Source organism: Cricetulus griseus, chromosome 4 (assembly GCF_003668045.3).
Source record: "Cricetulus griseus strain 17A/GY chromosome 4, alternate assembly CriGri-PICRH-1.0, whole genome shotgun sequence".
Taxonomy (NCBI): Eukaryota; Metazoa; Chordata; class Mammalia; order Rodentia; family Cricetidae; genus Cricetulus; species Cricetulus griseus.
In genome coordinates, this window is record NC_048597.1 from 144,823,865 (window position 1) to 144,895,953 (window position 72,089).

The following is a 72,089-nucleotide window of genomic DNA, read 5'->3' on the forward strand; positions in this document are numbered from 1 at the left end:
ACTGACTAACACACACACACACACACACACACACACACACACACACACCTCATGCTTTCTGCTCAGCATTCTGCACTGGACTTCCAGGTTGTTCTCTGATGCCTCCCAGGGTCTCTGGCAAGAGATGTTATTCAGCTCCCTAGTCAGTAGATAGCAATAATTTGCCTATTAGATGAAAAGGCCAAATTTGAATGCAAGTCCCTGGGATTATATCCACACTTGTTGAGTCTCCCCAAATTATCTCTCTCCTCCTACTAAGAAAGCACGTGCATTAACTCAGTTAAAATCCAGAAGGTTAATCTAGCAATTGTAGGTAAGTGAGTGCTCTCAGTGGAGACTTTGTTTTCCCCTAGAGCTTTCAAGCTAAGTGTAAATTGACTATGTGCTTAGGAATTTACCAGCTCAGACAGACTGAAACAATTAGACAGGAGGCCGAGAAAGAGTGAGAGAGGGAGACAGACCCCAGGCGTGAGCCCACATTCCTTTCCAAAGCTTCCCTTCATATTCTTTCTCATTTGCCAAAGCCCTAGAGGTTTGCCTGGCTAAACCACTTCCTCTCAGAAGCGGCCATCCTCTGAGGGAGCTTGGGATTTGTAGTCTTCAAATCAGCTGACCTTTCATAATCCTTAAAGAGAATGTGACTAAAGGCATGCAATATCAGTTTCAGTAGCTTTCCAGTGATGAAATGCTCTGTGTGTTTTCACAAATCACAGATTCCTTCTTAAATCAAAGTGGAAACCCTGCCTGTCTACCAGAACTCTACTGCAGCCTCTCCAGTCTACACCTCCTTCTCCAGGCTACCACTCCCTCTCCAGAGTCTACACCTCCCTCTCCAGAGTCTACACCTTCCCTCTCAGTCTATCCCTCCCCTCTCCAGTGTACACCTCCCTCTCCAGTCTACAGCCCCCTACCCCTGGTCTCCACAGATACTCTACCACCTCTTTGCTGCCTCCTGAGTTCTAAACAGAAGCCCCCACTGCTGATAAGGTAGAAGAACCTCTGTAAAGACACAGACCACAGCAAGGTACAGCATGCTGGCTGGACAGCAGAGGCCATGCTCACAGGCTGGTTTCCCGAGCAATTCTTCCAAAGAGTGCTATTCCAGCAATTTTCAAAGCCAAACGTTTGCATCATGGTTATTAATAAAGAAACATGAGACAAAGTAGTATGTGACAGCAAGACCTCAGAGTGTAAAACTTCTCATAGAAAACAGGCTGGAGAGATGGTGACTCAACTGTTAAGGTAATTCCTGATCCTGCAGAGGACCAGGGTTCGGGTCCCAATACCCACATGGTGATTTATAACCAGCTATAACTCTAGTAACAGGGATCTAACCTCCTCTTCTGACCTCCATGGGCATCAGGCACTCAGGTGGTAACATACATACATGCAGTAAAACTCCCACATACAGAAAATAAAATGAGATAAATAAATTTAAAACTTGAAAAAAAACAGTTGTACCTTGGAATTTGAGGGGTGATGGTTTCAGAAACTCTCAGAGATACCCAAACCCCTGGATTCTCAAGTCCCTTATATACACTGTGTTTGCCCATAATTTAGGCATATCTTCTCATATATATGTATATACATATATATGTATATGTATGTGTGTGTGTGTGTGTACGAGAGAGAGAGAGAGAGAGAGAGAGAGAGAGAGAGAGAGAGAGAGAGAGCACACGCGTGCGTGTGTGTATGGCCTCTAGGAAACAATTGTTACAGTGTGTTATTTTGGGAATAATGACAGGGAAAATGTCAGATGAAGGTTTTAAAAACGATTTTTGATTGCAGTGGTTTTTAAAATAGTCACAAATAGTACCTTGCTCTGTCAGTGACTTTGCTTGGGAAGAATGGATATTCTTCTCTTCCTTGTCATTCTGGATCCTTCTCTCTCACTTGGTCTTGACTACAAATATTCTGTCTGTGGAATGACACTTTATGTATTACTCATGGACTAAAAAAATGTTACACTCATTCCCTAACTGCACACAGATGTAGGTTAGAGACAGCAATGATCACTTTAAACGTTCTTAAACTTCTAGTGGGTTTTGAACACTAAAAACATTTCAAAGCAAGTCCCTTTGGGTATCAGCAATAAATTGGGACTGAAAAATTAAAACTTCTGCCATACATTGAAAATTTATGCCTCCCTTTTCCCTACAATTCATATGTTTAAACCTTATCCCTAATGTGTGACTAGTTGGAGGTAGGCCTTTTGGGAGGTGGCTAAGTCATAAAAGGGGGCTCTCATGAATAGAATTAATACTCCATATAAAAAAGACCACAGAGAGCTGCTCAGTACCTGGAACTGTGTGTGTGAGAGGAGAGTGAGACAGTGCCCCCTGTGAATCAGGAACGGACAGTGAGTTCTCCCTGACACCAAATCTATGACACTTTGGTATTGGACTTCTGACCTCTAGAACCGTGAATACTGTGTTTCTGTTGTTTGTAAGCCACACAGCCTACAATCGTTTGTTATAGCTTCTCATGTGGGCTAAGACATCCACTTGCTCTGAAGGGCTGTAGACAGCTCTGTAACTGAAGTAGGGGGTAAGGAGGATCCGTTTCCATTGGAACCCCTCCCAGGGTTGCTGACCTCTCTCTGCTTTGCTGGCACTGTTTATCAGATGTTACAATGTTACAGCTGTTACAGTTGTTCATGGCACAGTGGGGAACACTGGATTAACAGCCAGGATGACAAAAATGCCTGCTTGTTGGAGGCCATGATTTAGCTGAATGCCTGTGAGCCAGCTGAGAACTTTAAATCCGGGCCTGCAGGAACTGAATACCAGTCCTCCTCCAGCGAATGCTTTTGAGGACAAAAGAGCTCTGGGCCAGCTTCTGGAATGTGGAATGAAACACTGTGTGAGATATCAGGGCATAAGACTGAGCTGCAGCTTTGTGTAGGAAACACAGCTAAAGAGGGCTAACTAGGGGCTGGAGACATGGCTCAGGAGTTAAAACCTCTTGCTCTCACAGAAGACACAGGTATACTTTCCAGTATCTATATCAGTGGCTCATAACTCTCTGTAACTCCAGTGTCAGGGGTCCTATCCCCTCTTCTGGCATCTCTAGGTACCAGTGTGCATGTGATAAATATGTGCATATATATATGTATATATATATAAATTTTTTCAAAAGGATGAACTGACGGTGTGAGCATCCTGTTCCTACAGCCGTGCCTCCTCGTTTTCCCTAGGAGTGCATTGAATATTTGTACACATTGTGTATTTGCAAACTGATATGAGGACTTTCTAGTTGACTATTTATAAACACACCTAGCTTTCCTCATTTCTTTTTCTATGCCTGGGCCATCAATGCCAATTCTTCATTCTTTTCTGTTAAAAGGCACTGGGAAATCCATTTACGCATATAGTTATATGTACTTATTTCATTAATGGTCACTGTTTCTGTTTTGAATGTTGATAGCAGGGGCAATGTAATATAAAAAAGGAATAAAATAGAATGTCAGCTTTAATGTATTTTTACAACACCTTCTAAAATTTTGTCCTTTTGCTCATAATAATTAATCTTATTTTTCCCTGGATAGCATGGGAGATGGATTACCAGACCACTTGAAGACACAAAAATCCATGGTTGCCCAAATCCCTTATTTAAAGGACACAGCATTTATGTGAATATCCTCCTAATATTCCCTAAATCATCTCGATAGTGTATGATACCAAATTCAAAGGGAAACACTATGTAATTAGTTGTTATAATACAAGGTTAGCTAAAATGACAAAAATGATAATAAAAAGAGTCTTTCAGGAAAGATACAAGTTTTATTTGTGTGTGTGTGTGTTTGTGTGTGTGTGCACATGTGTCTGTGTAAGTGTATGCTTTGTGTGTGCAGGTATCTGAAGAGGCCATAAAAGGGCATCAGATCCTTGTTCTAGTCTTATTTATCTTCATTATAAAACAGGAGCAGGCTCACTACCAGTGAAGCCATCTCAAGCAAGCTTCTCTATTGGATAGAAAATAGAGCTGGAAAGTCTGCATAAAACCACACTGTGGACTTAAAAGGAGCTAGATCCTTGTTCTCCACTGCAGCATCAGGTCATCTTATGGGTAGAAGAGAATCAAGCATACCATGCAAGGTGCTGGAGATGGCTGCTGCTGTAGTTCCTTGTATACAATTTACCATAGCCTTAGAAATGGCTTAGAAAATGTTGAAAAGGTCATCAACAACTGTTTGAAACCTCACTGATACTGTACTCCAGTATGTGTGTTTGGAAAATTATCGATGGTATAAGAAACAAGTAGGCAGTCTTTCCTTGGGGCCAATGAGAGACCTCAGGGGATAAAAGTGAGATGTGCAAGCCTGATGACCTGAGCTTGATTCCTAGGACCCATATGAAAAAGCCAGACATGGAGGTGTGCACCTATAACGGGAGAGGGAGGCAGGAGAGTTGTGGACCAGCTAGCCTGAAGTTCACAGGGTGGTAGAAATACAAAGAGAAATTCTGCCTCAAAAACCAAGGTAGAAGGAGAGAACCAGCTCAGAAAATTGTCCTCTGATCTCCATACCTGTGTAGACACACACACACACACTCTTGCATGTACCCCAACAATAATAAAGACAATTCCCTGTGGGAAAGCCTTTGATCTGGCAGTAAATAAGAACACAATGTCTTCAGTTCTGAGAGAAGAAGAAGAAGGCACAATTTATTTAAGTCAAATTATTTTACAACATAGTCTTCATTGGACAGTTGTCAGCTTAACACTTAATATAGTTTAAAAAGTCACGATTACCTGCAAAATTATATATATTTTTCTGTCTAAAAATATATTGCATATATGGAGCAGGAGAAGCCCTCGTGTCCACGAGGTGGAGTTTGTTCTGTTCAGGTTATCACAGCCCTGTTATTTACAAACATTTCTAAAGCATTGCAGATCTAAATGCATCTTTTCTTTTGTTCTGACATTCCTGTTAAATAACAGTACCACGGCTTTTCTTCCTAAGAACACAGTGACTTTAAACGCCCTGTTTCTTTTCATCAATAGTCACATTATGCTTATTAAAAAAAAGACCAGCTATAAAAACGTACAAATAGCCCAAATGTACAGATTGACAAAAGATGTACAAATTATATTTAAAAAAATAACAATGATTGATTTGATAGTAAAACTGCATTTGTGACCGAGGTCAACTCGTTTATTCACTCTTTTTAATTTTTAATTATTCATTTTTAATACTGTGAGATATAGGAAAATAACTCTGCATAATTTATACAGTAAGTTGCCTTCTGATTGGTTGACCGTGGTCTGACAAACGCACAGCGCTTGCGAATCTGTCTGAGTTTAGAAGTCCCTATGACTTCTCAAAGTACTGGGACCCACTGTCATTAGAAAAAAATAGTTATTTAATTCTCCGTCCTTCAGGAGTGTCTGTGTTTGTGTTAAGCCTTCTTAGTTCATATTCTGACTATTTCTGGGGAGAATGGTCAGCCAAGTGCATACTGCCCATTGAGAGGGATTTTGCAATACCCATGGCTTCTTAAATACACACATACACACACATCTTTCTTTTAAATTCCAGTTGGGCAAAAAAAAACTTCACTGGCTTTGCAGCCGGTGTTCCAGTTGCCATCGCTGAATTAAGTCCTCCTAAGATAAGATTATAAACATCCTGCCTTGATTTTCATTAAACCAGACCATTACTGGTCAAGTCCATGATTCATTATCCTATAGAATCCTACAATGATGAGACCCGTGTGCTGATAAGAAACTGCTTTGGTCATAAAAAATATAAAGAAAATTTATACTTCTTTCTCAGAACCATGGTATAACCATTCCAGTAACCTAAATATTTAACTCATTAGGTGATAGGAGGCTGAGAATCGAAACTGGTATACTGGCCCATGGAATGATTAATTTTTTGTTGTTGTTGTTCAGGTAGAGGAAGCAAATGTTTTTGACATAAAATAATCATTTTTAAAAGAACAAATGCAACAAGTTTCATCCAAAAGAAAGAATGTCCAGTTTTCTTGTCTCTTCAAGGCTGCTTATGTCCTTTAGAGTCCAGAGTATCCAGGAAAAGCGAGAGCTGGAACCTCAGCCAGAAGGCCACTGATGTTAAGTTCTAGTAGTAGCTGCCTAAGTGTGAAGGCACATGGGTGTTAGGATGGCGGGGGACACTGGGGTTGGGGTAGATCCCAGCAGTGGGGGAGGTCCAGTATTGTGACGCTGCTCCGAAGAAGCTGGAGGAGGTGACAGGCATGGAGGATGGGTGGGGAGGGACAAAGTTCACCTTTTGTTGATGGGTATGGTAGGAAGGCATGTAGGAGATATCGGAAGGGTACTTGTACATGGATGACTCAGTTGGATGCGGCTGCAGGGCCTGAGCAATGCCATGGAAGTCAAATTTGTAGGCATACCTTTTGCCATGCACTTTGGTCATAATGTTTTTATCATAGTAGTATCGGAGGGCCCGGCTCAGCTTGTCATAATTCATATTGGGCTTGCTCTTCCGCTCTCCCCAGCGTCTGGCCACCTCATCAGGGTCTGTCATTTTGAACTCCCCGTTGGTTCCCTCCCAGGTGATACAGCTGGCATTGGCACTGTCAGACAGTAGCTCCAGGAGGAACTGCCACAGCTGGATCTGCCCACTTCCTGCAGGCAGTGAGGAAACAGGAGGAAATGGTTTCAGTCCTGGTTCTTAAACATGGCAATTTTTATCCTTTCTAAGAAACCCTTTATTTCCTTTTGTGTCAGAATCATGGAGACAACCCTTCTTCGCTTTAGAAATAGAAACAGACACATAAGAATTGTGCATATTTCCAGGACACAGGGTGATATTTTGGCATGGTACATAGTGAGGGTACTTAGCATGCCCATCACTTCAATTGCTAAATCATCATTTAGGATGCTCTTACCCAGCTAATTTGAAAGGTAAAATAAATACTGTTAACTCTATTGCTTGCTGCTGGTAGAAGGGATTAGCATATTAAGCAAGGTTAGATCTTAAGACAGATTGCCTCAGTGTTTGGTAATAAAGTGTTGGTATTGTCACATTAAACTGTTATGCTCTCAGGGAAGTCGACACCCCCCCCCATCCTTTTGCTAAGATTTGGACTCTCTCCTACTTAGACCTGAGTCATTCTTTAACCTCTACTTAGTACCGAAGTCCCTCAAGCTACTTCCTGTTGCCCTTAAAAAGTGTCAAGCATCCCAGAACCTCTTGGATGTGACTCTGGGGACTTGCAGGGAGAAGTCTCCTCATGGACTTAGGGTTCACTAAGCTGGGCTGTTCTCCAGCAGAATTCTAGTACATGGTTTTTAGTGTTAAGTCCTGAACAGAAGAATGTGGGCAGTGGTAAAAATACCAGGAGGGGATGCTGGGTGGCCTCTCTGTCTTCTGGCAAGAGTGGTCTGGTGCTAAAGAGCAGGGAGGAGGCCGAGACAGGTTGGGTTTCCTGCAGTGCTACAGGTGCAACAGGCATGTAGGCCTGGCTGTTGTTGCCTTTACCTCTCAATCTCCATGGTTTGGGTTTAGAAGAATACATTTAAGAGTTATTTTTAATAGCAAATCCTTAACACATTGTCGAGTTCACTTGATATGCAACTCTTTAGGGACATACTTCTTTTGAAAAGACCAGATAACCACAACACTAAAATCAAAACCAAATCACTTGGGGACATTTATTCAAGAGCCCTATATGAGGAGTAACTGAGAACATCTTTCCTCACTGCAACTCCTCTGTGGGTCATTTACCACGAATGTAAACCTCTGTGCAGAGATGCAGTGTGAATACATTTGTTCTCCAGATGCACCTTCAGTCAGTGGACAGTGCAGGCCCTGGACTGTTGTCTGTGCACAACTGAATGTTTGGCTAAGGAAGCTAGTAAAATTCCCCAGACAGGGCTTAAGACTAAGGTTTCTGTGACCCTATAGATACAGGGAACATTCTGGAAAGAAAGACTTGCAGTCCAAGGTTAACTCACCAGGGTTGGCTAGGCGGCTGCTGGTTGGGCCCAGGATCTGATAAGGATCTAAGGAAACAACAACAAAAGAAGTTGGCTTCACTCCTCACCATACAATTTGACAACAGCATCAAGAATAAACCTCAACATCCTACTTTCATCTCAGGTTCATAGGAAAACATGATCAAAGACCTTGTTCAGAGCTATGGCCCAATCAACACAGTATAGTAACAGCACCATTTCTTCATATTTGGTTTTAGATTATGTTTTCACTACCGCCCTCCCCCACAAACAAAATCACCCAAACATTTGCAAAGGAGCTGGCCAAATTCATTCACACATTGAATAAACTGAAGGATTACTTATTAGACGGGCTTAAAGGAGGTCCCCCAGTGATTACTAGCCATTACTCCTCTTTCTAATGCTGAAGACATTACACATGTCTGAGTTTTCTGATAGACCATAAAAACCACCAGGCAGCCTGGGTTCTAGTTCCAGCTATGTCATGCACTTAATCATGTTTTGGACAACCTCTGGGTATAAGTTTTCTCAGCTAAGAAGGATTGGTTGGGTCCCTGGCCTTAGTTCCCTTCTACCAAAACATTCTGTGATTTTAAGCTTAGAAATATCAACACTAACCAGAATTTGTATTTTAGCTACGAAATCACTACTTTTTAAAAACAATGTTTTCCCCCAATTATAACTGTAATTATTAACTAATTGACACAGCTTCTTCTTAAAACTTTGAATTAACTTGAAAAGCTATTAAAGCCTTTTAGACCACCTTTTTATTAACTTTTAATATTTATTTAAATGACACTGAGTTTGGGCAGATGATGCTGAATTTTTTTCCTGTTCTACCTGACTTGGTTTTCACTTGAATTTTACCTTTTATGCATTTTCTATATTTTGGGTGGAATGTTTGCCCAGCCCAAAGCAAATAGCTGTTTAGATCTTAATTCAGCTACACCATACATGAGAGACAGTGGTGTTGAGCACAATGGCTGACTTCAGATCTGTGAAGGGCCCTGCTGTGGGACCTTTCCCCAGAAGACAAAGCAGCCAGAAAGGAAACTGAACAAGGATGCTGGCTAGGAAAAGAATTGAGCCAACTTTGTTGTAAGCATCCAAGTACCAGCAAGGGCTGAGATTGGGGGCGGGGGTGGCATGTCTGTCATAGAAGCTCATGCTCTAGAGGGTGTTAGAGATCGCAGTCTCTCATCATTTCAGCATTAAGGATTTCTAGGTTCATGGCTTCAAAGTTCTTCTGCCATAACTTTTAAGATGATCCATTACTAGGTAAGGACATCTCCAAAGTATGGTTTAGTGAAGTGTAAATGGCTTGGACAAGGAGTGGGGACTCTGGAACTAACTCTGCTTGTATTCTAAGAATTTCTTTCGCCCACCTCGGCCTCTGCTTTCTTCTTCTATAACACTGGGCCATTTCAGCTTGAAGTCCCCTTTCTGTCTGATATTTAACAAACTGTTTCCTGGGTCCAGTACTTGCTGGTTAATTCACAGATACTCTCTTAGGTAGAAGAGACAATGTGTGAAGTAGAGATGCCCCTTGGTATACATAGGGAATAGCTTCTAAGACCCATCAAGGCTCTTCAAATCTGTGGCTGCTCATTCAAGTTCTTTACAGACAATGAGGTATTTGCATATAATCTAAGCATATCTATCCAGGCCTTTAAATTATCCCTAGACTACCAATAGGATGCAAATGTTATGCACACAGTTTACTGTATTGTTGAAGGAATAATGAAAGAAAGCAAGTCTGTCCCCTTCAGTACAAATGCAGACACTTTCCTGTGTATTATCAGTCTGTGGTTGCCTAGATCCCTGCTATGGAACAATCCTTTTCTACATTATGATTATGTGTTGTTCTCATTGGTTAACAAGAAGCTGACAGGCCTGTAGCTGGGCAGGAAGTTAGGCAGGAAAGCCAAGCTGGGAATGATGGGAAGGAGGAGGGTGGAGTTGGGATGCCAGACAGCCTCTCAGGAAGCAAGACATGCTAAAAGACAGGTAAAGCCATGAGTCGCATGGCAGTACATAGATTGATAGAAATGGGTTAATTTAAGTTGCAAGAGCTAGTTATTAATAACCTTGCACTATTGGCTGAGTATTTATAAATAATACTAAGTCCTTGTGTGGTAATTTGGAAGCAGACACCTGGACAGGGAGCGGGTGGTCAGGACAGAAAAACTTCTACCTACAGATCCCCAGACATAGAACCCATAGATGTGGAGAGCCAACTATACACAGTCTCACTCCTGCACTGACTGTGGAATCCACAACTGTCTACACACAAGGGAGAGGCTACAAATCTGAGCCAGGTACCTGGCTGGGGCCGTTGCTCAGTGTTCTTGCCCATGGTCTGTGCTCCTCCAAGGGGAGGACCTGTGGAGAAGAAAGCAAAGTTCATAAGCGGACTGTTCTTCATGGGGCAGGAAAATGTTCTTGTCACACATCCCCAGAAGGAGGGCACAAGAACTGTCATCTACCCACTCTCCCATTGACTCATGTATTCATTTTATTATGAATACTCCCCACATTGCTATGCTGGCATCGGTCTCCAGGCAGAAGATTTAGCAAGGAGCTTATATTTTAACAGGAGAGACAACACTGAACAATGCCTGCTGATACGGGGACCTTGAGCTGGAAGAGTGGGTAACAATGCATGCTATAGAAGCACCAGGATGAGTGCAGACTCTGAGAATTCATTTCAGAAAACATGGTGTGGCTGATGCATTTGTAACATGGATCTCAGAATGGGTTGGTGCTGGCAGAGACAAGCACATTGCTGAGGCTTGCTGGTCAGCCAGCCTAGCTGAGAAATGGTGACATCTAGGTTTAGTGAGAGACCTGTCTGAAGGGGACAAGACAGAGTGATAGACCAATGTCTTCTGTTGGTCTCCATATGTGTGCATGGGTACATGCCAATACGTGTGCCCCCCCAGAATGCACACATGTATCCCCCCCTCACACAATAGATAACTTTACTGACATCTCTCCTGAGAAAGTGATGTTTGAGCTGGGTCACCTGTTTCTTGTGATTCTGTGTTTCTGAGGGTCCCTCCATGGTATCTCACATATGCCCTCTGCATTTCCTCCTGCCTTCTCCATTTTGAATGTGCGCTGCTCTTTGTGTGGTCTATGGCTTGGCATGACTGTTATCCTCACATTTCTCTCTTCCCACTGGCCCATTATACTGTTCATCACGTCACTGACTACTTATCACTAAAGATAGAGATCTGTTTTCACAGGATCGTTCACCATCCCTTTCTTACCTTTGGTCCACCACACATCCTAAACTCCAGGAATCTGGGGTTCTCACTGCCAGACATACCACCAAGGTCTTCTCTGACCTCCCCTTCTCCAGGCTTACCTGTCTTCTGCTCCCTAGACTGAAACCTGTCCTGCCCTCTAACTCAAATGGTAGCAGGTGCACAGCATTCCTTACCACCACGGATGAAAATAATTTTGTCTGTACATTATTTCTCTCCCATGCCTAAATATCAGGTCCATGCCCAGTTCAACTTTCTGAGTCCCACAGAGCCACATGCTGCATGCAGAATGAATGAATAATGCACACTCATAACTGAGGTAGACCCAGTCTATTGCTTGTACAGTCACAACCTCATTAAGAACAGAGCTTCCTTTACCTCCCTTGCAATTCCCAGCAGGTTTACTTCTTGGAGATAGTAAGATGGAAACATTGGCTAAGGAGTGAATCATTCTCTTTCATTTCCTCCCTAAATGGAAGATACTGGGTGGGTTTCAACAAGCCATCGCCTCATCATTGTTGGACAAATGGATGTTTGTGACATACAACATCTCTGCATATATTATCCTTTGTGTCAGTCTCTCTAACTGGGGCTAGGAACATTGGCATGACTAAGCCTTGTCAAGCAGAGAATCCAAGTCCTAGAGATTCATTGTCCTGTCTGAAATAACAAAATCCAGACCAGGCACTTTTCATTTATGAATCAATTTGTCCCAAGAAACCTTCAAACTCTATAAGTTCAAAACCAAGTGCAGCAAAACAAGCCTCAAAAGTCTGAACAGCCCCTGCAAATTCATATTGATATCTAATCAGACAGCGTGGAGACAAATGCTTGGTCCTAGAGTGTGTCTCACAAGCCTATTCCCACCTCTCAACTTCTAGCTCCCTGAAAATATTTCTATCCCAAAGATTGGTTTGCTATTTACTTACTTTTGTTGAGGCCAGAATTCATATTATTGCTCCATCCTCCTCTCCTGACTGAGTCATAAGAAGGGTCTGTTGAGAAATAACAAATAGAACACTTTAGCTTTGTTTGGCAGGAAGGCTATATGAAGATGTTCTCTTGGTGATCAGAAGAGGATAAATTTATTTCAGCAATAACTTGCTAAGCACCACCAAATTCCTGAAGTATACTCTTCTCTGAGGACTGGGAGGTAGGATGACAGAAAACACATTAACTCTAATTTTGAGATTTGTCTTATCTGGGAGCTGAAGCAGTAGGAAGGAAGGATCAAATCCTGAACTTGAATTTGGAGGATTGGCTGAAGTTCTGTCCCTGTCCTTACTCATTGTGAGGTGTGGAATGGACCACAAGACACCCCTGATCCTTATCTTTATAGAAAGAAATTTTTTTTGAATTATCTACCTTATGGGGTTATGTTAATATCTGTAAGCTACCTTATAAGATTTTCTAAAAATATAAACTACCATAAAGTAAGGGGAAAAAAACCCTATTCAAACATGACTAGCAAGGATGAAGAGCTGAGGAGAGGTGTCCAGATGAAAGATCTCCTGGGCAGAGCATCTCAAAGTCCAGGGCCATGATGTTCCTGCAAGGCCAACTCCAGCATCACCTCATGGTACAAGTGCTATGGAATGACCCTCAGAGGTGTGCTCACACTGAAGGCTGTCCAAGGCCTCTCAGACACTTCCATAGGCAAAAAAGGGGCCTGGGTCTGATAACCACACAGAAATAGGAAAGACCAAAGGGATGGTTAGAACTAGGGTTGAGCAGGGAATGAGCAGACAGACAGTGATGTTCCAGGTAGGAGAGGCTGGTACTATCCGGACCCTGAACTTTGTGATACTCAACTTTTCTCATTCCACAACCATGTTCAGAAACTGCTTAAGTAACTGAATAGAAATTGTCCTCATTTCCTTTCTCATTGTGTGAGTACCATTGAGACATGGCACAGGCCTCTCAGAAGGGCAAAGGATACAGAATTATGACTCCCAAAGTCTTTCCCTGAACAACAAAGGGACCATAAAAACCATCCAAATAAATGGCACACAAACCTCATCAAACAACCATCTGACTGTGTGAAATACAAACCATCCCCTTTGGCCTGTCCTGAGCCTCTCAAACAAATTACAATAAGGGCTGGGAGAATGGATGCATGGATGGATAGATGGATGAATGTAAGGATATATGTAAGCATATGATTGCACGGCTTCACTATTACTGGCAAAGAGGAACCCAAAGACAGGAAGTGTCCTTGTGGAAAAATCCATGTGCACATGCACATTCCTCATGGCTCTGGAAAAGTCAGTTCAGTTTTTAAAATTATAGTCTTTAGCAATTGGCACAAAAAGCAAAACAGAGAACGAGGGGGGCAGTGTGGCTGGAGAGGGAGGCAGGGAACAGGACAAGGAGACACAACTCAACTTCCTTAAGTTGTCTGTTTTCATTTTGACCTATTTTTCCTTTATTTCCTGAAAACAGATTCTTCTCGCTTAAAAAGAAGCAAATGGTAAGCCAACCACCCATGGGTATGAGCTTGGAAGGAGGCTGGTGACTTTATGGACACTTTTTGAGGGGGGTCTGTGGAGGGCCATGGAGTGCATATAGCTTTAAGATAAGCCACAGGCAAGGAGGGGAGTCAGTTAAGTTTTTCTTTGGTCAAGAACAGGTTGCTAGCTTGGCCTCCTGTCACTGATTTGGGACCAACTTTCTGTACTATGTTATGTACACGAAGTGCTGGGGAAGCCAGCCAAATAAAACGAGGTCCTTAAATTTAGACAAGACACAGTCCCTAAGACAGTCAGGTATTGTCGTCATATGCCAAAGACATGGTTGAGATGTCAATGGCTTATTGGAGATGAAGAAGGAAAAGGTAAGTAACATTAAGGGGGGGTGGGACTTGAAGGAGACCTAGCTGAAGGGGAGACAGTGACCCTCTCAGTGAGGAACAGAGGCGGGTGGTATGATGCTGTGTGCACGGCTGACATATAGGGATGTGGAGGGAGAGAAAAAAGGTCCAGGAAGGGAGGGTTGAGTGACCATTCAGGACCTGTGGGAGCTAAGCTAGCATCTTTGTGGCCTTCATAATTCAAACAATAGGGCCAAAGGAGGTTCCCAGTGTATAGTGACACAGAGAAAGCAGTGTGAAGACTCATGCATTCCAGCTGCTGTGTGGAAAGCACAGAGGATGTAAGGGGTGGAGGCCATTCAACAGGGAAAGCACAGAAAGTGGGATTCAAAGTGATGAATGTAAGGTTACTATTTAGGGTTACTATTGCTGCAATGAAACACCACAACCAAAACAAATTGGGGAGGAAAACAGTGTGTTTTAGCTTACACTTCCAGGTAACATTCCATCACTGAGGGAAATCAGGACAGGAACTCAAATAGGGCAGGGACCTGGAGACAGGAACTGATGCAGAGGCCATGGAGGAGTGCTGCTTACTGGCTTGCTCGATATGGCTTGCTCAGCCTGTTTTTTTGTTTTGTTTTGTTTTTTAATAGAACCCAGGACCACCAACCCAGGGATGATACCACCCACAGTGGGTTGAACCTTCCTTTATTGATCACTAATTAAGAAAATACCTTATAGCTGGATCTTATATAGGCATTTTCTCAACCGAGGTTCTCTCCTTTCAGATGACTCTAGCTTGTGTCAAGCTGACACAAAACTAGTTGGGACAGTGCATAAAAAGGAGGCGACCCCATTAAGTTCCAGGAACTGATGTAAGACATCTGAAGCACCACTAAAATATGTCTTAAAGTTTCCAACCTACACTTGTCTCAGAAAGCTATTCTGTAACTGTTGAGAATAATTGCTTTTTAAGTCCACTCAGGGCTATGGCTACATTTACCATCAACTTCTTGTCACCTTTCCTTCTATTATTTTATTCTAGCTGCCAGGACACAGCAGGTGTATGAAAGTTCCTGGGTAGTCACCAGATTCTTTGGTAACTAAGTGTTTTGAAGTTGAAGCTTGAGGAAGGGCTTGGCAGCCCATTTTTTTTCTGAGATGCAGTAGACCTCAGGGGTGGGGGATGCTGAGCAGACCTTGAGGGTAGGGGAGGCTGAACTTCAAACACAGATGCTCCTACAAGCATATCTTGTGTCAAAGCCCAGCAATTCAGCCAACCATTCAGCCTTTGCATAGATGAAAACTGAAGAGTTCTGGACAGGGAGGCTGTTCCATAGTCAGCCTGTGCAGTATTCTCACTCCCAAGTTCACGGAGTAATGAATGACCATGCCATGCACAGGCATCGTCAGTCAATGTGTGACCCAGTCAATGGAATGAGACACAAAAAACACAGACTTCCTCCTATCAACCTTCTTGTTCCTCTAAATATGTGGAAATCCTTTCTCTGGCCCCTAAGTCCGCAAAGCACAGCCAGGGCCCATTTCCCACACAATCTAGTAAATGCACCAGGTAGGTGCTGGGCTGCAGGAGACATCTCCCTCACATAAGCCTGAATTAAAGCCAGTGTTTTGAGAATGAAGTATCAAGACAGGAAAGGCCAAGGCCAAGAGCAACTCTCTGCCTTGGATGTTCAAAGAATAGAGAGCCTTGGAGCTGAAGTGAAACGTTTGAGTCAGTCCAGCATAGGGACCAGCATGACCCCCATTTTGAAGAAAAAAATAATCAGTCTTAATTAAGACCTGCACCAATATCAAAAATCTGAAAAATACTTGGGGCAGAAACCTGCTGTCCATTGTCAAATATGCACCCCCTCTACTTCTCTGTGTCCTTCTTGCCCTTCTTTCCCATTTTCCTACCTACTGCCTCATCATTCATTAATTCATGTTCCCTGTTTGTAGTCCACACATGAACATCAGGTTCTCATAGGCAAGTCACTTTTATGGCTTGGAGTGTGTGGCAATACTGAGAACAGTGCCTTGTACATGGTAAGCAGAGCACACAAGAAATACATGTGGAATGAATGAATGAATGCATAGACAATGTCTTCTTGTTAAATACACACATTCCTTGTTGTTCACTAGCAGAAAAGAATTGAAGACTCCTACCCTCCTGAACTAGGTCTCTAGCTAATTTAGGTCTGTGGTGTGGGGATTATAGACTATGTCAACACAGTCTGGGCAGTGATCCACCTATTTTGAAGTGGAATCGGAAAGTGTGTCCCTTCTGGGAGGTCAGGAGCTGGGTTCCAATCATTTCTGTGCCTGGGTCAGCAGGGGGCAGTACATAGGGTGGTGGTCCCATAAAGTCATATCATCTTGTGATGCCATCACAATGGAAGTACAGTCTGTTGTTTATGTGGGTATAAAAATAACCTGAAATGGAATTTATCGGAACTGGTCCCACTTTTAAACAGGGCAATGTCATCACTAAGGGATTATTTTCTCCTATTAAATGTCTCCTCCCAAGTGAAAACTTAGCAATGTGGTCAGCTCTAGGGCCAGATACACTGACAGACACATTTGCAACTAACATGGAAAAGCTGGAGCAGGGGCCAAGCCTGCTGCACAAATTCCTACATGCCCCCTGGCTACAGAGCCTGAAGCTGTCTGGTTATGCTAGTGCCAGCCAGTGCAGAGTCCTCCTACAGGATAGGGTGGCTCCAAGCAGCTAAGTGCACACATCTAGACACCCTACATGTGGTGCATGGAATCTGCATATTGACAGCTGGCTGTGGAAAGGAAACTTTGAGGTGGCCAAAGATCCAGTGTCAAAAATGTAACAGTACAGGCCAGCACCCAAGGTGACGCTCTCAGACCTTCTCTATAGTGGCAGATGGCTTTATCAGCAGAAAATTATGCCCCGATTCTGACAAACTCTCTTTCTACTCCAGGGAAGGCTGACACCCCCTGGCTTTAAGGAGTACTAAGATGACAAATCCTATTGTGATTGCTTTGCTGAGCAACCACCAGTGGGCTTTGCCTAAGGTTTCTGGTTTCAGGCAGTCCTGAGGTCAGTTTTCGCCAAAGCAAAGAGACCTGGGCCTCATGCCGGGGCTTCTGGACTTTGCCAGCCATTGTGGATAATTCAGCTTCCAATCTATGGCGCCCTGAACAGTTTCTCCATTATGCAATGCTCAGTGTGGCTGAATGTGACACTAAATGGCCTCTTAGATTCCAAGACAGCCTCCCAGGGTAGAGTAATACGAGCTCTGAGCACTGTTGGAAAGGGAAGGCTTTTGCTGGCTGTGACCATGGCATAGATACACCAGTGTTAAATCAATCCTGGAAATATGGCATTCATCTCTGGAAAGACCTTGTTTTCTACTCTTCAGTCAACTGTCTGAGGCCCAGGTGCATCAGCCTCCACACAGCTCTTTACTTTGTCATGACATCATCCTTAGCCATCAACCCTACACAGAAGCCTCTTTTTTGGTCCCTTACTACTCTGGGCCCTGCTTTCTATGACTTGGTGGAAAAAGATTCACTTTCCTTGAAACTTCTCATTGAGTTTCTGGTTTTTGTTGGGCAGGCTGGCAACCTCTGTGTTGTTTATGCTTGGAAAACCTGGGTCTGCTTGCCAATCTTTCAGGGTACTCAGTGAACCCAATAGGTAAGGTGTGGTCTTTGTTTGGGGGCAGTCAGATATACTAGGGCATATGCCTATGTGACCTTCTCAGCTGCTTCTCTGTCTGAGGTTTTGTGCTTCTAGCAGGTTCTATCTTTGGATAGGTGGCTTTTCTGACCACTGACCTGACTGGGATTCTTTGCTTTGGGCTCTGCTTTGGGCTGAACCCCTTCTGCAAAACCAACTCTGCTTCCCAAATCCCTGGTTCACAACTCAGGACCAGCATCTTGTCTACAATTTTCTCTGCCATGCCGTTATTCACATCAGTCTCTCTTGTCTGACCTACTGGCCTGAATCCCACTTTTAATCCAGGGCAAAGGTCACTAACCCAAAAGATGGCAGTCTAAGCAGAGTTTAGGGCTCTGTCCTGGGGATGCCCTTTCTTGCTAGAGTCTCATGGTGTTTTCAGTGGCTGTACATGACCCTGGGATCAGCTGGCATCTATTCCCAGCTCTGTTCTTATTCATATGAGTCCTTTGGTCATGCTATGAGGATCAACTTTGTTTTCCATAAATGGGAACTTAAAAATGTACATGGTATACACATAGTCTGTTCCACTTTGCCTTTACCTCTACAGTCAAAGGAGGTCATAACATTCATTCAGGAAGGCCTTGGAAAAGAAGAAAAGCTCAGGAGTTGTAAAGGGCCAGCTCTACCCTGGTGCCATTGGACAGTGATTCCAAGATGTGAGTTTCTTCCAAAGGAAGAGATGGATCAGCTGGAACCATGGTTTGAGAAACATGATCTCAGAAGACAGAGATGGACAGTGGCTAGGTGTGACAGGCTTTTGCTTCTTCCATGGCTGTGAACTGCCCAGGTTGCTTTTTAACAGATTCCAAGGCTCCCGGTGAGGCTCCATCTCATTTAACCCATTCTCTAAGGCTCACCCAGCCTTCTCTCCAGTGGCATTTTTGTTCCACATAGCTACAGAAGAGATCTTTGCATCCCCCCGGATTGGAGGAAGAGGGAGTTAAAAAGGGCAGCCTTTGCTGTAGTTTGGAACTCAGATGCAAGAGAAAACATCCCGACTCACATTTCCCCTTCTCAAAGTTCTTGTCCTAGAATCCAAACAGCCCCTCAGCCTCAGGACCAGCTCCACGGCACAGAGCACAATGGAGGTAGTGTTTAAAATATGCTATGTGCAGAGGGAAAGAAGACACACAGTGAAGATGCTGGAAAGAAATGGTGGCTTTGAAATATGAAAAGTTCAACAAAGTAAGAGGCATCGGTTCTGGGTACAGCCTTGCCACCGTCCCACAAGGCACCCTGCAGAGTTGGGTCCTTCTCTCTGTCTGCCCTGTGAACTTTCTGTCCAAATGACACAGATGTCTGAAGGCTTGTTTATTTTGATAAGGCCTCAAAGTGGGGCTTGGGGGCACATGTGGAAAAGGAATTCAGACCGACTAGATGAATTGGGTGTTTGCCAAAATTCCCCTCCACACTGGTTGTGTAGACACAACTACACTGCATACTTCTTTGGTCAGATGGACCTCAGGATTAAGAGGATTCTAGGTAGGAAAAAGGGAAACATAACAGCTCACTTAAGTAATGAAGTGTTGTTTATGTTTTGCCCCCTGGCCCTGCAGATAGAGAGGCCACTCTTCCCACAAGATGTCCTCTTTTGCCACCGGTACTAAATCTTCTATCTGCCTCACAATTCAAATTTGCATACCTTTCTTCAAGTCCTTCAGGTCATGACTCACTGGTCACTTGTTTCAAGTTTACTGTTCTTGTGTGCTCAACCGTCCTGTGTCATTCTTAAGTATGATATCTTGATGGCTAGGTGATCATCTCTGCAGCAGAGGGACAACTGGATCTTAGTCACCTTTGTCCCCACCTGCTCCACTCCTGTACTAGCGTTTTTTTGTTGTTGTTGTTTGTTTTGTTTTTTGTTTTTTTTGTTTGTTTTTTGGGTTTTTTTTTTTTTTTTTTGATTTAGCGGACACATCCCACTACATAGTAATTCATTCAACAAAGTTTTATTGAATGCCTGCTCTGTTGCCAGACTCATTTATGTGTCTAGAATACAGCATTGGCAAGGCAAACACCCTTCCTCTGTGGAGCTTAATTCAAAACAAATAGTAAACTGTGCAGGAGATTAGAAGGTGCTGAATGTGAGGGGCCCAGGCAAGCCAGGAGAGGGAGCAGGCAGGGCTGGGGACGAGGGCCTCACTGAAAACATATAATTTAAGCAAAGATTTGCACTGTCTAACATGATTAAAATAGAGCTTTCTGTAGCACCATAGTTTCCCTCTGACAAGCACTTGGATTGTCCTATGATGAGAGCAAAGGCTAGCAGGAAAGTAAGTTCTGTTTTGTTAGTTCACATCTAGTGGGAGCTGCTTGATGTTGGAGGACAGTAACATTTAAAAGCTCCATGGGATCTTTCACTGTTGGATGGGGGACAGAAAAGGGTAAGCAGGCCCAATGGCTAAACAGGCAGCTGATTTCTGCTTATTCAGAATCAGGCCCATTCCCCAATCTGTAACTTAAGATGGCTAGTCAACATTTCCTGAGACTGGCCTTTTGACAGACAGCTAAAGAGCTAAAGTGGTTTCCAGGGAAGGACCATCTTTGGAGTCATCCTGGGGGAGTGGACAGGTGAAGTCAGACTAAAGGAAAGTGCATTGCTTTGCTCTGGCCTGGCAGGTGAGTAGGCCATGTGGAACATGGAATCTTACCTCTGAGAAAATGTCTCCAGTTTTGGTAGCAGAATGTGGTCCCACTCTATCACAGAATGGGACGCCCTGTTTCAGACTTCAAGGGACCCCAGACATGATCTAAGTCAGACATGCAAATGAGCATAGGACCCAAGGTCCAAAGCTGGGAGACAGCCTATGTGGCCACGTAAGAATTTTAATAGAAATTGAAAATATGACTCAGAGTATCCAAGCTGACTTTCTTTAAACTGATCTAGGCTATTGGGCAGGGCTGGTGAATAACTATATAGGCAAGCCACAGCTTTTTAGGCTCAAACATTTTTTCAAGATTATACCAAAGCAGTTTTGTGTCTCTTTGGAAGAATGATAACTGAACCTTACCAAGCACTGGACTGTGTTGGCGTGCCATTTAATGCTTTAGGAGTGAGTTGGTGTGCCATTTAATGCTTTAGGAGTGAGTTGGTGTGTCATTTAATGCTTTAGAGATGTTTGGGGGGATCCAATCATTCATTGCAAAGGAAAGCACTCAGGATTTGGAGGGTGCAACTCTATTCCACTTCCCATTTCATCAGTTATGTGCTGTGTGAACCGTGGGGAGTAACTTCACCTCTCTGACCTCAGTTCATGAAAGGTATGTTCTTGTGGGAAACGATTGATTCTTTGTAAATTTCAGACTTTGTAAGAGCTAGCAGTGTATCTAACCCCGGCAGAGATTGTTGGAGAATAGATGGGGCCATGTATACAAAAATGCTTCACATACTCCAAAGGATCCTAATTCCAGTTAGTCTTTCCCGTCAGTGCTTTAGTGTATGCATACATGTGCACGTGTGTACACTAGTGCAGTCACCTTGGTGTGTGTATGTGGAGGCCAGAGGCGGGCTTTGAGTATATGCCTTTATTATTTGCCACATTATTTGTAGTAGTTAGTAGTATTAGCAATATTAGTTTGAGACAAGGTCCTTAGCTGAAGTTGAAATTCGTCATTTTGACCAGTGACTGGCTGGCCAGTGAGCCCCCAGGTTCCAGCTGTCTCTATTTCCAGGCTGGAATTACAGATGTATATCACCTTGCCTATGTTTTTTCTTTTTCGGATGTTTTTTTATTTGAATTAGAAACAAGATTGTTTTACATGTCAATCCCAGTTCCCTCTCCCTCCTCTCCTCCCCTACTGCCCCCCCAACTAAAACCCTACCTATCCCATATCCTTTCTGCTCCCCCTGGAGGGTGAGGCCTTCCATTGAGTGTCATCAGAGTCTATCGTATCCTTTGGGATAGTTGCCTATGTTTTTTACTTATTTATTTATAAGATTTATTATTTTATTATATATACAGTATTCTTCCTGTATGTATGCCTGCAAACTCAAAGAGGGCACCAGATCTCACTATAGCTGGTTGTGAGCTACCATGTAGTTGCTGGGAATTGAACTCAGGACCTCTGGAAGAACAGTCAGTACACTTAACCTTTGAGCCATTTCTCCAGCCCTATTAATTTATTTTTAATATGAGCACTTGGGACCTGAACTTAGGTCCTCATGTTTGTGTGATATTCAGTGAGCATTTCCCCAAATACCTCTTTTCCAGGTCTTATTCATGGGAGATAAGGAATTAATTTTTCTTGTGCCAATGAAGCTAATTTCTCATGGTTCTTTCTTTAGTGGAGTAAGACTGAGTAAATATTTAACTCAATTAAAAAAGATTAGATTTTCTTTCTCAGTGAATCTATCAATTGTCAATGTTATTTACTGACAATCTACAGGGTGGGAGGAAAGGATACCGAACAAAACTCACAATTAAAGATGACAAGGTAATCTATAATTAGGTCCAGAAATAGCTTGTGAATGTGGGGCTCAGGGAAGAGACAGTGTGTACAAGTAAGGTAAACACACTCTGATCCAGGTATGATTGATTTGGGCTTTGAAGGTTTGTTGGATTTTGAAATTTAAGTAATTATCCTACTTAATGTTATTATTTTCTCTTTAGCTTATGTCTGACAGGAATTCAAACAGCACCAAAGAGACAGGAGAATCCTCTCAGTCTTCGCTCATGGGACCTACTGATCCTCAAGAGAGAGGGAAAGCCCCTCACACTCCTATTCTAGCCCCAGAGTTTCTTCCTCAAAGACTTTATCTTCTCTCTCATGGGGATCCTTCAGGAGAAATCAGCACTTTGTGATCTTGCACTGAGGCTTTTCTGAAGAGAGAAAGTTGTTACATCTACCAATGTGCTCAGGAAAGATCGTCATATGAAAATAACAAATGATGCTACATACAGCATCATTTAACTAGAAGACTCACTTTTTCCTTCTGGCTCAAGAGGAGCTTCTCTGTATTTCTATCTCTCCTCTCCATAGAGAGAAAAAGACAGATCTATACCTTCTTATATGTAGATAGATAAGTAGGTAGATGAGAGACAGATATTAGAAAGAAGCATGGGGAAAATTAAGATTTTTGTTAAGTGTGGTCTTTCCTTTGTAACTGAGGGTGACTGGTTTCAGAGTTTCTATCATACACCAAGACCCACAGATGCTCAAATTCTTTATTTTGGTTGCGAGCCTAGCCTTTAATGGCTGAGCCATCTCTCCAGCCCACAAGTAGAACCCATGGCCATCCTCCCATAGATTACCAGTCATTTCCGGATCAATTACACTGCCTTACAACTAGGGTATCACTTCTATGCATACACACCATTGTATAAGGAAGGCACAATAACTTATTGCACCACTGGAGGAGTATCTAAGATCACTTCTAATATCTTACACAACATAAATCATTGTTATCATGTGTTATTTAGGGAATGACAAGAAACTCTTTTGTTCAATAGTATGCACTTTTATCCATCAGTGGTTGGTTGAAACTGCCAATGTGGAAGCCCTGGATATGAAAAGGTAACTGCACTTTCCAGTGGCCACTGCCCCTAAACAAGCCCCCTGTCCTGGAATATAAATCAGTATATTGGGCAAAACAGATAAGTGCCTTTGGAGGACTCAATGTTGAGGCAGCCACCAGTGGGCATCAGCAACACTTGTAGACAATCTTCCTTTTCTTGCCAATTAACTTCTCCTTCAAACAGGCAATGTGGCTACTTTTAGTTTCCATCACAAAGCAGACCACATGGTGAAGCTGTTAATCAACTAGCAATCGATTTCATTCTGAGTTTTAGCTTCATTGTATGGAGTGAGACAGATCTCTAAGTCAAAGAGAAACTTGGTAGAAATGGCAGAACTAATATAGTAACAGCTAGGTTAGAGATGAATTCAGAAAGGCCAAGCCTACTTAACAAGTGTGAATTGCCACTGGCAAATTTGTGTCAGGGGTGAAGCTTCAGCCATAGACCACCACAGTCAAGAGACCCCTGCCTGCCAGTGTGGAAAGAACAGGAGGAAGCTGAGTCAGATTGGAAAGCTACCCAGGATTTTGTTAGCCACAAATACTGTCCCCACAGCCTTGTACCTTTGCCTTCTGTCTTCAAGTGTTTATAGGGATCATGCATTCCTTGTCACCATTATTAGCATTGCAGGACACATGGGCACCTGTGGCCTTCTTTATTTCTCCAGGAAGCATCTAAGAGCAGTTCTGAAAGGCTTACAGGCAAAGACTGGTGCAAAGAAGGTGGGTCGATCTCAATGAGAACCTCTGAGGAGGCAGGAATGGTCTGAGGGGGTGGTTCTCCTGGCCAAGGGACATGAGGTAAGCTATGTGGTATAAACCAAGAAGCTAAAGTCATCACTAAGTGTAGGAATAAAGTGTGGGCTCTCAAGGTGAGGTTAGAGTGGGGACAACCCTGCAGAAACAATGGGAGCGTCTAAGGACCTACCACTCAGCTATGCAAAGATCTGTGGAACGAACTAATATGCCTTTTGAACACAGATAAAATTGAGAATTTTTGTACCATTGCAAGAATCAGTATAGTCATATGGTTTTAACAAGTAGACAACACCAGCTTCCTGAAGGGAATGGGTCTTGTGGCATTCTATGATGGTAATAAGGTCAAAGTGGCAAGATCAAATTGACATCACAGGCCAGTCCTGTGAGGAACTAGCTTGATTAAGTTAATTGTGATCAAAGTGGTGGCACTATTCCCTAGGCTGGGATCCTGGACTGGATTAAAAAGAGAAAGCTAGGTGAGCAGAACAAGCACTGTTCTCTGCTTCCTGACCAGGGATGCATCATGACCAACGCCTCAAGCTCCTACCTCCAGGACCTACCTCCATGATGATGCTAAACTGTGAGCCTGAAGAAACCTTTCTTTCTCAAGCTGCTTTGTCAAGGCATTTCATCACAGCACTAATATAACTGAGACATAGTTGAATGGAAATACAAAAAGAAATTTTAGAGCCTGTCCTCTCCCCTGGCTGGGGGTGGGGGAGGGGGACAGTGAGAACAGATCTGCCTCACTTCAAACCAGCGTGGTGATTTGGGCTTCTTGTGTATAAAATGAGAACAATGATAATACCAAGTTAATAAGGTTTTATGACAGGAAAATTACTGCACAAGAAGGTACTTAATAAATATATGTTATAATTGTTATGAAGGGGAGAATATAAGAAAAGATAGAAACAGTAAAGTTGAGGGGAAAAAGAAAAGCATTTTTTTTCCTGGAGGGCCACTCTTTTGCATGGGCACAGACCGAGGACCATGCTTGGAGTAGGGTTAGCTGATAAAATAGCATGTAGCATCTGGGTCCCTTAGCATGGACATCTGCACATTGAGACTCCCTCCCTTGTTACTTTAGGATGGGACCAGTTGCAGCTTCAAAGTGGATCGCATGAAGTGAAAGGCTAGGTGAGAAAGGAGAGGAGATGAGAGAAGAGGAGAGGAGAGGAGAGGAGAGGAGGAGAGAAGGGAGGGGAGGGGAAGAGAGAAGGAGAGAGTAGTACATCTTGCAGTTCCCACAGGAGGCAAAGCCAAATAACCAATCCAAGACAATAGAAATGTCTTGGAGGGCTGGCTTATAGTGATCTTTTGGGGATGGGTGAAGGCCTACTCTTCACCTGCCTATATAATGGTTCCTATCTCCAGCATGCTTTGGTTATATGAGAGGACAATCCATCCTCTGGACTCTGTCAAATACTTATTTGGAAAAACAGTAGATACAAACAAATCACCTTGAAAAGGAGACAGAGGAGACTAGAACCAGGTAAAGTCATGAGTCCCAGGTCTCTGAAGGTACATGTAGGTACCTGGATGTGGGTGGGGTAAGTTGGGGAGGCAGTTCAAACCTTGATTGAAGACATACTAGGTAGAATTCCACTCATACCCAAGTGAGAAAACATGTCCTAGGTGGCAAAGCTGTCTGACCTTGGAGCTCCACAGATGTCGAGAGGTGCTGGAACTTAACCTAGGTGGGCCCCACAGTGGATGAATCTGGGTTTCAAATATGAACATACTGGAAGAGTAGATAGGCGGCTGCACAGTCCCTTACAATGCAATGTCAAAATTCCAAAGGACCCAGCATGGCCTTACTTCCAGGGATTGTGGAGTTCTTCTAAGCTCTAGGCAGTCACCTCTCACATGCCAGCCTGCAGCTGGAGGCTGACTTGACTGTGCATGTGAGTCCCTTTCTCAGTGAGAGGAATAACAAGATACTCACTCAAACTTATGCTGAGGACTGTGGTCAGTGCGGGGAATGTGTGTGTGTGTGTGTGTGTGTGTGTTACAAAGAAATCCACATAAGAATAATGTGTACATAACTAACACCAGGACAAAAGCCCCCCCAACCCAAATGTACCTACTTATCATGGTGCAGGGGTTAAAATTTCAAATCTTTTGCTCATTAGCCTGGAACAAATTTACACTTGTCTTAGGAAACATGTAAACTGTTTCCAGTAATTTTGAAAGACTGTGTGCTCGTCACCAACCATATGACCACACGTGTGCAATAACAGAGCACACAGCACACCCGTGGAAGGGAATAACGGTTCTTTTACTTAGAGAAAGGAAGGATAATGGTTACTTAGAAAGTGTCCCAGACAAGCTGTCAAATTGAATTCAGAGAGTTGGAGTCTGACTCCAGGGCCTGGCTGGCTGGCTGAACTCCCCTGAGATCGGGGTTTCCTGCCTGCCAGGGTTTAGAGACAACGATTCTTTGTTTTCAGTCTCTCTCTCTCTCTCTCTCTCTCTCTCTCTCTCTCTCTCTCTCTTTCTCTCTCTCTCCTGTCTTTCAAAAATAAATGAATAAATAAAAACAAAAATAAAAAGTCAACACATCTCTAAAAGAAGGTCAGACAGGAAACATCAACCCTGGAGTTTCAAAGAAAACAGTTAAAAAAACTGGAGAGAGAAAGCTACTGTTTATCCATAATATCCATGTCACAAATCTTGCCTCTGGACCACAGAAATAGCTGGGAAATTCACATCTGCACACCTTCACCACACACCAACACACACACACACACACACACACACACACACACACACACACACACACACACACACACCACAGCTCCTGTCCATCCCGGCCCCTAGGCACTTACCCTCCCCATCCGTAAACTCACAATTTGAATGCTGGGCCTCCCAAAGTATGAGCCTAATAGCACATCAACCTTGTCCACTTTACATGAGTGAGGAACAAAGACTCTACTCACTTAGATTTTCTCCCATCCACACAAAACTCTGCATGGAAAAGAGAAAAGTCGAGTGGAGCCTGCTCCAGGGCCCATCACTCTGCCTGAACAATTATGAATCCGTGGCCAGTCTCAGTTCAGCTCCACCACACTACCCCTGGGCCTGAGAATTTTGAGGCAAATTCCTGGCTCCTGCTTCTGGCTCCATAACTGAGCTTCCAGTCTCCCCATGAAATGCCCAAGCACATTGTCTTCCAGGTCTGTGGAAACCACTGCTAGAGACCTACCCAAGGATTCCTCGCTCACACATGGCACCCACTGACACTTTGTTCATTTGTTTAGGGACTTAACCTTTTCAAAAAATACAACTTATAACACACAGGGCCCCATGTGATGGGGGCATACACACATACCCCAGACTCGTTCCTGCTTCATTTCTATATCTATCTTCAGCTCTTCCAGAGGCTCCCACATCTCACCACAACCTCTCAAATGATAACATCCAATAACACCAATGGGGAGGCTGTGTGCAGGGGGCAGCAGGAAGACCTGCTGAGGCCATACTGTTCATCTCTGAGTGTGTTTGATTGGCATTTCTTGGCTATCATATTTCCAGCATTCAGGAAGATGTAGTGTATGGAGCAAATCCCCCAAAGTGAAGGAATCAGTGAATGACTGGGAGAGGAGAGGATGAGTCACAGATGTTGAGTCCATTCCTCACTAAGGTACTGACCATCTGCATGAATATGCAGGGCCAGTGAGATGGCTCAGTGGGTAAAGGTACTTGCTGCTAGGCTTGAAGAGCTGAGTTCAAATCCTAGAACTTACATGGTAGAAGGAAGTAAGTTTATATGGATTGTCTCTGACCTCTACAATCGAGCTACGGTGTGTGTAAACACCCACACCATACATTAAAACATTAGTAATAAAAGGTTATAATCTTATACAGGTTGAATTATAAAGTGCTTGTGGTCAGAACTGTTTCTGGTCATGGACTTTTTTAGGTTAGTGTGTGACTTTGGCTGGGCCCACACATTTTATGGCCTCTGATTTCTTGTCATCTAGAAGGTATCCAGTAGATTTTTAGCTGTAGCACTCCCTAAGTTTTGATTCCTTTCTTACTCTCAGAGATCTTGAATGGGACAAGTGGCTTTGCATTTGTGAATGTGGTTTTATGGCGTTTCTTGGCGTTTCATGGGGATCTCTCCCTGGGACAGTTTTTGAGCAACTTGCCTATCTCGGCTACGGTAGAGCATACTGCACAACGCGGCACAACCCGTTATGTAGCACAGTATCTTCACATCGTTAGCAGTTGGTAACCCTCAAATATATTGGACTATTTTCCCAGCAATAATGTTAATTACTATTATAATTTTTGTCATAAATCATAATAATGTGCTGTTATTAATATAATTTTACCAAGCAGTTTTTGGCATGTCAGACATCATGCTGACTCACAAGGGTATGGCAATTATCCTCATTTTTTACAGGAGGAAATGGAGTGTTGTGGCTTAATCGGAAATGTCTCCCACAGGCTCATGTTTTGGATGCTTGCTACCCAGTGGGTGGTACAATTTCGTGGACTCTTTAAGAGATACTGGCTGGAGGAAGTGGGTCACTAGGGGTAGGCCATTGAAAGGTATAGCTTAACCCTTGATCCCTGTTTTGCTCTTGGCCTCCTGGCCTCCTGGTCCACCACCATGTGAATGTCCACTACCACATGTTATCCTAATCACCATCACACACTCCCATTTCCCATGATGCACTGAAATCTCTCCGAAACCGCAATGTTTCTACTGGGTATTGTGACAGAAACACAAATACTACACTGAGACAGAAAAAGCAAACCCTTGTCCATGGTCACACTTTAGTTTCATTTGCATGACACTGCCAGAGGAGACAGTGTCTGTCTTAGCTGAATCAAAGACATCGGTCAACGAATGTTTAAGATGTTGAGATTAAAATATGGGAAGCAACCTCCTGTAGAAGCCCAGTATTTATCCCTAGCATAGGTGTGGACTTTGGGAGCCCATTCCATATAGAGGAATACTCCCTGAGCCAAGACACACAGGGGTGGGCCTAGGCCCTATCCCAAAGGATACGAAAGACTCTGATGACACCCTATGGAAGGCCTCACCATCCAGGGGGAGCAGAAAAGATATGTGACAGATAAGGTTTTAGTTGGGGGGTAGGGGAGGATGGGTGGGAGAAGGGACCTGGGATTGTCATATAAAACAATCCTGTTTCTAATTCAAATAAAAAAAAGTTGGAAAAAAAATGTGGGAAGCAGCCTCCAAGGGAGCAAAGAAAACCTGTGCTGGGCTTAGTCCTGTTCTGCCCCCAAAAAAGGAATGCTGTGACCCCCTGGCCTTATTGCCTTTATCTGCAGAATGGGGACAAAAAGGTAAGAGACCCATTGGTCTCATGGTGATGCTGCGAGGAACAAATGGGTAACAGGATGTGAAAATGTTCGGTAAATATCAAAGGATACAGAGAAGGATTGGTTGTCCATGCTTGGCCATTGTCCTTGTTGTTTTTGAGAGGAGAAGCTCTCTTAAGTATAGTATGGTCCATAAATGCCAGTCGGACATTCTGCATATGGGACACAGAGGTGATTTAGTCCCCCTCTTCTCAATCCTTGGCAAGAAAGGAGACAGACTTTTTATCCATCAGTCAAGGTAGCTGCCATCTACAGACCATCCACCCTTGGCATCTAGGGCAGCAGTTTTCAGTTTTCACATTCGGCATCAGGTCTCAAAGGTTCCAGGTGGAGGCTAAAAGCTCAGTGCTCCACCAGCCTGCCCTTGGCAGTGATGAGTTCCAGGGGATAATAAACAAGGAGCTCAATATCCTCTGCCTTTTGGAGAGCTAGAGGTATTTAGACAGATGCCGGATGAGGGCTAAGGAAATGAGGGTCTTAGGTATGCAGAGGAGCTCAGAAGAGAGTGGATTACTCTTGCCTGTTGTGGGGCTGGTGAGCATATGGCAGAGGGTCCTGTGGCAGAAAACCACAGAGGATCTGGGATCTGGGACCTTGCACCTACAAGCCAGGATCTGCAGTAGCACTCCAGATTGCAGCATGTAGGACTGGGACGAGGAGAGAGGAGTCAAGCTTAACTTTTAGATCTTTTATGTGGTCTCCCATAAACTCAAGTTAGTAACACCTGATCTTTCCTTAGAGGCCCAAATGAGGACAGGGAATCAGGGTTCCGGGATTTGAAATGCTATACTCACATCCAGTTTGTCAATAACAGTCATAATGAAGGGGTCAAGACCAGGCTGGTAAAACCCACAGAAACAGCTGACCTGAACAAGGAAGAGCTCATGGTCCCCAGACTGATAGCTGGGAAATCAGCATAGGACTGATCCAGACCCCATGAATGTGGGGGTCAGTGAGGAGGCCTCAGAAATCTATGGGGCCTCTTGTAATACATCAGTACTTATCTCTAGCATAGGAATGGACTTTGGAAGCCCATTCCACATAGAGGGATACTCCCTTAGCCTAGACACACCAGGGAGGGCCTAGGCCCTATCCAAAAGGATATGAGAGATCCTGAAGATCCCCCATGGAAGATCTCGTCTTCCCTGGGGAGAAGAAAGGGTATGGGATAGGTAGGGTATTAGTTGGGGGGCAGGAGAGAAGGGGAGGGAGAGGGAACTGGGATTGACATGTAAAACAATCTTGTTTCTAATTTAAATTTTAAAAATCGAAAGAAAAAAAAAACAGTCATAATGATGTCATCAACAGTGAGAGTCCTTTGGCTCACCAATGCTTACAATCAGTATACAATCTTTGTCTAGGATGTCCTAGGGACAGGCAAGGTCAGAAGGAGCCAGAAAGACCTGGAGTGGCCTTGAGATGTGCTGGTCACTTTTCTTCTGTACTAGGAAACAGGGCTTGTCAAGCTAGGTAGCAGATTAGGAAAAGCCTGGAGAATTTAAGGGAAGAAAATCCTAGGGCTTTGTAGGCAGCCAGTAGAGACTTAGAATGAATCCATTCTGTTTGGGCTTGGACATCAGTATTTGTTTTTATTTTTGCATTTACATTTTTTAAATAAAACTTACCATTTGAACCACTTTCAAGTGTCTAACTCAATGGTACACAGAATACTCAAAGGCAGTGAAGTTGTCACCAGCTTCCATGCCCAGTGCCATTTCTACCTCCAGTCAACCCAAGTCCTTCTCCCTGCCTGCAGTCTCTGGCAGCCAGCCCTCATTTCCATCCAGTGAGTTCCAGAGCTCCCAGTTGCTCCAGAGAGGGGAGTCCAGTCATAGAGGACTTGTCCTAGGACAAATTCTACAAGGGGCTCTCTGTGCAGTCAAGACCCAGGGGTATGGCCAAGCAGAGGCTGTGTCTGAATTCATTTCTGGAAAGAGAATAGGGATGTAGCCAGAGGCAGCAGTGAAAAACCTCAGGGACAGAAAGAAATGCTTCAAAACTTCAAATTTCTGCACCAAATTACATTTAGGAAAAGATAGCTAGAAGGGAAAGACTGTATTTTTGAGAAGGAACTTTGGCAATTAGGGCCACTAAATTATACATATTTTAAAATTTCACAAATAATAATGCTCATGTACATGCTATTACGAAGCATATATGCAATGTGTGGCAATCAAAGACAGTGGCGGATCTGTCATTTCACCATTGAATCCCTGGGGCTGGGGAGATGGCTCATGTGGCAAAGTGCCTGTGGATCAAGCATGGAAGTCTGAATTTGGATCCCTGGGACCCATTACTAGCTTGCTGCAGTGTGGGTCTGTAATCCCAAAGCTGAGAAGGCTGAAATTCTTGAGTTTACTGGGCAGCCAGGATAGCTGAATGGATGAGTTCCAGATTCAGCGAGAGACCCTGTCTCAAAAAATTAGAGTGGAAAGCAACCAAGGGAAGCGCCTGACCTCAGCCTCTGATCTCCACATGCACATGTACAGATATGTCCATGCATCCACATGTACACAAACACACACCCTCAAACATGTAGTCACACACAGACAGTTGTTGTTATTGGTAATATCCAAAATCCTCCTACAGGCTGTCTTGAAATACTGAATCAATTATTGTCAACCATAGTTTTCCTACCATGTTCTAGAAAGTTTTCCTTGGTTCCCACTGCACCACTCTCCCCACTGCACCACTCCCTCTCCATAACCTTTCTCCTCCTGCCTTTCTTAGCCTCTAGTAACAACAACAACTATCTTTCTCCTATGACAGTGACTTTTAGGGGGATTTTCCTTACCATACACTGAGGAGCCACAAAACCGTTCAGGGAGCCACTTTCATCTTGTCCCACCTTTCTTTACAGGATGGAAACAATAACAGCCGATTCACAGAAAGGTGCAAAGCCCAAAAGCAAAGTATGTGCACATGCCTGACACACTCCCAAATCCTGTACAAGTGACAGTTCTGCTGTGGGAGTGGGTGCCAATAACTTCTTGTCCTCGTGTTTTGTTTTGTTTTGTTTTGTTTTTTAAGTACATTAAATTTGAGAATGCTCAACATCTCCATCTGGGCTCAACTGAGACCCTCACAACATGTTGAAACACACAAAGATCTGTGGAAATTAATTTTTGAAATATCACCTTACTTTCTGCATGAAATAACCTTTCCATATCTGCAGTCAGTTTTCCAGGAGATGGGCTAGAAGGGTGGTCATGCTGATCTGAACCAAAACAACATTGTAGTTGCTAAGTACCATGAAGACACAGAGACAGACATCATCTCCTCTTTCCTTTGTGCCCAATGCCAGTCAGCACCTGCCCTTTGTGGGGCAGGGAGCAGAGGCACCCGTGGGCACACGCCCAGCTCTGATTTGAGTGCTGTGTGCCTTCTATTCAAAAAAGACAGAGTCAAGGTGGCATTGATGTCTCCTATTTCTTTTTCCATTTAATATTAAAAAAATAAAGATAGCTATTAGGGAAGGAGAGAGGCAGTGAGGTGGGAAGAGGGTGAAAGGGAGGGGGTAGTTTGTTAGCTTTGTATTGCTAATGTACTGTGTTTTGTGGCAGGCTGGGTTGTTCAGCCAGACTACCTCAAAAGGGGAAGGCAGCCGCTTAAGTGGAGAGCTTGACTGGGGACAAAAGATGCACCTGCAAAGCACAGGCTTAATCGTCTCTAGAGGCCAGGGCCGAGGCTGGGAGATAAATGCCCAGCACCACCTGAATGGGGCAGTCTGAGCGTTCGCCTGGATGCTACAGTCAATTCATTTCAGAAGAGGCTTGCTACCCAGTAGGAGCTGGAGGCTCCTGCAAACAGCCTGAATGAGGCAGCAGCGAGACAAATGCACTCTGGACACAAAAGGGCCCGCGGAGGAGGGGCTCGCCTGGCAGGTAGAGCAGAGGGTCTGGGGCTGTGCTGGACTTCTCAGCAGGAAGGAATGGGTTTGCAACACACTTCAATGTCTCTAAACCATTTTTTTCAGCCCAAACCTGTCTTTTAACCCAGTATGAACAAATAGCCCATTGGTTTTTATCTAGCCCAAAGTCTCATTGGTTTATTTTGACGGCACCAGCATGCTACACTAAATCTTAATTCAGTGGTTCACAAGCTTGTCTTTCCTTCCCCCTCCTTCATGTTCTTCCCACCTTCCCTTCCTTTCTTCCTCTCCTCTCTTCCACTCCCCTCCGTTCTCTTTCCCCCTTGCTCCCCTTCTCTTTCCCCTCTTCACTGGTACTTTCCCTTCTTTCTTTCCCAGCCTGTAAGCGGTAGCTCCAGCATCAGCCATGTCAGAAAGCAGAGAGCTCTACACTCAGTGACTGACCCTCCCTAGAGCTCTGCAACTGACACCAGGCTGAGGACCTGGATGTGATGAAGCCAAGTGGCCAGACCTCAGTGTCATGACAATAAATATTCTCTGCTACAGACATGTGTAATGTCATGGAACAATCATCAGGCTATAGAATGAGTGGGCAGAGCTTCAGTTCTTGTGACAAAGTAAGTATCTGATTTGGGGAATCAGTAGCCAAAACAAGACTAGGTTGGGTAATAGAGAGGAAAGGAAAAACAAAACCAGCTAAAAGCAGAATCATGATATTCTATAATCCTTCCACTAAAGATCCTGGTCCTTATCAAATCAAACTGTATGCCTGAAGGTGTGACCTTGAGTGAGACATGTGAGGATGTTTGGGTCTATGTTCCCTTCATACTCCGTGAGAATTTGGAAACAAATGTTCTCCTTCCAGAGACTAGCCTACAACAGTGCCAGACCCTTTTGTCTCTGTCCAATTTTGTAACAGGCATAGGTCAAGAAAAACTGGGGTGGGAGAGTGTCCGGGAAGAGACGTCTGTCATACTGCCATCATCACACCAGCCCTACTCAAAAGCTTTCATCTGTGGACTCCTCCTGTTGCCATCAGAAGATTTGTTTTCACTCTCCTTGGTTTCTAATAATTATTTGCTTTCACTTTCTCCATTAATTAACCAGATATCATGAATGATTCATTCATTTAAATCTTAAAATCAGACAGTATGTGGTCCAGTTCTACAATATTAATGTCATAAATAAATGAGCGAGCTCCATCTCTCTCTCTCTCTCTCTCTCTCTCTCTCTCTCTCTCTCTCTCTCTCTGTGTGTGTGTGTGTGTGTGTGTGTGTGTGGTACTGGATCAAACCCAAGGCCTCACATATCTGGGCAAGCATTCTACTGACTATCTGGAACTTCAGCCCCTGCTGATGAAGGTTCTGAGACATGCTACTTTGATGTTCACTAAAACCATTTTTTGAGACCGTTTTCTTTCTTTCTGGACAAAACCAAATGAAATCAAATGAATGGTTTGATTAAACAAAGTCAAACTAGACCAGACCAACCTATACTAGACCAAATCTTCAAACCACCACTTTAAATATGAATTGACAATGCCAAAAATTTTTCTGAAGATCCAAAATGAAACTTTACAAGGCAGACACACATTCCGTTATCTTCACCAGGAGAGCCCCCAAGAGTCAGCTTGGAAAGCTAGAAGAGTCCATTGTTCTGGAAAGGCAGCACCCTTCTCTCTCAGGGGCAATGTCTTTAAATTATATTATTGGGATATTTCTATGAACTATTTCAAAGCTTCTCTTGTAATTTTGAAGCTAGTGGCAGGAGTAAAGAACACATGTTTCTTAGACTTTTTTTTTTCATTTTATGTAATAGAAAAATTATAGTTTGCTGAGCAAGAAATTGGTGTCCATATCTATTTCCCACCTGTCTAAACAGTATGGAACTGTGCTGTGTCTGGTAGTGGAGGGAATCTGGGCGCGTGAGGGAGCAGACTTACCTTCCTTGACACTCAGCCGTGAGGACTGGTCTGTGTGGGAGGTTGTATTGTAGGCCAGCAGTGAACCTTAAATAAAAGCAAAAACTAAATGTCATGCTTCAGTTTAGATTTAGAAGGTTCCCCCAAAAGTCTGTGTGTAATAACCAGGCTTCCCAGCATGTTGATATTAAGTAGAGGAGACTTTAGACATGGGGCCAAGTAGGAGGCCTGCCGATCCTTGAGTGGGCTGCTTCGTGAGTGGATTGTGGGACCCCCACCTCTGGGATGGTGATGCTGTAACAGGAACTTCCCCAGTATGTAGGAAAGCAGAACTCAACACTCACAGAGTCCCACACTGATTCCTCTGGCATCTCAGAATGCTGACGTATGGTGTTGTATGAAGCTTTGGTGCAAACATCTCCGTATCAGGCTCCGTATCAGGAAGCCATTTGGAATGGAAGATTGGTTTCTTGTTGTCATTGCATGTAAAACACATGCTCCCTCCTTTCCTAAAACTAGATTTGTCCCTTTGTTTAAAGTGAACCCAAGAGTTTTATTTTGTAAAATGGAGGCATTTTTGGGATTCTTCTCATGATTCTCCCGGGGACGTTTGGAAAAGCCATCAAAACCATGGCTGGGATCTGCTTTTACAAAGGACAACATGAGCTTAACACATGTGTTTGAGGCTAAGAAAGCCATTCTAAACAACTCTTGTCCTTGGGGCATGTGGCCAAGGGGACTGACTGGAGGCCAGGCATGGAATGGCTTGCTGGCTTGTCAGTCAAGTAGGGTCTCAGAAGCAAGATGTAGTGTGAGTCTTCTCCCCACCCCCGTGAGTGTTCTGGCTGAGTATTCAGAGGAAATATGGGTACCATCAGGGCAACCAAGGACTCCTCCTGGAACATAAGACTCCTGGCTTAGGTACCTATCCTTTCTAGCTCTGAAGTAGCTCCCAGATGAAAAGCAGGAGATCGATGGATGCCATTTAGGGACTGCTATAAGCTGAAGTGCAGATATTTGGGCAGCATTTTCTAAGTGATACACCCACCCAAGACTATCAGTGACACAGTGACAAAGTAGGCTATCCTACTTCATAATAGCAAGTTGATCTGAGTATAGGTCCATCAGCCTAATTCCTCTGGGTCACATGGCCCCTCATCTATACTGAGTGAAGAGTAACCCTTACTGAACATGGATGACAGTTGTGAGGCTCCAACAGCAGACCTTCACTTTTTTGAAGTGTTCAGTCAGAGCTAACAGTTCTCATGACTGCTTTTAGTTACAAAGGATGGAAACCCTTTACACAAGAGCTTGCGGGAACTGGCACTGCTGTCTGGAATCCCAGTTAGGAATGGGTTCTACCGCAACAAGAAATAATCCTCCATGACTGGACAGAGCCTCAGAGATGGAAGCAAATGTTCCAAGAGAATACCCAAACCTCTCAGGGGCAACACCAAGAATGTCTGTGCCTCTGTCCCAGGCATTCTCTCCCTCAGGCAGAACCTCGCTGCTACAGCAAATAAAGAAAAATGATGGGCTCTGAGCAGCAAGGAGTCATTAGTACAACGCTAGGCCAGAGTCAGGGCTCAGATAAACCACGTTTATTAAATTTCTCCATGGTCAGAGTTCCTTTCTGAGCACATATGAAGCCACAGGAAACTCCCAGAATGCCAAGAGAAAGGGTCGCCTGACCTCCACAAAGCCTGCATGAAATACATATTTCATGGTAACCTAGGGGAGAGATTTTGCCCCAAGACTGTCTTGGTTCAAGTTTCACTGCCGGAGAGGAAACCTCCATGGGGGAGGGGCTGGCCTCTCCCCAGAGATACAAGTTTTCTTTTCACTGGTTTTTATTTTGCCAGGTCTTCAGGCTACCAGGGGTGCCTCCTGCATACCACCCCGCCCCCTTTAAGGCAATTTGTCCAGTTGCAGGAAAGTCCTTTCTGGAGTCTGGCCTCCCACTTGGTGGCTTTGGGAGTTTCACCAAGCATTCCTAGTGAGTTTCCCTACACAGCCTCAGTCAATGGCTAGATATAGGGCAGCCTTGCTGAACTACATTTGCACTGCCAGGCACACGTGTGTGTGTGTGTGTGTGTGTGTGTGTGTGTGTGTGTGTGTGTGTGTGTGTTCACATGTGAGTGAATTCCTACACATATAGGTATAGGTACCCTTCCTCAGGATATGTCCATCTTGGTGTTTTGATACAGAGTCTCTCACTGGGACCTGGGGCCAGCTGATTAGGCCAGGCTGGCTGGCTAGCAAGGGGGGAGGGTGGATAGCCACTTGCTTTCACTTCCCCAGAACTGGGAACAAAGGTATGCTGCAATAACTGGCTATTTTATATGAATTCTGGGGATCAAAAGCAGGTCTTCATGCTAGCATGGCAAGCATTTTCTCAACTAAGCTATCTCCACATTCTCTCATACACTGTTGATGAGTTCATGTGGGAACCATGCATATTCTCCTTCCATAGCTGAGAACAGAGAAGTCAAGTCTGAGGCTTAGGACCACAGAGCCAGGGGTACTGACCGGCTACTCTATAAGACCTGTCCTCAGTTCAGAAGCTGAAGCAGCCTTTAGATTAAATCAACACAGCGAAGATGGGCAAGAAAGGATGAGTGTTTATTCTAACACACCAGAGGCTAAGACAAGAGGATCACTGAAAGGGCTAATAGCTGAGATTCAGAGAGAAACACTGTCTCAGAAAGATGTAAAGAAAGGAAAGAAGGAAGGAAGGAAGCTAGTATAGATGAGGGAAGGAGGGAAGGGATGGGGGGAGGTAGAAAGGAAAACAAAGGGTGCTGGAAGGCAGATGTAGGTTCCTTGGGCTAGTTGTACACTGCAATTTTCATAATTCCCTGTATGTTATGCCTTCATCTAAACTGCTGTCCACTCAGTTATTATGTCTGTGTGACAGGATACATACATACATACATACATACATACATACATACATACATACACACATACATATATATTTGAGACACATTTGCCCTACATTGCATGAAGCTGTGGCTGCTGGGAGTGAAGTGGCCTTCCAAGGTAAGAGCTTAAGGAAAAGATTAATTTTGGTTTTTCCTTTTCTTTCCTCTTTTTCTTTCTTTCCCCTTTCTCCTATTCCTCTTCCTCCTCTTCTCCCTCTGCCTCTTTTCTTTATTGAGACAGGGCCTCATGTATCCCAGGCTTGCTTAGCATTCACTATATAGCCCAGAATAGTCTTACATTTCTGGTCCTTCTGCTTCCACCTCCCAAGTGCTAGAGATAACAGGCATTGGGCACCACACCCAGTTTACAGGGTGCAAAGGATCAAACCCAGAGTGTCCTGCATGCTAGGCAAGCACTCTACCAATGAAGCTACATCTCTAGCCTAGCAAGGTCATTTTTTCTTTGGGGTCCATCCTAAACTGGACTTCTGGGATCTGAAAGGTGGTAGGAATGGGCAGATGGGAAGGGGCTTCGCAGGATGAGGCCCAAGCTTCCTTCAGCTCTGTGGTCTCCCTAACTTGCTTTTCATCTGGGACACCTGGAGCAATGGAGGCAAGGGAACCTGTGTCAGAGCCTTTGTCTCTGCCTCTTTTCCTGTTACCACAGAACCCACTATGCTTCCCTTCCTGTTACCATAGAACCCACTAACATCTAAGTCCCCAACACCAGGCAACCAGTAGATTCCTAGATCCTTTTCTCTTTGCTTCAGTGCATCCCTGAGTGCACACTGGGAGGGCAGAGGAGAGGAGTTGGGCACTATACATGAATAAATGGCCAGCTACTAGTGAGTCTGAAGCCACTGGCCCTTTATCTTATAGGAATCCTGCCCTCCTTTCCCAGGGCCAGACCCCGCCAGAAGGCTTAACACTTCCTCAACTTAATGACTGGGCCATCACCTTTGCTCCACCGTCTGCAGGTGGGAATACCATAGAATGCAGAGTGTGTTTTCCATTAAGTTTAAATTAAAAACGGGAATCAAGATTGATACCTTTTCTGGGGTGTCCCTGTCACTTGACATATTTCATCCCGTGGAGCTGCCACTGTTTTAAAAATGCCGTTTCTTAGTATGTTTCCCAGGTCAGACCCAGATGGACATGCTACCTAGTTCCTTTGAAAATGAAAAGGAGCAACAAAACCCCTTTTCTTCTGCTTCTGGCTGTTCAGTCCAGGAGCTTTTGGGCTCCTAGACATCTCTAAAGTCCCTCAAGTGGCCCTGTGGCTGAACTGTCAGCTGGGGACAGACAGCCCTGCTTCTCCAAGGTCAGCCTCATTGATCTTGGCATGGGAAAAGACAGCTCTCACTTGCCACATTCTGGGCTGTAAACAGTGCCTCTGTCTGTCCAGTGGGTGTGTCTAGAAGATTCTGGAGGAGCTGTCAATCACACACAGAGTTTGGAGAAGAGAGGAGGTCAGGGTGAGTGAGAGGGTAGGTTTGGTTTAATTGGCATCAATCCAGGAGGCTTCAGAGGAGTTTTGGAAAGCCTGTATCTGTTGGTATAATACAAATAGAAAGTTTTGTGGAGAGGTTGGTTTGGCCCTCAAGGTGGAGGCTGGAGAGGAGGTTATCCCGGGAGATGAGAAGGGAGACAAACCCGGTGCAGGTTCATTTACGTCCACATCCTAATTCATTCATATTCAAGAACCTTGCACCAAAGTTGGCAGATTCTTTGCAGCAGTGACCTTAGCTCAAGCTGAAAGCTTCAATGACTCAAGTCTCAGAGGTCAGGACAGGTCCCGAAGCTGGCCAGCTTTAGTTTCTTTGGCCATGAAATAGGGATAACAGAGTTGTGTCCATGGTGCCCACAAGGGGGTGTCCTGTCTATATGTAGTGAATGACACTTGGGCTGGTGCTTGCCTGAGCCTTGTTCCCTCAGACATTTTAGCCTGACTCCAATAACTGTGGGTATCCTAGTCAGTCCCAGACCCTCCATCTTCCTCCTGATGTCACACAGGTGCTCCATCCGGAACAGCTGAAATGCTCAGATGTGAAGAGCTGGTAACTTTAGGCAAGGTTTAGCCCCTCTACAGCCTACATCCTGTAGGTGTAGAGGGGCTCGGGATACATTTATTTGTTTCTTATCATGGGAAACTCCTCTTTAATTTATAATTAAGCCTTGAAAACTTAAAGTATGACTTGCTTCCTAGACAACAAAAGTCAACTGTCTCTTGGGAAAGTAAATTTGATGCCAGAATGTCTGACCCTATGGAAGTGTCTTTACCCATTGAGCCATCTCATTGGCCTAGCTTCCAACAATTCATGCTTTGGCTCCTCCCAGGTACTCCTGTGCTGACATCCCTCTACTCTGTGTCCTCCATCTGTGTTGAGGGTCTCAGCTCTTTTTCCACTAATTCTTGCAAAAAGGGGAAGTGTTTAGGCCCCCAACTGTTTCCCAGCACTATGATGCTGAAAACTAGCAAACATTCCCCTTAATCAACCTTGTGCCAAACCCTGGCCTCTCTCTTAAACATGAAACAGTACTTGCAAGTCAGTCTAGGAAAACCATAAAGGTTTGAAAGCATGTTGTACAGCAGGAAGAAGTTCTCAGCCACCATAGAGGTGACAGTGTCTGATAAATGGCTTTCTATAGGGTCTACACAGACAACTAGTATTGATCACCAGTAGGTTCTAGATGCTGGAACCCCAAGGAAGAAAGTATATTTAAAAAAGAAAAGAAAAACAAATCAGAAAAATTTCCATATGGATCATTTTAAATCTAGATGCCTCAGAAGATTATTACAATCTCTGCTACATTTCAGAAAATTTAAATTTAAGACAACTACTATAATTTCTGTTTCGGCCCACAGACACAGCGTTCCACTCACCTTTGTGTCATAAGTACATCTCATGTTTCACCACAATAGCCATCTTACTACCAGAAAAGCTCTCCTTGCTCTCCTACTATTGCTGGCACCATCCTCTAGATCCAGGAAATTTGTCCTGTGCTTTCAAAGACTTTCCACATGCATACTGGTTCTACCTCTTCTCAACCCTGGAAACTCTTTCACTGCAATCCCCTCTCTGGAAACGTTGTATGGCATCATCCATAATGTTTACATTCGTTCTTAGGAGAAGGGAACCCACAGTTTTTCTTGCTATATTCTATCCTCCAAACACCAAACTCTGATCCCTGCTTCCTCTCTAGCTGCTTACCCCTTCACCCCTTCTTATCTGCCCTTGTAGGCGGCCACCCAAGGGTGATGATGAGCACTGACAGATTCATTGTATTCCTCAGGCCTTCCGAGCAGCAGATATCTGTCTCACGTTAATGTGGCTCAGCTTTTTTGGCGACAGAAAGAAGAAGTAAGGAGTTGGGCTGTTTATGGCTGGGTCAGAAATCCAGGCCTGGAGGTCACATGCTCTGAATGGGCTTGCCTCTTAGGAAGTCCAAATGTTTTTTAACATGTTCCTCACAGGCATCCACCATGAAAACTAATATTATTGGGTCCTTGGTGTGGAGCTCACTGAAGCCTCTGTCATGTCTTCTTCCTTGATGATCTCTCTACCTCCTTCACAGTGGAAGCTGGAGGAGCCTAAAAGTCAGGCTGTGCTCTGTGCTACTGGTCTCTGCTTCCCATGTGTACTTTCTATGTCTTCTGTCTCCCCTGCCCACCCCATGTGGATCATGGCAGAACTCTGCTCAAAGAGACTTTTGTTTTGTTTTCCCTTTTATCAAGCATTTAAGGGTTGAGAAATACAGATCATTGTTAAATGTTAATCATCCAAAAGTCAGAGAAGGCGAGGTGGAAAACAGCCCCCCTTTAAAATTGTTATTTCTTGGACTGACCTCATATTGCAGCAACTCAGACATGAGGTCATGGCTATGGAGCTAGCATACCCTCTCCCAGCACTACCAGCTGCCTTTGAGAGGTGGCTGGATGGCCCAGAGGCACTGGTGGAAACTTCCAAATATATTTATTTTTATTTTCAATTTTCCAGCCAGTGTGTGTTGTTCCTGCTCTCCACAGGACTCTCTTACATTGAGACCATGGATTGCAATGACAGCAATTAAACATGCAATGGTACAGGGTAAAGCATCCCAGAACCCATGAGCACATGTAAAGCAGCCCCACAGTATTGTCTGGGGTCTCAGCATTCACAGGGGCCTTAAAACCATCAAAGCTTCCCAAAACTTAACTCTTGCAAACCCTGGCAAGAAGGACCATTCATAGAGGACAGTGCATCTTGGTCGGCCTAGTCTCTTTTTTGATGTGGCTATCTATAGGAATGCCTTCATGCAGAATGAGCCCACATCTGCCTTCCTGTGGCTTCAGCTCATCTTTGCAGACCACTAGGCATACCTTCGGCACTTAGAGATAGCATGGGGATAGACCCTGGCATGGATTTCTGATGGAGAGTTAAGGCTGAAGTCACTAGCAGGTCCAAAGGAATTCTGTTGTATCTCTATTGAAATCTACATGGAAATGGTAGGTGCTTGGCACTAGGGGAGCCTCCTGTTAGATAACTCTTCTTTATTAAGCTTTCCCTCCCCAAAGTTCTCTCTGCTGTCCAAGCTGTTCTTGGAAAGCTTCCAGTTTCTCCTAACAAAGCCATGCCACCAGCTACTCTCCTTGTTTTGTGACAGTGGGAAAAGCAGCCCTTAGGGTAGAGGTATGGTGTCAGAATGACTCCAGGATAAGAGGAATAATATGTCAGTTCCCACTATCTTAGATCCCATATCTATGTTCAGAATCTCCAGTCAGAACTCTTTAATGTTTCTTAGAAAATTTCCAATTAGAGCCTCTATCACTTCCACTGTTAGGTAGTGGAAGGTTCTGGAAGAGAGATCTTCCTAGAGCCTACCTAGTCTATGTTATCATCTTCCCCAGGTCCAAACTCCCTGTGATTTTCCTTCCTTCCTTCCTTCCTCCCTCCCTCCCTCCCTCCCTCCCTCCCTCCTTCCCTCCTTCCCTCCTTCCCTCCTTCCCTCCTTTCCTTCCTTCCTTCCTTCCTTCCTTCCTTCCTTCCTTCCTTCCCCTTCCCCTCCTCCCTCCCTCCCTCCTCCCTCCCTCCCTCCCTCCCTCCCTCCTTCCTTCCTCCCTCCCTCCCTCCCTTTCCTTTCCTTTTCTTTTTTGCTTCTATTGACACTCCTGGATTGGGTCTTTCCTTTGCAGGGGGTTTGTAGGAACTCATGTGACCTTGTCAAGGTTTCAGTAGTAAGGGTGTTGCTCCTTGTCTTATGTCCCTGGTGACTAGTTATAAAAGTATCCACCTCCTTCCCCTCAGCTGGCTCTTGGGGACCTGGCAGGAACTCCCCCCCCCAGCTATGGGAGCTCATGGTAAACTTACTTTCCCTGAGGTAACTGAGGTGTGATAACAGCACTTCGGTGTTGTAGAGGGAGGTGCCTCTGAGGAAGTCATCCTTGTTCATTTTACACAGTTCCTTGCCATCCATGTTTTGGAAGAAGGAGGCGTCGATCTCCATCAAACCATATTCCTTTATGGCCCACTCTAGCCACTGTCGCACGTGTTCCTGTGTCCACAGTGTGGGATCTGCAGAGGAGAGAAGAAAATTATCAGCCTGCATGCCTGGCTCCAGCTGCCCAGGCTACCTTTACCCTTCCTTCTCCATCTCTTCCTGTTGCCTCTCTCCTGGGTCCTCTCTCTCCTCCTGGACCTCTTCTTCTCTCCTCTCCTCTTTATCTCTCTCTGCTAGCTCCCCTCTCTTCTTCTACCTCCCTTTTCCTCATCTGTTTTTCCTTTTCTTTCTCCCTATTCACTGTATCTTTATTCCCCCTTTGTCTTTCCCTCTTATACCTCTCTCTTTTCTGGCTTCCCTTCCAGATGGTCCCCCTCAGAACACCCCATCTGGCTCCATGGCATCTGGCAATGCCTGAACCACTTAGCACTGGGAAAGTTTCTCAGCGGCCTCAACATACCCTGACAGGATGCTATTTAAAGTTTTTGGAGGGCAATTGAAACCTTGGCCTAAGAAATAATGGCATCGAAATGAAAATAAACAATCCCACAGGCACAGTGACCAATGTCTCTGGAAACGGGGGGGGGGGTCATCTGTATCTTAAGAATATTAATGAGTACAAGGAAGCACACTGATCCCTCAGATGCTTAGAGAAGAGAAATCCATACACTCGTGCTTTTCCCACAATTCCATCTGGGCAGCTGGAAAACCCAATAATGTTACTGTTTGACATAAACCTAATCTGGGCTTCCTCTTTTCAGGGCATAGCTGTGTTAAGATTTCAACCAGACCATCCCTAAACATTTTGAGGATATTTAAATACTTAAAAATGCTAGATGGTGCTATAGACAGAAACCTCTTTAACTGCAAGTGAGAAAGAAGAACACAGGAACAAGGCCTCTGTTCTCACTTGCCTTTTTCCTTCCCTGTCTTTCTCATGGTTTCCTGTCGCACCTTCTCAGGCTGAGGTGGGAGATGATGTTGCAAGTGACAGGGTCCCACAGGCACGATGGTACATACCAATATGCCTAGCACTTGGGAAGCTGAGACAGGAGGATTGTGCATTTGAGGCACTCTCTGCTACAGAGTGGGTCTCTCCCTCTCTCTTATACACACACACACACACACACACACACACACACACACACACACACACACACACACACACACAGAGAGAGAGAGAGAGAGAGAGAGAGAGAGAGAGAGAGAGAGAGAGAGAGAAAGAGAAAGAGAGAGAAGACAGATCCATCAACATGAAAATGTAGGCATCAAAGCAATAAGTAAGAAATGAGTGTGTGCTGAGCCTTGGGTAGAAGGGTCTGGGGTGAATTTGGAGAGTGCTGGGAAGCTTCCTAGAGAAGAGATGGTATTTTATTGCAGGGCATCTGGTCGCTCCAGCTTCTGCTTTTCTGCTTGGTCTGTTTCATTTAGCATGCTTATTTAGCAAGAAAACTTGTGCTCCTTTTCAACCAACTCAACATTCCTCTCGTTCTAGAGCCACAAAAACTCTAGACACAAGAGGACTAGGGTCTAAATTGTCAGCAAATGGCAGTGGGGAGGGAAGCCAGGTGTTGGGATCTCTAGGGGTTATAAAAGAAACCCTTGAGAGGTTGAGAGGTAGCACAGAAAAAAGTTCAGGGGTCACATGTCACAGCTCCTGCATGTCATATCAAGAATCCAGGATGTACCTACCTAGTGACAGCACAACTCTGAGATCCTACCACCAGCCCGTTCTTTGTCTGTCCCATTTTCTCTATCAAGGAAATCTGCAAAATGGGTTTGTTATACCCATTTTAAAGACAGATAGGGATTCATGGAAGTTTTGCCTTAGGAACTACTGCTGGGGTTCCTTGTAGAAGCCTTCAAAAAATATCACATAGTTGGAGAAGCAGGTTCCCCTGAGATGTCCTCAGTCTTGTTTTGTCAGGATCCTGCCTTAACTCATTTGGAACTGCAAAGCCTTGAGCCAGAACTGAGATTTTGTCTGACCCTCAGACCCCTTGAGCTTGTATGTATTTGTGTTCTTCAGATAAACTTCTGGTTTTGTTTTTATCCCCTTACTTTTCAAATCAAGCAAGGGCTGTGGGTAAATGGAAATCTCAGAACACTAAAGAAAGATATCCCAGAGCAAGTTGGATTATGTAGCATATTATTTCATCTGTAGCTTCTCCCAATTCCTTACTTGTAGAATCCAAGACTGAACGTTCAATTTTATGCTCTATATTTTATTTATTTTATTATTTCCTCTCTTTGCTTTGGGCTCTATCACAATGTTAATTCTCTCCCTCTCCAGCACCATGAATTATAAATCTTCCACTCTGGATCATGCTAAACTCTTCCAAATGTATTTCCTGGACGACTTAGCCCTTGTTCCTTCCCATCTCAATGTGGAAATGGTGATTAACTAGAGCCCCCATTTATACTTGTCTTAAAATCCCATCATAAATTCAATCGGTTGTTCCACTAATGTTTTATTGCCTTGATTTGTGGACTTGCCCAAAGGAGAGTTTCCCTTGAGTCCAGGATGCTGACCTGGAGGAAGCCAAACTGTGTAAGGGTAATGCTTCCAGATCTAGCCAGTGAAAGAGCAACCGAGCAGATCTGGGCTCATGAATTCATTATGCCAAATGCTTTGAAACAGCTTGATAAGAATTTATGCCATTTTCTTTTTTAGTGGTTAAGTCAGTCCACTGAAGACCGACATTTTGCCAATCCACTTGAAAACGTTTCAACAGCATTTAAAGAGTAGAGAGTCAGCCAAACAGTCAGGTCCCTCTTCCTTCTTCCCATATGCCCTTCCTTATGACAACCAAAACAAGATGGTGGCAAAAACCTGGTTCTGAGGTAATCTCCAGGTCCCTAATTGTTCATGCCCTCAAGAATTCCTTCTTGTGCTGTGAGGTTGGAGCAGGCCTTGTGGTGTGGAGAATGTTCCCACCATGTTGGTTTCAATATGATTTTACTGTCTGAAAGTAGGGAGAAGACCACTTGGGCTAACCAGCACCAGATTGTTTACTGAGGGTGGTGACAAATCAATTCAATGATATGATAATGAAGTAGAGAAAGCTATTTGCATTAAACCTGGTACCGGTGAAACCCTGCTAAATGAATCTCTTCTGGACAAGCATAGGTGACACACATCTCCAGTTAGTCCCAGAACTCAGGAGGCAGGGGCAGGAGGATTGCTGCAAGGTCTTACCTGCCTGGCTTACCCAGTGAACTAGGACAGCATGTGCTACACAGCAAACTCCTATCTCAGACAACCCAAATAAGCAAACAGACAAATCAAACAGGTGAAGCTCACCTTGCAATCATCCCCCATGCTGGGAGAAGATGCAGCAAGGCAGCATTTAGTCCTATGAACTACAGAACAATACCCATGAGCTCTTCCTCTGCCTCTATTCCTGTATCTTCTATACCACTGTCATGTGGAATTTAGCCCAGAACTCAGAAATGTGGCTGTCACTCTAGGAGGGTAGTCACAACTTCCCATGGAAACAAACACACAGGACAGGAGAAGGCTGTGCCCATCACAAAATTGTCCTTCAGACCAATAGATAAATCCCTCCAAACTCCCTCTGAGACATCTAATCCTTCTTAAGACACATCTGCGTCTACACGCTTACAAATCGAGGGAGCCAGCCTCTCTGGTGAAGTTATTTTGGTAAGATTCGTTTTAGCCCCTGCCCTGTAATTCACTTTGTTCAAGCTCTGGACATTTTGCCCCTTTCCCCTGACACCCACTCTAAAGTGGCAGCTTTTGAATTCCCTCCACATCCAGGCAGCAGAGTATACTAGGGTTGGTTCTGGTAGCATTCATCCAATAGGCTGCAGGGTTTAACAATAAACCCCCCACCCCGCATAACCAACAGCACCAATACCTAGGAAAAAAAAAAAAAAGAGGCTATTTCTACATAATGACATAACTTGTGGCACACACGTGGGGGCGTTCCGTTTGTTAAATATAGTTATTTCTATTTTAAAACCAAAAGAGCTGGCTGTAATTTTGGGAAGGTGGAACCTAGCAGAGGCCAGGAAGTACATGCCTGAGGGAAGGGTGGAAGGAAAGAATGGTGGGTATGAGGCAACCTTGCCTTTGCCCTCTGGGTAGGTTTAATCCTGGGGTACCAGGCCACTCATGGAAAATCTGCCTTCTGCTATGTTTGAGAGTGGGGCTTCTGGAATCTGCTTGCCAGGGTTCTGCTGACATTTGAGATTCTGCCTTGGATGGTAGCTAGGGAATCGGGGGGGGGGGGTGGGGGGGGGGAGTGGGGGGGGGGGGGGGATGTGCAAATTTCTCTGGTTTGCATTTCCATGAAGACTAGGCACCTAAGTAGGGTTTCCATGTTCAAAGGAACAGGCCTATTCTTTCACTACAGCTCCCAAATAATGGAAATGTGGGCACAGGCCAGGTAGTTGGTTGCCAAGGTACCTGCGGGCACAATGACTCTCCGTTCGTTGGTGGTCATGTTGGGAGGAGGGGGGCCATTCTTCTCATCCATGTAGCTATTATAGTTCATGGGGTTGGTTTCACCTCCGCCTACCAGCTTGTTGCATTTGCTGACGCTGCAGTCCACTGGAGACTCCCTGGAATGAGACGAGACAAAGAACAAAAAATCATCACTGTGGGAACATCTCAATCCAGCTTCAGCAGGGTTGGCCAGTCACTTAGACACCCATGGGATAATGATGACAATGATGATGAAATCTTACTGCCATCCTCTGTGTAGAACACAGTCTGATTCCGTCATAAGCCCAGTTTGTCTGAAGTGTCCAGTTTCAACCAGATTGCCAGTGACCAACACTTCCCATTTTCACCGTTTTCTGAGACAGTCCTTCTCCACAGTCCTATAGCACTTTACATCTCCCTTGGTTACAGGTCTGGTCACTGTATGAGAAGGTCAGTGTGGCCTGTGGCCTGTCATTGCTGTTTCTTGACATAGTGTCATCACCTGCTGGTCCAGCTATTTCTAATGCACATATACCATTTTAATACATTTTTCATCTGCTGTTTGCTTTATGTGGATTTCTCAGTAACCCTATCAGATCTGTGGATCATGGGTTACTACATCCCCTTTATGGCTACCAAAATGGAAAGGTGTGGTGACAGGCCGAATCACATAGCTAGTAAAGGTGGATGCGTTAGGTACCCAGCGTTAAGCTTCTCAATTAAGTCTACATACAGAAGAGCTGGGCCATGTAAGGAAGAGGAATAGAACCCAGGACTGCCATCTGAAGTGCAATGACTCTTGTAGTGTTTCATGGCCATGAGCAGCCGGTTCCCAGAAGAAGCAATATGGACACCCACGACAGGGAGAGCACATCACCCATCTTGCACTAAAACAACACAGCCCAGTTAGCATCTGATATTTGCAGCATCTGGCACTGAGCAATGGGCTGGAGAGCTAGATGGACAAGCCTCCTGTGGTCAGCTCATGCAGCTGAGTACACACAGAACACTCTATGGATCCCCAGTGACCTTCAGCATAACATCATGGCACTCTCAGCATGCCAGGAGAGGTGCCATCCCAACTTGCCCAGCTCTCCGTCCTTCCAAGAAGCAGAACCATAGCAGACTCCTAGAAGGTAAGTGAGGGCTGTGGTATGGTAATGCCAGGTGGCAAACATCAACCTGGCATCCTGGGAGATGGCCAGTTCTCTTGAGAGTGCCAAACCCAGCCTTCAAATCAAGGAGACCCGACAAGGTCTAGATTACAGTGTGCCAGCTCGGCTTGCTAACCCTTCCCTAGTCCCCTGACCTGGCTACTGTCTACAGTCACTCTGCTCTGTGTCTTCCACAGTGGGCAGGAATAGAGTGAGAGCCCTTACAGAGTTCTGGGGAGCCACCCATCCCCACTGCCAGGAGAGCAGTCACCAGGAGGAGGGGGAACAATCCAGGACTCCTGAGAGTCAGGCAGAGTGGGGAGGCCTGAGCACATTCAATAAAGAAAATTAAATGAATTTGTTTCTTAATCTGAAAGGAAAAAAATATTGCAGATCACTTATCATGGCTGGGAGATAAATGCTCCACTGAGATATTAGAAGGCAGACGGTAATTTTTTCCTGATGTCTTACTGAGGAAAACATGGGCTGAAAATGAAAATAAGATGTATAACTTACACATGTTAGAATTTAAGGTTTTACTATTTGCCTACTGTTTTTCCAGGCAGAGAACCAAGAACCAGCCGTCAGAGTCCCAGATTGTTGAAGGTTTAATGTCCCCATGGCAGTCGGAGGGGAGGCGGTAGCACGTCGGAGCTTTTCACCAGTGCTTGGCCCTCTGGCTTCTGCTGTTGAAGGACTTGGCTTGAGATGAAGCAGCCCCAGTCAGACCCGGCTGCCTGTGTCTAAGCTGAGCTGGCCTGAGCACTCTGCCCCACCCCCCAGGAAAACTATGTGCATGCATGCATACACATTCACACATATATTTCACCATACACAGCACACATATACATAGTGAAGACATTCAGACTCTAAGTTTACTACATATGTACACACATGCAAACAATTCACTACACCCTACGCACTTTACCATACATACCACTTACACACTGCTAACACATATGTGTATATCCATATGCTCTACCACATATACACATGTTCATACCTATGTCAACACGCATGCTACTTACACAGTACACACACACACACATATACACATAACCATAGTCCACACACACAATACACATGTATACACATGTACTTCCATACGCACATCCATACAGTCATACATACTCTATCATATTAATCACATATATACACTCTACCACCTATATGTATATAGGCATACACACAATCATAGGCTATCACACACACATAGTTAGCTAAATGCATACCGTCCATCACAGATATGCATGTATGTGCTAACACACACACATACATCCACACGTAGGAACTCACACCACCACAGTCTTGTTGTCTTCCCCAGATTCTTGTCAGATGTGAAACCATCCAAATACCAGAGAAGCTTGGAGAATTAACTTGGCCTGAAACCAAGATAGTGGGGTTTTCACTGGCTGCCAGGGTCTTCGGTGGTGGGTGGGGTGGGCAGCACACACACGCTTCCCGTGCACGATGCCCAAAGCCAGACAGCCAGGTTCAGTGGTAGCGGAAGAGGGGCCTATTCCAAGGCCTCCCTTTATCAATTTTATGAATACTGGGGAGAAGAATTTCAAAATGTTTTTTTTCATAAGAGTAGGGCCTTGGAATTTCTGCATTTAAAATTGGCTTCTTGCCAGGCAGAGGTTAGAACCTCAACAGTGCCCAAATTAGTGGTCCTTATGGTTTAGAGCTGTGCACGGTGGGCATGGGTGGCAAGGTTGTCCCCATTCTGCAGAGTAAAATAAAAAAAAATAAAAGATAAGACACAAAACAAAGCTTGCCTAATAGTGATCAATGATGAGGGTGCCAGAGGCAGGGGGCAGGAAGCAGGTGCAGAAGAGCAGAGGTCCCCTGGGTTCCACTGCTGGCAATGTCTAACTGACCAGTAAGTGGCACTCCATTCACTAGCTCCCAGAAATCCTAGCTGTCACTCCTCCTACTCCGGCCTTCTTCCAGCTGTACCTTAGAGGCTTGTTACCTGTCTGGCTGCCCCTCCCTGGGCTTCTTTGGAATAAGGGCCCTTTCTTGTTCCCAGACAGTTGCCATCAAGGCCTGAAAAGGGACTTCCTTAGAAAAAAAGCCTGACGCCCACCCAAGACCTTTGTTTGCCCTTGTAGAGCTGTCTGGCCATGCTACTCTAGTTCGGGGTGAGAAGGAAACCATACCTCGCTGGCTTGTGCACTTGCCTGCCAGATTCGCCTTCATCCTCTTTGCTTCAGCCAGACAGCACAGCCATGGGCTTGGTGACCACTGCCGTCCAGGTGAAGCCTAGCATAAAAGGCTGCTCTTTAATGAGGCAGCTGGCGCCTATGAAGTGGGCTCGAGGAAAACAAGAGAGAGGGGAGGCGGGGAGCTCTGGAGGGGGAAGAGGTTTGGCCATTCACTTTGCTCATACGGCTGCTGCTAATTTGTATTGAGATTTGCACTTACAGCAAGCAAGGGGTTGGGGCCCACAGGCAGCTGACTGTACTGGGGCAGGTGACAAGAAGGCTTGAGGCTGCCACAATAGAGCAGGGAGGAAGTGATGGCTTGGGAGTGTAACTCTGAGCATCTCTACCTCAGGGCTGGGGAAGGCCACAGACAGCAGGCCACAGCAATACGACATAACCATCTAAGGCAGAAGCTTCTATTTCTGTGTGTTTATTGAAGACTGCTTTAAAAAGAACCATTGCCAGTGGTTCCCAAAAGTGCCTTCAGACTCTTAAGCAATGTGAAACAAGGTATGAAGTCCTAAGAGGAGGCAAAGGGGTCCCAGATTTCTGGTTTCCCTCAGAGCACCTAGACACATGGTGTGTCATCAGATCACAGATCTGCTGACACTCAAGGGCCACCCACTACCCACAAAGCCTGCAGGGTTCCCTGAGCCACACGTTTGCATTAGAGTCTATTCTATCCGTGTTTCTTTCATGTAGCATTCACATTGCACACCTGAGGGATCTGAGATTCCTTTAGGGTTTCTGTGAGGTCTATACATGGAGGCAATTCATTGCTTCTGGTAGGGAAGTGTAATCACAAGAAAAAAAAACAATGACACACAAAACCCCACCGCCTTGGCTTTCAACACAAGGGTATGTGCCCTGTCCCCCACACCCCACATGTAAGGTTTAGAATTTAGAAACGTAGGAAGGTGCCAGAGAGGCACAAGCGACAGAGTGAAGGAGGCTCATCTTTTTGAGTGTGAAACAGGATTCTCTGGGTGTTCAATGCCTCCTGATGATGCTGGCCAGTGCAGGATGTTTCAGAGCAAGTGATGCTGAGTTCAGATCCTGAATGCCAGGTACCTAAAACTAGTTCTTACATTTTCTCCCTTGCGAACTGATAGTGTTTCCTTCATGCCCTGTTTTCTCCAATCCCCACGGTAGAGACAGGATGCAGTTGAGAGTTATTTGCAGACCACAGCTTGGATCAAGTTTCTGAAGTTTATATCTAGCACAGAACCTATGGGCTGTGCTTTTTGGAGGGCAACCCAGAGAACCAGATTCAACCACAACAGGAAGATGGGAAGGGAGACAGAGTAAACCTCCCACAACTCAGACAACCCAGACGATCTCTGATGCCTCAGATCTCAGGCCCTCTTCATGACCCTTTGACCCTGGTCCAGACGGCCGACTGCTAGGATAAAAGGCAAGAGGGTATTGCAGTTTCAGAGACATGGAGTACCTCCTTCCTGTCCAGGACACAAACATCTATGGAGCTCCCAATAAGCATGAAGAAGTAACCCAGAAACCCACACTTCTCAAAGAACATGATAGGGATTCCCTGTGAATCCCTGGGCAGTCTGAAGCATTCTGCCCCAGCATGGTCCAATCCAAGAAGATTGTGAGTCACATATTTGAGCCTTGTGGATCATTTTCACCTTCCTGGTAGCTGAGTTTTAAAATAAAATAAAAAAGCAAAAGGATGGGGTGATGGCTCAGCAGTTAAGAGCACTTCTTGCAGAGGATCACATGCTGACTCACAACCTGTATAACTCCAATTCTGGGCGGGGGTGATCTGATGCCCTCTTTTGACCACCACAGGCACCTATGTGTTACACTTACACAAATGCAAGCAAAACACTCATGCACATAAATAGACAAATGAATCTAAGAAGGTAAAATGAATGGGAATAATAGAATGAATGTACTGTTAGATTAATACAGCCACAAGATGATTGTTTCAGCAGAAACAATCTCAGCAAACGTTTCAGTCACAGTCTAGCCACAGTGCCAGTGCTCAGCAACACAGAGCTAGTTAGGGGCTACTGCATTAGAGCTTTGGGTGACACGGGCCTATTCCATAAGCCGAGAACTCCCAAAGTTGTCTGCCCCGCTTTGTTTTCTTATTTGAAACTTAGGAGCATTTATATATCCTCTACATTGAAAAACTTACTTTCTGTGCCCTTGCATACGTACACATACATGTATGGATGCATATATGCTGTGGCATGGGTATGGAAAGCAGAGGACAACTTGAAGGAGTTGGTTCTCTCATTCTAGCGTGTGTGTTCTGGGGGTAGAACTCAGGTCTTCAGGCATGGTGGCAGGTGCTTTTAACCACTAAACTATCTCACTGGACCTTCCATACAGTTTGTGTTATGATAAATGGGCTTCCTGAAAATTATCAAATCATATTCAAGTCATGGTACCCACCAAAAATAGAAGGTATGACTATTGCTGAATGTGCCACATGTTTTGGTCATAGGACCCAGAGAAATAGAGCTAGAGTTGAAGTGGGAATTTTCTCCCTACCAGCTGGCATTTGTGGGGCTAGAAGGCTCTATGTAGGCTCTTGGAGGAGAACATGTATCGGTGGGCTCATTCTGCTGTAAGTCATGCTTGCTATACAATACTGACCTGTCAGGCACTATATACTCACTGAGACAATAGTGGCCAGACTGTATGGTGGGTAACCAGCCACTCTATGATTGGAAGCCTACTGCATGACAGGAGATACACATCTGGTACCATAAACCTGGTCAAAATCCTGTGGCTGGTAGGATCGTGGATCTAATAAGAACACAAGGCTGTGTTTCCCTAAATGGACATGTTGTCTAATTTAAATATTTATGTTTGTATCCATGGACTGGTGTTGCTCTCAGTCTAGAACAGAAAAGCTTTTTCCAGGGTGACTGTTAGTGAGAGACTCCTATCTCATCAAATGCTGAGAAGTGACTGCTGCGCTCTCAGCTTTAAGTGGGACATCTTCATCACACACACCCCAAGCCTACAGAACACTGAGAAGAGGGCATGGAGAGCCAAGGGATGGGGAGGGGTGCCATAAAATGCTGACACACAGATACAGCATGACTCTTAACATCACAAACACACAGAAGCGATGGATATTGGTGAAAGAGTGCACCTTCAACATTCCTCACTGATAGAGGATGTCCCATGAGACACTGTCCCTTCTGGAGGATATATTAACTGCCAGTTGCTGCAGAAGGGAGTGTTGTTTCCTTCCTGGGGGACCACTTGGCAAGAAGGAATTCAGGGGGAAAGCAATAATAAACATATACTTCATATATGTATGAAACTATGTTTTAAAAATATGCAACTAACCAAGTACTGTTAGTGGTGTTCTCAGAAAAGAACAGAAAGTGCAGTGCTCAGGACAGGTAATTTAAATGGACTGGCAACTATGGATTCATTTTATTGCTTTCTGTCTGTCTGTCTGTCTGTCTGTCTGTCTGTCTGTCTGTCTCTCTCTCTCTCTCTCTCTCTCTCTCTCTCTCTCTCTCTCTCTCTCTGTGTGTGTGTGTGTGTGTGTATTTGTATATGCATGTGTTTCTGTGCCACTGTGCATGCCTCTGGAGACCAAAGGACAACTTTGGGTGCCGTTCCTCAGAAGCCATTGATCTTTTTATGATAGAGGATCTGCAGCTTTCCCAGTAGGCCAGGCTGTCTGTCCAGTGAACCTTGGAGATCCACTCCCATATACCTCAGCAGCTGGGATTACAGGTGCAATCCACCATGCCTGGGGTTTTTACTTGCCCTTTCTTTTGCATAGTTAAGTAATAACAAGTTAAGGCTCTGTATGGTTTCATCTTACACAAAAGCATCTTTCTGGAAGTCCTTGTTCCTGGCTTTTTACTGTCCTTCAAGTGAGTGTTTTGAGGATACTGATTAGGTACAGGCCATGGTTGTGCCTACCTGTCTGCCTCTAGAGTTTACTAGAGCTTTGCTTCTGCAGAGTGGGTGAGATTGTTTCAGCTGTTCTGAACCTACTCAGTCACCTGCTGAGCCAGAACAAGTGAACCAGCTGATGGTACTTTGTGCAATTAGGTAAATATTCACCCAGTTTACAGAGATACTTACACAGGCTTCCTCTAGATAGTGTCTGTGTAACCAAAGATAGGTATGAGCTGGAAAGTAGGTTCAGGAAGTCTATTTTCTTGCAGGATTTTCTTAGCTTTGGAACACTCTCCTGCAGGCCCCAGGAGTCCCCAGGAAGCAAGGAAGGGGATAGTGAACTGAAAGATGCAGACTTGTTAGCACTCACTCATGCTTCAAATCCACAGGGCCAACTCAGCAGAGCTCTTGCTCTGTCCTGACCTGGGCATTGGTAACAGGTGGGAGTCTTCCGTAAAGACATCTATTTCTCAAGTGCTCTAAAATCTGAAATGTTTGGGTACCCACATGAGGCCATATGTAGAAAATTTCATACCTGATCTCACTGGAGAGGTGACAGTCCAAATGTAAATGTACTAAACTATAGCTTTACTATTGGACAGTGAGCTCATGTGCATACAAAATAGTGAATAACATGCTTACATATTGGTCCCATCCCCAAGCTATCACACTTTGTATAAAAGCATTGCAAAATCTGAAAGAATCTGAAACCTGAAACACATGCAAATGTTTCAGGGAGGGGAGACTCAACTTACAGCTACGTGACCTTGAAGGAACAACTTGACCTTGGCCTGCTTCACTGTGCCCCGCTTAGCACTTTTCCTTAAAAACTACGGAGCTGGGCTCAGTGAGCAGAAGCCCCGCCCACATGCTAGTGAGGGTGGAGAAAATAACTCTATTCTGTTTGCCATTGGGCAACTGTCAGGGAAGAGGTGATATGTGGGTAAAGACCCGAGAGAACCATAGGAATAAATGAAGAAGGAATAAATGGAGAAGGAATGTGTTAGGAAAAAGAAACTTGGGAAAGATAAGCTGAGGTGGTGGTGTGCTACGGTATTCGGGAGCAGCTAGAGTCTTGTGTGATGTAGAGGAAGGGAGGAAGGGAGGAGGGGAGCCAGGGAGAATATGGGATGGCCAGTGGGCTAAGGACTTTAGGTTCTGTTATAAGATGTTAAATGGGGCAGGAGAGATGGCTCAGCGGTTAAGAGCACTGACTACTTTCCAGAAGACCCAGGTTCAATTCCCAGCACCCACGTGGCCATGCACAACTGTCTGTAACTCCAGTTCCAGGGAATCCAATACACTTACATACATGCAGGCAAAACAACAATGCACACTAAAAGAGAGAGAGAGAGAGAGAGAGAGAGAGAGAGAGAGAGAGAGAGAGAGAGAGAGAGAGAGAGAGTCAAGGAAAGTAAGAGGTAAGACCTCCCCACACCCCAGTTCCACCCCCAGTTAATAAAAAAGAAGAGAGTTTAGAAATAAGATGCTAAATGGGATTGACCCTCAGTGTTGCCTGTCAGGAGAATAGACCTTGGGAAGGTAAGGGTTTTGAAAGAGGAGCATGGGCTGCCTCAGCCACCCATATTGGTTCCAGGTACTGGTAGCTGGATTTAGGCTACAACAAGACCATGGACTCTCCAATCCTGGGAATCTGGATTTTCAAAGTAGGAGCACCCTGTGATCTAGGCAATTTGGGAGACATTTCTGAGCTGGCTTCATCACCGGAGGGTGCTGGTAGAATGAGATCATGGTGTAGAACCATGACGCACAGCCAGAGAGGGAGGGGCAGGAAGATGCTTAAGGAACCAGAAAGTCTGGTCTGGTGCCAGCATTGCCTCTCTTGGCTTTGTTTCTACATAGTGACAAGGTTAGAATATTGACCTCCTGGGAGAACAGCAAGGAACAAGTGATGCTAGTCTGTGGATAAAGGTGTCTGATAAACTAGACTCTGAGACTGGACTTATAGGAATCATGGCATTATCACCATTACGAAAAGACACCGACACGGAGGGACTCAAGGCTCAGAGCTTCCTTGACTCTAGACCCTGGAAGGGTGGCTGAGGTTCCACTGCCTGCTTTTAGTTAATGGGATAGAAGTGTGTCAGCACTGAGGGCTCTGGAAGGCAGCTCGGAGAGACAGCTGCAAGGAGAAACTCCCTCCTAGCAGCTTCACCAGCCCTCCTCCTCCCTCCCTCTCTGGACTAGTTTCTTCCATGACTCACTTTCACAGTTAAGCCTCATGGAGATGGCACCTAAGCCCCAATTCCAGTCCCAAATCCTATGGGCTTTGGCTTCCTAAACCCAGGAGACATTTTAATCTTGAGATTGCATCACTTGTTCACAGAGGATCCTAAGGGACAGGGTGACATCTCTCCCCAAGGAACTGTCTCTCCCTATCTGCCTGTGGCTGCTGACTGCATCCACCTTTCAAATGTCCAAACTCAGCAGCCTCAGTTCTCTTCTCTCAGCTGCTTTGCTTTACTATTTATTAACCCTAAGCTCTTGTAATTGCCCCTTTCTTATGCCCTTTATGCACCTTTCCTGGATTTCTGTAACCCTACTCCAGAACTTTGCTTTGAGTAGCTTCTTCCCTTTCTGACTCTCCTGTCCCCAGGCCTTGTGGACAATGATTGTCACCCATCAGCCTTGACTCATGGCTCCAATGCTGTTTGGTGTCATGTCAGTACTGAAGGTCAGCCTCAGCCTATGGAATAGGCTTGTTTCTAACCCTATCAACCAAGGTCTTGTCTTTTTATTTATTTATTTATTTATTTATTTATTTATTTATTTCATGTCCATTCGCTCCAGACTGAGTGGATTACCTGGGAATCCACTGGGAATTAGGAAATATCAGGTAATGAACATGGCTAAAGTTTTCCCTTTTGTGAATCTATGTATAGTGGCCACTGACACTGCTGGGCACTTTGGAGCCACAGACACTGTCCTGAATTCTTTCCCTATGGCAGCACACTCACTAAACCTGTTAAAAAGCAGGGGTCCTGGCTCTGGTTTAGACAAGATGAAGCTGGTATTCAGATGGATTAAGATAACTTAGCCCGAATCCTGGGCTCCCTGTTCACATGTTTGTGCTTCTTGCTTCCCTGGATTCTGTTCCTCTGTTCCATAAGGGAAGTCTTTCCTGGCCCAAACACCTTTGCTAAGGCCCTTCATACACACTTCCCACATATGAGGCTTGCTTCCTGCACACGTCCGTCTTCCTCGCCACTTCTCCAATGTTACTACAAGAATGGTTGGGTCATCTTTGCTCTGCTGAGTCCCACCCAGAGAGGTTAAACATTCCCAATGGCACAGCAGTGGCATCTTCCTGCTAAGTTATTTCCCCAGAGGGGGCTGGACCTGGGCCAGAGCCTGACACCAAACATGCATTCCTGAGTACCTGCAATGGGATCTTGGGGCCTGACCCCAACTTGGCTTCTGTGGGCTACACCAGGACCCTGACAGCCAGGTGGGCTTCCTCATCCTATTCTGCTCATAGCCTTCGGTTCTGCAGACCTCACTTACCGCAACTGACTGGGAACCGACCACACTCCCAGGCCAGCCCAGAGTGCCATCTGCTACTTCATGCAGATCTGTCTATCAGGGTGGCCCTGGGAGGAATTGTCCTCAGGTTTCCCCACCTCATAAAGGTCAGCTCTGGCAGTCTTACCTAGATCCATTCATGTGGTCATACTCCCGCTTGACGTTGACCCTCACTGGTTGGTTGATCCACTCTTGCTGTGGTGGCAGGGGGTTGATTTTGTGGGGCTGCCCGTAGTCAGGACTCCCCGAAGCAGTCATGTCTGCCTTGGGGAGATGGGCTGCCGCTCCGTATGCTGAATCAAAGAGGGACTGGTCGTCACTCACCACCGACAGAGCCTCCTGCAAGCAGGGAGAAGAGACAAACTTCAGTATCACTTTTCACCCAGGGTAACAGAACCCCTACTCTAAGATGTACCAGTGACATGGGGCTGCCCAGTCATGAAGTCGAGGTATCAAGGACAGGCTTACCCCTGCCTAAGTTTAAGGAGTTCATTGTAGGTGACCCTGGAAGACAGGTGTCCAAACAGTGGAAAGGAAGGACCCTAGAAATAGGTGCACTTGTTGAGTGTGCAGGCTAGGAGTCTCGTAAAGGAGAATGGAGATGAGGAAGCTGAATGGATGGCACAGTGTTGGTTCTAGCTTCCAGACAGCAGTGTATTTTTCTAACTGTGTGGTGTAGTCAAGTTGCTGGGGGAGAAGAAAATGAGCATTTATTTCATAAGTGAGGCCATGGAGAGCCACCAGGGAGGTTGTCTAGGTCTGAAGCACACAAGGAAATCAGGGAAGCCAGAACTTCAGCTAGGTCAATTTCAATGTCCTCCTAGGTAAGTGAGAAAAGCCTTTTTGCTGAATTGATAGGTTATTAAATGGGCAATTCTGGTCCAAGTGTTTAGCAAGAACACAATGGGGTGCTTAGCACTGGCTGTTGGGTGCAAGTATGTCCTACAGGATCTTAGTGATGATGGTTCAGCCAAATAATTCAGGAGGAAGCTCAGTTATATAGAAGAGGCAGTCAGTGTAAGGTCTCTGTAAGAGACTGTGGTTTTCCAGTTCACACTGTTTCATCTCCTGATCCAGGTAAGGCTTTTGGTAGTGGGTTGAAAAAAAGCAACATTACTCTTTCCAAAGACTGTGTGCCACTCAAAGCATGGGGATAAGATCCTCCTCCTTTCCCCCAAATCACATCTGGCCACAGGGATCCAAGGTCATGGCCTGGAGTACAACATTGACCAGAGCCAAGTAAGGCACAAACAAAAGCTGATCATGTTCCAGAAGAAATGGTAGCAATCCATAATTATCTCATCATCTACACATTCTATCCCATGCAATCCATTTGTGAAAGACAGAATAATGTATGGCAAATAGTTATAGCAACATCAAGCACAGAGCAATACTCCAGAGGTACTAGCAATGACAACAATTAGTATTCAAATAAAGGCTCTGTTGTATTCTTCTCCTGTGCTGGATTCTGCTCCCTCTCAAATTCACATGTCAAAGCCTTAACCAACCCCCTTAGATTATAACTCTACTTGGGAGTAAGGCCTTTAAGGATCTGATAAAGTTGAAAAGACAATGTGAAGGTGGGCTCTAAACCCAATTGATTCTCTCATTATAAGAGATTTGGACACACGGAGACCCAAAGAATGGCTGTGTGTTGAGGGATGTAGGGAAAATGACTATACGCAAGTCAGAGCAAGAGGCCTCAGAGGAAGCTAGCCCTGCTGAAGCTCCGACCTTGGATTTCCAGTTTTCAGAACTGTGAGCAAATAAATTTATGTTGTTCAAGCCACTCAGCCTGTGGCATGTTGCTATGGCAACCCTGTCTTTACTTAAGGACAATAACAGATGATGAGACCTTTTTAAGCCTTGAGGTCTGTTCACTTTGCCTACATAAATCATATCTCTGCCTGGAATATGTTCTCTAAGACAAAAACCCCTGGTATGTCTGGTTGTCTTTCATTTAGACCTAAAGCATGCTGTTTTCACCTGATGCCCCTGTGTAATGTTCAGGGGAAGGCTGTGGCTCTGGCTACCATTTTGGTTATTAGATCTACTCTTCATTTCAGTTAAGGTTCATGTCCCGAACAAATTTAAACTGTTAGTATATAGCTCCAAGTTGAAAACAAATGTAAAGTTATGGCTTTGCAGAGGGCTGAGCATGAATCTTTGACATGATTTGGGTGTTACCCAAGATTCATCAGTCTCCTTTTTGACAATAAAAGTGCAGCCCAAGCCGCAGCTCTGTTGTAGGAAAAGATGGTATCTAAGCAGGTGTCTGCTGCAGAGAGACAACCTACACCCCTGGTTAATTGCTACTCAGTTTTGGGAATTCCCACAGAATCCTGGAGATCTGGGAAGCAGAAGCAGACATGGGGACGCTGTGTCAAAGAGCGGATGGTCCCTGTCACTATTACCATAAAAAGTGGGGGGAGGTCAAAAGCAGGAAAAGGCAGGATTGCTGAGTCCAAGGGGAAACACAGTGGTTCAACTAGGACACACAGCAAAGAGGTTGCACCAGGGAACAAATGGGGGAGTAAGGCTTAGGAGGCAGAACTTTCAGAGGTTTCTTAAGGAGGTGAGGTGTGTATTAAGAAGACACATATCAACGTATCATGGGGCAGGATGCAAGAGCAGAAAAGATATGAAATCAGAATACATTTTAGAATTAAACTTTTCTTAAAATGTGGCTCCAATTAAAGGTGACTTCAGTCAAGAGGCAATGTCGCAGGATGAGTGAGTGGCCTGATTCATCCTCAAACCCCCCATACTTCTGACCCTTGTATCCAGTCAGGTATATGTGCACAGGTCTGTCTTCCCTCACGGTGCTCTAACCCTCTTCTCTCCCCTGGGCCCCAGTGCCTATTCTCAGGCCAGATTCAATTCCTCCAAATTGAATACAGCCTTTACACAAATATTCTTCCTCCAAGAACTCACTGTATTTCTACCATGGAAAAATCTACGCACAGTCACTTACTTTTCAAGAACTCAGCCTTGCCCTATCTGTCATACCAACTGTGACTCCTCACTACAGCCTCTGCATAGTTCTAGCCACTTTCATTGGGGTCTTTTTTTTTTTAACTCAGTGCAAACTTTCCTGAAAATGTCCTGAGTTTCTGGTGCTTTTAACATGCACAGACACACACACACACACACACACACACACACACACACACACACACAGACAGACACACAGATATACAAGACACACAGATACACATACATCAGATACACATACATACAGATACACATACATACAAATACACAGGACACAGACACACACAGAAGCATGCAGACATACAGATACATAAGACACAGACATACATACACAAACACACAGACACCCAGATACACAGACACCCAGATACATACACAGACACACAGACACCCAGATACACACCCAGACACACGTATGCAAACAAACACACAATTAAACAAACACAGACACACACAAATTCACGGTAATAGATACACACAGAGAGACACTCCACATACACATGTGTGCACACGCAGTTGGGGGACTGATTCTATTTACAATCATTAATAAATAAAGGTCTTTCTTCCCATAACAGTGAGGAGAACAGACTCTGTAGATGAATGAGGCTATGAAGAGAGAGAATAAAGGAAAAAGGTCTGTGTCTTGACTGGCTTTTGGACTGAATCTGAAAATCTGAAAGTTGCCAATAGCAATATAGTAAAACTTTTGGGGAGATGAGGTGCCAAACAAGTTGATTTAGGGCACACGTGAAAAATTACAGTTGTATAGGACATTCTTGCCATGTCTGCCAGGAAACAGCATCCCTTTGTCATTCAAGCCAGAGACCAGGCCCTGAGTGCCCTGCGACTTCCATGAGGCACAGTGGCAGCAAGGAGCCCTCTCCAAACTGCTTTGGAGAGAATTGGTATCAATGATGGAGACAGGAGAGTGGGAGAGTGCAAAGAAAGGGATTGGGGCTGGGTGATGGTAGCTGACCTTTGTGTCACCATTGGCGACTGACAGAAGTCACCATGGGGAATGAGATGTGGAAGCTGGTACCAAGGTGCGCCTGCAGCAAGCAGATGAGAGCCACTGTGCCAAGGGCATTTCCACTCTCCCTTGTATCTCGGCCTCATCAGCAGATGCTGCTGCTGACTGTGTGCTCTAGAAAGCTGTCCACTTGAGCTTTAAAGTTTTAATGTTTAAAGTCAGAACTCTTACTGGTACTTCAAACTCATTATAGGACTAAGCATTGTGCTGTGGTGAGATGCTGGTAACACCTGTCTTTGGTGCAGCAGACTGGATAGAAGAAGAGGATTGATGGGGCAGTTCACCACCATTCTTGGGGAGTACCATTCTTGGGGCAGTTCACCACAACTCTTGGGGAGTTTGCCACCATTCTTGGGGGAGCTCACCACCATCCTTAGGGGGTTTCACCATCATTCTTGGGGCAGTTCACCATTATTCTTGGGGCAATTCACCACCATTGTTGGGGGAGTTTACCACCATTCTTGGGGCAATTCACTACCATTCTTGGGGGGAGCTCACCACCATTCTTGGGGGAGTTCACCACCATTCTTGGGGGAACTCACCACCATTCTTAGGGCAATTCACCATTCCTGGGGGACCTCACCACCATTCTTGGGGCAATTCACCACCATTTTGGGGTGAGCTCACCATCTTTCTTGGGGCAATTCACCACCATTCTTGGGGAGCTCACCACCATTCTTGGGGGAGTTCACCACCTTTCTTGGGGGGAGATAATCCCCATTCTTGCATTTTAATGAGTTTGTTTCTCCTATGGACAGGTTATTCTTGACAAGGCCTGTTGGATCCGTGTTGCTTAAAAAGTGTGTTCCCTACCCTGTGTTATGCAGAGCTCCAAGATTTCTTATCACCCCCAACAGTGGTCCCTAGAAGGAAGCCCCAAACAGGCTCAGGAATTGGTTCCTTAGAAACAACTTTCCACCATATAGTCAGGATGGGCTCCTCCCTCAGCCCCAGAGCTGTAGACCCAGAAGGTGGCACCTGGTCCCTGCCCCAAGCTGTTAAGTGTTCTAGCACATTGGTAACCTGTGGTGCCCCTTCCCCTACAGTTCTTCCAGAGGAACTGCTTGCAGTTGCAGGCTGAGCTCTGAACCAAAGCAGTGGAGTGGCAGGTAACCTGCTTTTGCCCAGAGAAACTTCCTTCCCACAATCCTTGGTTGATCCAGGAAGTCAGCAGATGTATACCACCAAATGACTGATACATATGCCCTGATGAAGATTGTCTTCCTTACCTAGTATGGATAAGGTAAGCTTCCCCTATCACTTATAATAAACCATGTCTTAAATTATAGAAATAAATATAAAAGGCAGACAATTAACAAAGCTCTTACTAATTGGAAAATTATGTTTACATGAAATGTCTAATGTAGCCCTACCAGCAATATAATGAGAGCTATATCTGTTTTCACCTCTTAATTTTTTCCTGGGTGATAAAATGGACATTAAGAGAAGTGAAGTAACTTGTCCATGCTTACAGAAAATGAATACAATGTGGGATTTCAATACAAGCCTTCTGCTTGGGCACAGAAGCACTGCTACTCCCTGGTTCCTTTGTGGGAACTTTTTTTCCTGGTTAGACAACTGGACCTCTGAAAGTGACTTTTGTACCCTCAATCTTTGGAGTCAGAGAGGGTCTAACCACCAATCCAAGTGCCATCAGTTGTTCCTCTCATTCCCAGTGCCATGTCTTTACACTGTAGGAACCTTGTTTTCTCACCTGTAGTGTGGGGATGTCAACAGGCCCTAACCTGGTAGGTTGCAAATGAAAACAAGATTACATGATCTGAGTAATGTTCAATGTTCTTGGAACATCGTAAATATTTACACATTTAGATTAAAGCTAAGATGATGTCCTGACAATGTTTGCGATGGAGATGGTGGGGAGGGACCAGATAGGGCCTGGGCAATGTTTCCTTCTCCCATGTGGGTTTTCTCAAAAGATCAATAGCTCAAGGAGAGGAGAGAACCAAATTTTCTTGATGTCTTTTTTTAAAATGAGGGACAACCTTCCATTTTCTGGTCCTGGACATCAGAGCCCTGGATGTGGCCTTGGGACTGCAGGGTTTGTAACAGTAGCACCTGGATCCAGGCTCAGCCACATCACTGACTCCCCTGGCTTTCCACCTGCAGATCAGGCATTTTGAGAGTTCCAAGCCTCCATGATCATGTGAGACAATTCTTCCAATAAGCCTGTCTATAATCTATCCATCAACCTGCCTCTTCTATTGGCCTGGCTTCTCTGGAAATCCTAATTCAGATGGACAGCTGGCTCCAGAGTGCCAGGCAGAGGTCCTCCCCGGAGAATGCAGAATAAGTCAGGTCTTGGAGATGCTCTCACCTATTCCAGGAAGTGGGTAGTATTTTATATATTCACCTGTGTACTCCCTACATAACCTCAAAATCTCTTCCGTTTTTCTTCAATTATGGTATCTATAACTTATGTTATCCCTCAATGTCCTTCAGTGTGGGGCATTGTGCCCTTACTTGGAGAAGCAATCTCTGACACTTTAAGGTGGGATGAACCTTTCCTTCCCAGGATTCCTGTATTACAACAGCCCCCCTCCACAACTGCTGCCATCCTGTGTCTCCATAGGCACTCCATACCAGACTGCCACAGTCATGAACCGTCACTGGCATGGGCTCCTGATTTTATTTTCTGATTATTATATTTAAGCTCATAGGTGATGTGACAATATTCCACTCAAGTCTCCCCTCCTTTGCCTAGTGTAGCACCTGGTGCCAAGTAGGTACTAAGTAAATGTCTCTGAGTGGATAAGTCAGAGAGACAGTGGACTGATGAATGAGAAATCATTTGACTGGCTTTCATCTAATTTTGCACCCTTTAAATTGTTCCAACTCCATGTAGGAATTAGGATGGGAGTGCCACAAGAGAAGACACATTTTTGTCTTGTTACCAGAGTGGTCTCAGAATCCTGTGCAGGGCCTTGCATGTTGGATATTCAATGTGTGCTTGTTGGATGAATAGACTAGGTAGTAGCTATTTTAGGACAGCTCAGCAGGCCTGTTTGGGATGCAAGCAGCTAAATCTGAGCCTTATGTAACTCCTTGACCACTGGTGGCCATTTTCCAGGTGCTATCTACAATTTATACACTATCATTTACATCCCTTAAAAAGAAAATCTACGTGAGGGAATCAGGTGGTCATTTGGGATAAATTGTGAACCTCTGGCTTGTGGCCTCTTCCCACCTCATCGTTGCTCTCTGGAGCAAAGGACTTGGTCATCTGAAGTTCTACTTTAAAAACAAAGCTTTTTCTCCTTTTTGCCATGTTGGATTTTGTTTCTCTGCTGGCACCTTCCCTGCTGAATAGTTCTCTCTTTCCTTCCCTCCCCTCCCTTCCTCTTCCCCTCCCTCCCTCCCTCCCTCCCTCCTCCCTCCCTCCCTCCCTCCCTCCCTCCCTCCCTCCCTCTTTCTGTCTCTTTCTCTCTCTGCCTCTTTCTCTGGTTTGGGCCCTACCATTTTCCTGTCTCATCTCTCACAGTGATGACCGGTATCTCCCAGAAAACTGTCTGCCTTGGCTCTGGCTGAGACAAAGGAGAAGAAGAAAGCACTGCCCTACAGACCCTGTCACAGATGTTTACAGAACTCTTACTAAGTCTTGCATGGTTAAGAGGCATTGGAAATAAAGACTGGCACTCTGGTTTTTGTTTGTTTGTTTGTTTTTGGTTGTTGTTGTTGTTGTTTGTTTGCTTGCTTTTCTTTTTCTTTTAACTGACATAAAACAAAAGGTCCCATTTCCAAGGTTAAAGATCTAGCAGGTTAGTGATAATTGTTAGACTCTTAAACAAGTATATGCTGGTCGTCTAAACAGAAACTAACTCTTCTGCATTTCCATCCCTCCCTCCAAGTGAAACATGCTGTTCCCTTCTCCATCTCTCCAGCTTGAGTTCAGGCCTCTAGGTGGCTGAGACAAGGCTCTTTAAATAGCTTTACAACCAAGGGAGGTGGTATTGTGGGCCAAGGTAATGGAGATAGCAGTGTTAGCACCTGTTTACACAGCACAGACTCAGTAAATATCAGAAGAAGCCATGCAGGTATCTGATTTACTAATAAAATTTCACTTATTTTGGAATTAGTCACATATATACATGTGTTCATCTATATATATACATACACATATTTGTTCCCCTTACATTCACAAATATATCTTCTAACTTTTGTTTTCTCTAGTTAAGTCACCAGGTGCTGTCCATGTTAGTTGAATGATGGAGGTCATGGTCTAAGTATTGTCATAGGATAAATGATGAGCCAAAAAGTCCATCGCCAAACAGCTTAATTAAAGCAGACATGGAAAAGGCTTTAGAAGGCAAAGAAGATATCCAGAGTGCCTGGAGGTCTCCACACTCTATTCAGGAACATTCCAAAGAAATTGTCATCACACATCATCCTATGAACAGGAGAATTGAAATGAGATTCACAGTTCCCTGTGATAGAAGAGAAATTCCAGATGCCTTTCCCATTTTCACCCTTACTAAGCTGAGTTTTCATTTATAACCAAGGGAAGGGCACAAGACATGGGTCAAAGAGGCAGTGATTTCCCATGGACACATCCCTCTTCTTTCCCTTTGTCCTGTCCTGGATCTCATAAGGATGATTTCAGTGGCTGAAGAACTTTGCTGGAGGTGATAGGGGAAAAGGAATGTCAAATTCCCTGTTGCTACCCATGTTCAGTGGGTCCACAGAGCTGCTCTCAGATCAGCACTCTGCAAAGCTAATCCCTGGCATATCCGTTACTCAGGGTCACCATGGGGGAATGCAGGAGGTATGGCATTTTATTGCATTCTTTGCATAATGACATGAATTTCCTTCTCTTGTCAACCTGAGGGCATGCAAAATGCTGACAACTCTCTTAGGAGCAGAGCTGCCTTCTTGGCTTTGGTAACTGTTCTGCATCAGAGAAATACCAACCTGTAGTGGAACTCTCCAAAGCACAATGAAGTTCCAAGAGGGGGCCCTGCTGTATTCGAGGACAAGCCTTCCTTTCCCTTTCCTCATTAATTACTACCTACCTGCCCACTCCTTGCTCATTATCCCCCCACAAAGGCCCAAAGGGGAAGTGGGATAAGGAAGAAAGTGGGAAACACATGTCAGTCACCCAGGCTAGCAAACCTTAGTTGTATTTTATCCAAAGTAGCCATGTCATTATTTACAGTCGTGTCTTTTCCACTAAGAGCCAGAGTCTTTTTTTCCCTCTCCTTCTCTATTAGCTAGTGTTCTCATTTCTGTAACCAAAATACCTGACAAGAAGCAAATTAAAAGGGAAAGGGCTTATTCTGACTTAGTTTGAGGTGACCCCCATTCTTCATGGTGGGAATGGTATGGTGGCAGAAAAATGAGGTGGCTGGTCACATTGTATTGGTGGTCAGGCGGCAAAGGAAGACAAATGTTAAAGTTCAGGTTGCCTTGTACTCTGGGATCCCAGCCCATGGGATGATGCCACCCAGATTCAAGTGGATCTTCTTTTATGGGTTAAAACTTTCCGAAACATCCTCACAGACAGACCCAGAGACATGTTCCCATGGAGACTGGAAATAAACCCAATGACAATGAAGATTAACCATTACACCCTTGGAGCCAGAAGGAACTTTGTGGCTGCTTCAAAAAATTCAGTGTCAGAGAAGTGGTCTTGCTCGACCTTGGTGGCTAAATGATGAACAGCACTAAGATTTCCACACACTTAATATTAGTCCTTGGGAGTCATCACCCCACTACAAGGATGGCCAAAGTAGTCCAAGAATATCAGTGTAGAGAGAACCACATACCTACACAGGGAGGAGTTGAGGCCACCAACCATCAGCCGTAATTGACCTCTAGATTATAAGTGACCATGAACCATTCAATAGGGTGGGTGGAGCTCCTGAACACTGTGGTTAGTTTAAGCCACTAGGTTTGGCACTCATTTTTTAACATAGCCATAATGATTAGAACTGTTCTGTAGCAAAGCAGAGATCCACAGTTAAGCACTGAGCTGAACTCCTGGAATCCAGTTGTAGAGATGGAGGAGTGATGAGCAAATGTGTCAAGACTGTACTGGGGAAACCCATAGAAACAGCTGAGCTGAGCAAGTGGGAGCTCATGGACCCCAGCCAGATAGCTGGGGAGTCAGCATAGGACCAAACCAGGCTTCTTGATCTTGGGTGACAGTTAGGAGGCCTGGGCAATCTATGGAGCCTCTTGCAGTGGAACCAGTATTTATTCCTAGTGCAGAATGGACTTTGGGAGCCCATTCCTCCATGAAGGGATACTCTCTCAGCCTAGATACATGGGGGAGGACCTAGACCATGCCCCAAATGATGTGACAGTTTGATGATTCCCCATGGAAGACCTCACTCTCCCTGGGGAATGGATAGGGAGTTGGATGGGGTCGGGGAGAGAGGAGGTTCATGGGAGGATGGGAGGAAGAGGGAACTGGGATTGATATGCAAAATAAGATTGTTTCTAATTTAAATAAAAAGTTGGCACACACAAAATTGTTCTGGAGCTAATTGTTGGCAAGAGAACCTACACTCAAGGAATATAGGGGGTGATCCTTTTACTGTGGCTTTTGACACAGCAGGAATGAGCACCATGACTGACAGAATGGAGAAACTGAGGTGCAGAGAATAAACATTATTCTAGGTTTATACAGTGGAAAGGAATGGATGTTGGATAAGCTCCTCTAATGATTGTGTTGTAGAATTCCTCTCCATCAGGTAGGAAGCAACTGTGGCTGTAGATCAGAAGCACAGAGCTAGCCTAAGAGGTACAGCCCTAGCTTTATCTCCAGTACCATGAAGCAAGCACCTGGCAGACAAGACTACATCTTTAGGCTAGACTGGTTAAAGAGCCAGGCGTGGTGGCTCACACCTGCATCCCAACACTTGGGACGCTAAAGTTTGAAGGACCCAGAGTTTGAGAACCCAGCCTAGGTTAATTAGTGAGATCTATCTTTAAAAAGTAAAATTACAATAAGTATCATTTGATACATTTCCAAGAGACTTTTGCAACCACAGTGCTTAAGGAGACACAAGACTTGTCTGAGGTTCCTCAGTTCTGGAATTTCTGCTCTAGTTGCCAGACTGCAGGTATTATGCACTCTTCAGCCATTCCACTTTGGCCTCTCTTATTCCAGGCTACACACACACACACACACACACACACACACACACAGAGAGAGAGAGAGAGAGAGAGAGAGAGAGAGAGAGAGAGAGAGAGAGAGGAGTTAGACCATTCTCAGAACCTTTGGGAAGCCTGTCTTGTCTTGAATCACTTTCTTGTTCATCCCCACCCCCTCTTCTGAGATCACACTCTTCTGCCATGGTGTGAATGTGTCTCCTGTAGTTCCTGCCTTCAGGAATGGATCATTGTCACTATTGTAGAAGTGGATTAGTCACTAGGGCACCCAGTTCAGGTCACTCTTCCCCACAAGTACTTCTTTCTCTGTCACTCTCTCTTTTGTCCTCTACTCTAGTTCTTCCCTCTTTTTCCTTTCTGCCTTCCACCATGTGAGAACAGCGCAAGAAGCCCTCACCAGATATGGTTCCTTGGCCTTACATCTCCAACCTGCAGAACCCATGAACTAAATAAATGTCCTTTTATTAGAATAGCCAGCTTGTGGCATTATGCTAGAGCAGCACAAAACATTCAAAGACATCCTCCCTATCTTAAATTGCCACTTACTGGGGAGGGAGCTCTGCAGTGGTTGACACACACAGAGAAAGGTGGTCCCCTGAGATTCCAGCGACAATGGGATTCCTTGCAGATGAAAAGACTGTTGGGATTAATAAATTAAGAGGATGACCCTGAGTGGGTTTAAGGACAGGAACTCTGAGGTCTCTCAGAGCATGACACACAGTAGGACCCAGAGCCCAGGCCTCTGACTAAGGGTGCCTCCCATTAGATGCTTCTCCAGGTCTCTCTTGGGTGGGTAGGTGCCTTTGCCTGTTCACTTTTCACCATCACTTTTTTTTTCTGTAACCACATTTAAAGGGCATGTCTAAAGATCAAAGTTAAGCTCTCCTCCCACAGAGAATGATCATAATGCCAAATGTGGAAACTCACATGAGGGGGATACAAGACTTTTCTGTGTCCCAAGAAGAGAGCATTTCATGCTACGGTTTTACTTTCTGTTTCTCTCTCTCTCTCTCTCTCTCTCTCTCTCTCTCTCTCTCTCTCTCTCTCTCTCCTGTATATGTGTTGATGTGCATACATATGTCGAAGTTAGAGGTTAATATCAGGTGTCCTTTTTGTTCATCCTCATTTTTAAAAATAATTTTATGCAATGTGTTTAGATCATATTCTTTCCCCTCCCCCTTTTGATCTGTCACTCACCAATTTGGAAAGACTGGCTGGCTAGTGGGCTCCAGGAACCCTCCTGTCTGTGTAGTCCTAACTCTGGAACTTAGGACTACAGACCACACGTTTCCTCTTTTGGTTTTTATGTGGATGCTGGGAACCGAACTTGGGTCCTCATGCTTGCAAAGCAATCTGACACTGACTAAGCTATTCCCCTAGTTCTAGCTTTCTATTTCATCTCAGTGAATGTGACCATGCAGAAATCTGCTTTTTTTAGAGACAGTGGAGACAGGGGTCTTGGTAAAGATCCATGGAGCTTCTATCCTCCCATCTCAGCATCTGGGGGCAGTCTCTTGAGATAACAAAATGGAGGTGACTTAAGGAGGACCCCATGTTGCCCCAGGATGGGGTAGAGTGAAGGTAGGCTGTTGACTGACTGCAATTAAGAGCTTTGAAGTGCTCTTCCCTGTTCTGCCAGGCCTGATGCCAGGCAGGGTTTTAAAACTCTGAGTGCCACAGGAGGTGGTGATAAAAGAGAATGCTTAGTCAAGCAAACAGAACCAGGCACCGCAGATCCCCTAGCTCAGGTGAGCTGCCCTTGGGAGGCTGCTGAGACACAGCAGAAGACATGGTTTCTGTTTTTCTGTAGGACTCTATTCTGCCTGGTTTCTGCAGGTGGCAGTACCAGTCACATGAAACACTGCAGTACTAGTTGTCCCTGCCAAAACTCATGTTGAAACTTGACCCCAAAGGTATATTTTAACTGTATTTGGAGGCAAGGGTTCTGAGGAGTAGTCTGGAGTACATGAGGTCTTGAGGGTGGGGCCCTTGTGTTTGGGCTAATGATTTTATCAGTAGAGGAAGAGAGACTTGTTAGGGAGCTTTCTCTGTCTCATTGGGATGCCCACACCGACTCATAACTGCAGAATTCCCACCAGCAAGAAGCTTCT

At 44.8% G+C, this 72,089-nt stretch overlaps 1 protein-coding gene across 1 annotated transcript; it reads right to left on the bottom strand.

Moving 5' to 3' along the window:
- Positions 1 to 6,082: 6,082 nt before the first annotated feature.
- On the bottom strand, positions 6,083 to 59,162 carry Fli1 (Fli-1 proto-oncogene, ETS transcription factor). The gene is made up of 8 exons (XM_035444372.1): positions 58,951 to 59,162; positions 48,002 to 48,156; positions 43,440 to 43,643; positions 35,189 to 35,254; positions 12,143 to 12,208; positions 10,267 to 10,326; positions 7,945 to 7,992; positions 6,083 to 6,612 (listed from the first exon to the last, which is right to left on the bottom strand). Exons 1-8 carry the CDS (start codon positions 59,079 to 59,081, stop codon positions 6,083 to 6,085), a joined length of 1,260 nt encoding a protein of 419 aa, XP_035300263.1. The 5' UTR covers positions 59,082 to 59,162.
- Positions 59,163 to 72,089: the final 12,927 nt, after the last annotated feature.

What these genes read in the sequence shown, in the direction of transcription:
- Fli1 (XM_035444372.1), bottom strand. Translation starts at nt 59,081, where the DNA reads ATGACTGCTTCGGGGAGTCCTGACTACGGGCAGCCCCACAAAATCAAC. An exon ending in GACCACATGAATGGATCTAG is followed by an intron (nt 48,157 to 58,950) that starts GTAAGACTGCCA and finishes GTCTCATTCCAG; the next exon opens with GGAGTCTCCAGTGGACTGCA. An exon ending in GAATTCTGGCCTCAACAAAA is followed by an intron (nt 10,327 to 12,142) that starts GTAAGTAAATAG and finishes TCTTCTCCACAG; the next exon opens with GTCCTCCCCTTGGAGGAGCA.